The sequence below is a fragment of the Quercus suber genome, unplaced genomic scaffold (genome assembly GCF_002906115.3).
Source record: "Quercus suber isolate HL8 unplaced genomic scaffold, Cork oak 2.0 scaffold_125, whole genome shotgun sequence".
Lineage (NCBI taxonomy): Eukaryota > Viridiplantae > Streptophyta > Magnoliopsida > Fagales > Fagaceae > Quercus > Quercus suber.
Genome location: NW_027069589.1, coordinates 284,583 through 344,983, shown reverse-complemented (window position 1 = coordinate 344,983; position 60,401 = coordinate 284,583). Strand labels below are relative to the sequence as shown.

General features: G+C 36.1%; 2 protein-coding genes across 2 annotated transcripts; both read left to right on the top strand.

The window, feature by feature from the left end:
• The first annotated feature begins 13,179 nt into the window (after positions 1 to 13,179).
• LOC111987753 (probable LRR receptor-like serine/threonine-protein kinase At1g56140) lies at positions 13,180 to 33,580 on the top strand. The gene is made up of 16 exons (XM_065775996.1): positions 13,180 to 13,421; positions 19,423 to 19,494; positions 19,727 to 19,783; positions 19,878 to 19,949; positions 20,330 to 20,401; positions 20,839 to 20,910; positions 21,035 to 21,106; positions 21,287 to 21,358; positions 21,444 to 21,515; positions 21,633 to 21,704; positions 22,187 to 22,258; positions 22,349 to 22,414; positions 23,158 to 23,223; positions 23,341 to 23,385; positions 32,566 to 32,630; positions 33,264 to 33,580. Exons 1-16 carry the CDS (start codon positions 13,180 to 13,182, stop codon positions 33,578 to 33,580), a joined length of 1,506 nt encoding a protein of 501 aa, XP_065632068.1.
• A 10,020-nt stretch (positions 33,581 to 43,600) lies between these two features.
• Positions 43,601 to 52,894, top strand: LOC112004926 (probable LRR receptor-like serine/threonine-protein kinase At1g56140). Its single transcript, XM_065775995.1, has 10 exons — positions 43,601 to 43,676; positions 44,661 to 45,193; positions 45,979 to 46,053; positions 46,277 to 46,478; positions 46,578 to 46,718; positions 47,254 to 47,372; positions 50,571 to 50,781; positions 50,872 to 51,103; positions 51,221 to 51,371; positions 52,252 to 52,894. Exons 1-10 carry the CDS (start codon positions 43,601 to 43,603, stop codon positions 52,627 to 52,629), a joined length of 2,118 nt encoding a protein of 705 aa, XP_065632067.1. The 3' UTR covers positions 52,630 to 52,894.
• Positions 52,895 to 60,401: the final 7,507 nt, after the last annotated feature.

Below are 60,401 nucleotides of genomic sequence, written 5' to 3'. Positions count from 1 at the left end.
GGTTCTAGAATGTGGTGCATTCCTCATATTATGTTTTTGGCATTTTGTCATGTGTAATATTGTGAGTATCTGTTCTGAAATGTTCTGCCACTCATGATATTTGGTGTTCCGAGTTGTGGTTAGTCTAGTTAATGTGTTGTTATTGTGCTTATGTTTATAAAAAAAAATCTGGTCTTTTCTTTCCTGACAATAAGCAATCTGATGTTTGCTTCCTGTGCTATTGCATTTTGGTTCTTTTCTGTATGTCAACATTGTTGCAGATATCTCGTTGTTCATCCAGAGGCAAAGGCATTGTCACTGATGATCCGCCAACCCCGGTTGCTAAACGGACTCGTTTATCGTATAAGTCATCCGAAGAATCTACATTTCAAAGGTTCAGGACTCCTACTGACTCAAAGACCTACACTGATATCTTCAAAGAGTCCACTCCCATTGTGGAAAGAGTGGTCAAGTTTGATACTCTAGAGGCAACATTTATCCCCAAGATATTTGAAGGAAGAGATTGGACTGACTTATTTGGCAAGTTTGAGGATCCAACTGAAGATTTGGTCAAGGAATTCTTTTCAAATGCCAGATACACAGGAGTCGAGTTAAAATGCTGGGTTCGAGGAACAGAATTTTCCATAAATCCAGACTCCATTGCTAAGATTCTTCACATAACCAGACCAAAAGATGTGGATCGAACTCCATACGATGATCGGGAACTTCATGCACAAGACATCCTTCATGTTCTGGGAACTGAACATGAAGTGGGAAGCACAGGATCATCTATAAGCACTGCCTTATTTTCACCAGAATTGACAACCTTGAAGCTGATCATGTTCTCCAATCTCTATCCACTGTCAAACACTACCTTCATCAACCTAGGAAGGGCTAAGTTTCTGTGTGATCTTATTTCTGGTGCCCCAATAGACATCTGTGCTCATATATTCCATATCATCGGGAAAACATCGGCCCGTTCAGCAACACGAACAATTCTTCCCTTCTGCAGTCTAGTCATGAAGATTGTTCTTAGTAAAGGTATTAGTCCTTCATCAAATGAGAGAGTATTGACTCGTTCCCGACCAATATCCCACTACTCTCTCCAAGCAAGCCAGAGTCACTCTTCTAAGAAACCTAAGACTGAGCCATCCACACAGGCATCCCCATCTGCCCCTAATACAGTTACTCCTGCATAATCAACCGGCACTTCGTCTATTCCACCTGGTTTCCAAATGCCAAAGCAAAGTTATTTCACTGAAACCGTGCTACATCGGATTTCGGACTTAGAACGACTTCTCAACTCCTTTCATAATCAAACTCAAATGCGTCTCGGAACCATTGAGTTACAGTTAGATAACATACAACAGAAGCTGGAAGACAGCCTTTAGCTATTCGTGCGAAAAAGGGGGAGATAGCAGCATAGCAAGGGGGAATGAAGCTTAAGACTAAAAAGGAGGGTGCATACTGAAAGGGGGAGTTTGTACATTGTGCATTTTGAAAGGGGGAGTTTAAATATTTTTGTTGAATATGTGTTTTTGCTTAATACACTGGTTTAAGTCTGTTTTAAAACTCTCAATATGTGAATTTTTGGTAGTAGTTGTTTATTTCAGCATATATATAGTTTGATGTTTTTCAGCTTCAGCTTTTTTAAGTTGTTGGTTTGTACCCATTGTTGCTTTTGTAAGCTTTGAGGGTTGTTTCTAGCACTTTTGACTGATTGTAGGCTTGTATGGTTTGTGCCATGTATTTGCAAAAACTTTGCTTATGCAGCCTTTGTGCTTTGTGTTTTGGTACTTGTTAATGCTTTGCATTACCCTAAGTACAACACTCTTGTGCCCTTGTAGGATTGTTCCTAGATGCATATATGTTTGTATGCATTGGTTGAGTGTTGGACTTGCAAATGATTCTCTTCAATTGAGTTTATCATTTTTGCATGTCCGGATGTTCATTCCTTGTGTGAATGAACATAGTAATCACTTTTGCTTAAGTGACTACTGGTGTTGATCTTGCCATGAATTATTGCTTTTATGCCTATGTTCATTTTTGCTTGATCATGCTTATTTTGCTCCATATGCATATTAAGTTTTCTGCGTACAATGATATTGCTATGTTATTGTGTTTCAAGAGTTACTTATTCATATGTTCAAGAGCTTTTCAGAATCTAGAGTTAGGTGTGAGTGAGTTTTCCAACTGTTCCCAACTCACGTTTAAGTCTAGAGTCTGTTGTAGGGTTTTGTCACGGAATAGCCAAAGGGGGAGATTGTAAGGTTGAATTTACTCAACCATCTAATTGGCTTTATTCCGTGACCAATTTGCTTGTAATTTAGCACTTAGTAACCCTGTATTTAGGTGGGAAAATTGTAAGGGTAGTGTGTGAGAAGATGTGAAGAAAAGCTCAAGAGTGTGCAAGAAAAACAGAGTCTCGTGACTAGGACTCGCGGGTGGTTCGCGACTGGCAAGCCGCGAAAGGCAGTCACGTGAGAAGCACACTGGGAAGCTGAAGGGTCGCGCCAGCTGTCACGCTACAGGACAAAAGTTCCAGTCTGGCCAGGCCGTTACGTCGCGACTTGATCTCGCGACTTGGCCAAGCCGCGAGATCAAGTCGCCAACTTGCCCTGTTTGGCAAAAACTGACGTTTTGCATTCCCTTCTCACCCTACTATATATACACCCTTATACCCATCATATTGAGAGAGCTTCCAGAGAGAATTTTGTGAGAGAAAACCCTAGAGAAATACAAGATTGATTCATCCCCAATCTTCATCTAAAGAGACTCTACAAATTCCTCTACTCTCTTCCTCTCCATTGTCATACCCTTGAGAGGTCATTTACCAAACCCTTGTCTCACCACACCCACGTCTGTGAGAAGGTCCATTTGGTGCTTTGGGAAGCAGTTTGGAAAGGAACCAATATACATTGGTTGATGCTATGGTCAAGTAGCGGAATCCGGGAAGCTAAAGAAGAAATAGGTTCGGCGTAACCTCGTTGGAGCAAGAAGCTTGGAGGGCTTAGGTACTTGCGTAGATTAGGCTTGGAGGGTTTTCTGCTGTTCATGTATCCCAACTACATTCTTTAGTGGATTATTTGACCGCTTGGAGGGCGGCGGAGAGGTTTTACGCCGAGGACTTCGGTTTCCTCTTCGATAACACATCGTGTGTTGTCCGTGTGTTTGCATCTTCTTTCCCTTTACCTTTGCCTTATATTTACTGCTGTTGATGTGTTTATATTTGGCTTAGATTGTTCTATCAATTCTGTTATAAGCTTGTTATCATATTCCGTACATTAATTGTTTGATATAAAGCTTGAATTGGTATTATTGTAATTTGGGGTCTAAACGTTCAAAGGTGTTTTATACCCTTTTTGAACTTACAAAGGACATCCTGACTTTAGAAGGTCGTCCATGCATATAAGGGTCGTCCATCAGGAAAGCGCTTGGATGGCCCTCCAACACTTAGGAAATTTGCAGAAATGGATTTATCTACAAAAGCTTGTAATTCGGACCATGTGCTACAATTTTGAAACATGAGCAAAATCCTTGTTCATTACTATAACTTCCTACTGAGTACTTAACTTCCAATGGTAGTTGTAGAAAATAAGATTAAATATTCTAACTTTTATAGCAGTTGTAGAAGTTAAGTCTGAACTTTCTAACGTCCACAAATATTGGGGAAGCTACTAAACAAGTAACTACTCCAAAGCTCATTATATAAGGACTCATCCTCATTAAATGAAAGTAAGTTCTCACTATTCCTAAAAAGTTGGAATTCTTGAGTTCTAGAGAGAAAAACTAATTTAAGCATTGGAGGGTTTTTGGCCGGTTCACCCCAGTCTTCTTTGATCTTGTGTTTTTTTTTTTCTTTTTAGGCTTTCCAAGCAACCATTAGCCCACTGAATCCCGGAGCATTCAGCCTACTGATTTTCTTTGCATTATCAGTAGTCATTTCTCAATAACTGTTCATGTTTGATCAAGTTTTGCTTCATAGCTTATCTCTTTTGGTATCTTGATTGCATTTTACTTGTTCCTATATGTACCTTGTGTTCTACTTGTCGTGAGCTTAATGAAAGTTGTTGTTATGTGCAAGGGTTTTAGGATACAAGTGTATACGGTGCAAGTACTTCACAAATTCTAGAATTAGGTGTGAGAGAGTTTTACCTATGTTCCCAAACTCACGTTTAAGTCTAGAGTCCATTTAAGAGTTTTGTCACAGAATGGCCAAAGAGGGAGATTGTAAAGTTGTAATTTACAACTATTTTATGTTGGCTTTAATTCCATGCCAAATTTGATTGAAATTTCTTCAATCATATTTTCCTTGTATGTATGTGGGTTTTTAATTGTAAGGGATAAGTGTGAGAGAGTGTGAAGACTTAAGCTTAAAAAGATGAATAAGTGGACTTCACGAGTGTCTCGCAAGAAGCTTACCCATAAAAGAGCCACGTGTAGAGCACATGATTGGAAGGTGAAGAGTCATGCCAGCCTAGAGGTTTTCCCAAGTGTCTCGCGAGAAAGGCCTATCCGAGAAATTCTCGTGAAACATTTTGTTTGGCAAAATGTCATGTTTTGTTTTACCAAGTCTTTACCCATACTATATATACCCTAGTTACCCACAAAAGGTAAGAAGTGGTTTTCAGAGAGAAATCCTAGAAAATACACCTAAAAGTTAGAGATTGTTATACCTATAATCATCTACACATTTTCTTGTGGTTTTCTTCAACTCCTACCTCTCCATTTCTATATCCTTGAGAGGTTGACAGCCCAAACACTTACCACACCTAATCTGATTGTAAAGTGAGATTTTGGTGCTATTAGGAAGCATTGGAAGGAGCCATTCATTGGCGGATGCAATCAGGCTGAATTGTGGGATCTGGAAAGTTAGAGAAGATAAGGTTCTTAAGAGCCAGTTGGTAGCAGGAGCTTGGAGGACTCAAGTACATTAGGTAGACTAGGCTTGGAGGGTCTTTCATTATTCATGTACTCCAACTTTATTCTCTAGTGGATCAATTTCGACTTGGAGGGTCGCGGAGAGGTTTTTGGTCGAGTTCTTCGGTTTCTTCTTTGATAACATGTCTCGGTGTTATCTTGTGTTTGCATCTCTCTTCCCTACCCTTTAACATTTTCTTTTATTGTTGATAATGGATTAATATGGCTTAGGGTAGTGTTATTAGTTGTTTGCGCTCATTTACTCTTATTCCGCACTTAGTCTAAGTTAGAGTAAAAGCAATCTAGCCGTAATTTTTATTTGGGGGTCTAAATAAGCTCTTGTGTATGTACACAAATCCGAGCTTTCAAGATGGAATATATCTTGAAGATCCTTTGTATTTTTCTCTTTTCCCTCATTATTGTGGAATAATCACTGTCATTTTCACTTTTTCTTTATACTACCAAACATAGTGCCCTACGAAATTAATTCACAACTAGCATAGACGCCAAATCCAAAGACTTTAGTGTACATAATCACCATCACAGCTTTGAAAAGCCTATAAGCCACCATGAATTAATCACCCAAATCTATGATTAGTCCATTAGGGAACCAATTATACTAGAAATTCTAAATTATTTTTAAAACAACAATAAAAATTAGAATTAAATTGAAAAGAGTAATATTACACAAAAATTATTTTACAACATTTTAAAAAATTGTTAGTTGATGTGGCTAATTCTTACTGATTCTCATCTGCATCTATCATTAATTAACATAATTATTTTTAGTTAATCACTTACCATAGTTTGTATATTTAGGATTTTTGAATTGAAAAATCCAAAAAGTGGGACCTACTGGGCAGATTAGCACTCCCCTAGTTGAACCAAAGTGTTGATTTGGAGGCTCTAAGTGCCAATTATTGGCACTGAAGCTCCAAACTAGAGAATTTTCTATGTTTCAGATAGGTTTTTTTTTTTTTTTTTTTTTTTTTTTTTTTTATAGTTAGNTTTTTTTTTTTTTTGGGGGGGGGGGGGGGGGGGGGGGGGGGTTGGGGGGTGTGGGAGATAAATATGAGATTATACTACCCAACCATAGCCCAAAATTATGAGATTACTGCCCAACCCATAGCCCAAAATTCACTTTTTTTTTTTTTTTTTTCTCAATATTATCATCACCCTTTCACAGTGTACACACATCACTTTTAAGTCTGTATAGGAATCATTCATAGGCACCAACCAAGTAGTTTAGGATTTATTACATCCATCAACATTATCATTAGAGTGAAGATTAGTGATACTTTCCTCTCTTCAAATAAAGTATAGGGCCTGACAACATTTTGGAGTTTTAACTAGTGTGAAATTATGTTAATTTGACAGTTTTTTTTTTTTTTTTTTTCACGGTTTAGGATTTTCATGGTTTTTATTTTTATTTTTTAAGTTAATGCAACAATACACAAAACATATTGTATATAGTTTGGATTAACTCAGGTTTCATTTTCTCTAAATAAATTTTAATTAAATTAGGTTTATCCTTTTCTATAAATTATCTAGTTGATTTATTGAATAAAACTCATTAAATATAGGCTAAATTATAAATTACACTCAAATTTTGCATTGTTATCACTCAGTGATTTTTTCTCTTTTTTGTTTTATTTTTTTTTTTTGAGAAGGAAACTGAATGATTTTATTAATGTAAATCAACTACATCCAACCGTAAAATCAAAACAATATGCGGTGGGACATTTTTCATCCATACTTGCAAATCTGGTATACGTAAAGCATATTTCGCCAAATTATGAGCTACCCTATTGCTATTTCTCTTAATGTGAGAATACGACAATCTTACGTAACTACTTGCTAACATCTTAACATCTTCTATCAGCAATCCGTTGGAGCTAAGCTGTGCTCCTCTGACTTCAGTGCTTGGATCAATCCAAGATAATCCCTTTCAAGAATGGCACTCCGGAAACCAACTCAGCTGCAAAAGACAAAGCCTTCCTGGCAGCCAGCGCTTCAATCTCATCAGCCTTGTAAGCTTGAGGAATTTTTTTTGAACAAGACGCCAAAATAGCTCCCTTATCATCCCTGATTACTACACCAACACCTGACATATTAGCTTCACTACAAACAGCTCCGTCAAATTTATTTTTACTAAACCAGCTTGCGGACACTTCCATCTCAGTCCTCCGCTACCAATGTGAATTATCTGCACCTCAGGAACCTGTAGAATCACTCGGTATTGTGCTAGCAACTCCTTTGCCTGAACTGCCACTTGGTGAAGTGGTATAGCTTGTAAATTCAGTCGAGCTTTGTTTCTTTGGTTCCATACCATCCAAGCCGTGTAAACAAATAGCTCTAACGGCTTTCCTTCTGCAATCAGCCATGACAGCAAATCTTTCCATCGGGGGGGGGGCGCTTGTGGGCTATATTGCATCTCCGTCCCTAGTTTAAGAAAATTGTAGCCAGACTTGCTTGTGTAATGGCCGGATGTGGAGTAAGGCCAATACAAGGAATCCTCTTTAGCTATTCGGCTGAAAGGAATTCTCTTTATCATAGCAGCATCTTCTTCCACAAATAAACCATCAATCAACTCTTCATTCCAATTTCTTGTGCTTGGATCAATAAGCGAATCAACCGTATGATTTTCAAAGCTCTCTGTTGGACAACTTGACTGCCTTGGAGGGTGTTTCCTTGGCAGCCATCATTGTTGTCAAATATTAATTTTTTCCCCACTTCCAACCCTCCATATTGCCCCCCTTTGAATGATGTCTCTCCCTCTAAGGATGCTTTTCCAAGCATAAGAACCTAGCATTGAATCAGCAGCCTCCATAAGTGAAGAATTTGGGAAGAAACGAGCTTTAAATACCTTATAAAAGAGTGAGGTCTTATTATGCAAAAGCCGCCATGCTTGCTTGGCTAAAAGAGAGTCATTGAACATGGTAAGATCACGAAAGCCCATCCTGCCAATGGTTTTAGATTTTGTCATGTCCTCCCATTTAACCCAATGTATTTTCCTCTGGTCACCCCTCTGTCCCCACCAAAACTTCTTTATAAGGAACTCAATCTCATTGCACAAACTTATAGGCAATTTAAAACATCCCATAGTGTAAGTAGAGATGGCTTGAATCACCGCTTTTAAGAGCACTTCCCTTCTGGCTTGGGAGAGTAATTTTGCTTCCCACCCTTGAAGTTTCCTCCATATTTTCTCCTTAATATAATTAAAGCTCGCTTTTTTTCCTTTACCCACTAAAGAGGGCAGCCCAAGGTACTTCTCATATTGTCTAATTTTTGGAACTCCCAAGGTCACCTTTATTCCATGCTTGACTTCTTCTAGAACAGATTTGCTAAAGAACAAAGAGGTTTTACTTCTGTTTAATTTTTGTCCTGAGGCCTCCCCATAGTTGTTTAGTATGTCCATCACCTTGTCACACTCCTCCATTGTAGCCCTGCAAAAAATAAGACTATCATCTGCAAAGAGCAGATGTGTTAGTTTTGGGTCTTTCCTACAAAGGGAGTAGCCATGGATATCGCCTTGTAATGTAGCCTTTCTAATCAAACCATTTAGCCCTTCCGTACAAAGAAGAAATAGGAAAGGGGAAAGTGGGTCACCTTGCCTAATCCCTCTTGTAGAAAAAATCATCCTATAAGGATCACCATTCACCAAAACAGAATATGAAATTGTTTTCACATATATAACCCATCACAAGATTGATCCAACTCTCCCTAAAACCCATCTTTCTCATAATCCCCTCTGAATAATACCACTCCACCCGATCATATGCTTTACTCATGTCCAGTTTTAGTGCCATATAGCTATAGGAACCCCCATTATAATTCTTCATACTGTGTAAGGTCTTAAAGGCCACTAAAATGTTATTTGAAATTAATCTTTCTTTTGTGAAGGCTGATTGGTGTTCTGTGATAATGGATGGAAGCAATTTTTTTAGGCGATTTGCAAGGACTTTAGGGTATATTTTGTAAAGAACATTACAAAGGCTATTGGGGCTAAATTGATGTGCATATTCAAGAGAATTTATTTTCGGGACAAGAGTAATAAAAGTATGATTTAAAGGAGTTCGTATGGTACCTGAGTTCAACCAAGACAAAATAGAGGAAGTGACATCATGATTTACCGTGCTCCAAAAATGTTGATAAAAGAGTGGCAGCATACCATCAGGTCTAGGTGCTTTGAGAGGGGCCATTTGTTGGAGGGCCATATGGACTTCACATGCCTCAAACTCTTACATAGGGCTGCATTCATCTCTTCATCTACCACTGTAGGCACACACTCTAACATGCTATTGGGTACACTACCCTCTGTTGAAGTAAATAGAGACTTGTAGTAATTTACCATGACTTCTCCTACTACTTCTTGGTCGGTTCTCCATACCCCATCCTCATCTCTAATTCCTTCCATAAAATTTTTCCGGAATCTCTTTGTGGCACAACAATGGAAATACTTTGAATTTTTATCCCCTTGGTTTGCCCAAAGCACTCTAGAACGTTGAGCCCACATCGTTGCTTCCCTATCTTGTAAAACCTCAATGTCCTTTTTAATTTGTCTAACCTGAAAATTGTTCCCACTAATCATTGTAGTCCTTTCTTCCTTTGCTAAAACCTACTTTAGCCGATTCAACTCCATCCTTACGTTACCAAAAACATTTTTCTCCCATTGTCTCAATTCCTTACCGCATCTTTCTATTTTTCTCAAGATACTTCCTTCAACACTGATCCCACTTCCACCATCCCAAGTCGAGCATACCATTTCTTCATAGCTTGAATTTGAGAGCCACATTTGTTCAAACGAAAGATTTTTTTTCCGAACTGGTGGAATCAAACCTGAGAGTGATATGAGAATAGGTACGTGATCAGATGACGTACAAGTTAGGTGGTGCACTCTTGAACCTGCAAACTTCATAAAGCAACTGTTTGTGACCAAACACCTATCAAGCCTCTCCCAAATTGAGATTCTACTCTCAAAATGCTTGCTCCAAGTATACTTCGAACCTTCGAAACCCAAATCCATAAACCTACATTCATCGATGACTTCTCTAAATTGCTGCATCTGATGGTGTGGTCTACTTGCACCCCGAAGTTTCTCATCTTCTCTGATAATTTCATTAAAATCTTCGTTGCAAAGCCAAGGCTTCTTCGGTTGAGAGTTTAAATTTCTTAGCTTATTCCAAGCTTCATATCTTCGTGCTGTATCGGGTTCCCAATAAAAACCTATTAATCTCCATTCATTCTCAGTATTTTTATCAATCACTACATCAATATAGTATCTATCAGATCCTTCCACCGTCAAATTTACCGAAGCTTTCCAATAAAGAACTAATCCCCCACTCCTCCCCACTCTTGGTACAGCCCATCTATGATCAAGACCAATACTACTTTGGACAAAATCTAGCCTTGCATCATCTGTAAGTGTCTCGGCTAAAAACACCACAGTGGGATCTCTTGCCCGCCACTACTGAAGGTGTGTTTTCGTCCCTAAGATCAGCTTAAAATCGTTTTGCTGACAAGTCAGGTAACTCTGCTTCTGTTTTTGCTGCCCCTTTTTTTTTTTCCTGAAAGTGGAGAAGTATCTGCCGTGCTGTTGTGTATTTTCCTTTCTCTACGTGTCCAGGTAGGTGTTGTACGTTTTGTTCCTGAACAGAGATCCCTAGCTTCTTGGCTGTCACGTGCCTTTTTAAGTTGTGAAGAACCACTTAAGTTGTCATGTGAGCTAGGGTTTTTAGGAGCTTTAGAAGATCTCTTAGTCGACCCCAGTAGTGTAGCCGCACCAAACTCCTTAGCCAAACAAACCTCCTCATTATTTGCTTCCAAAATTGATTCAGCCTCCTTACTAATAGCATCCACCTTATTGCGTATTGATGAGGAATTAATATCACTTTCAATGCTATCATCACTCCCTACCGTTACACCTTGTGACTGCACCGGCATCTTTCCACCACCCGAACCTGACTTCCGGCCAGAATCACGTTCAGCAGAAGTACCTGAATTCATTTTCTTTCTCGCTTCATAGTATCCAGGGACTAAGATTGCGTTTTTCATGCTTTCATCTTTGGCCAACTTTTTGAGTTAGCTCAAGCTCAAAATCGAACCCAAGCTGCTACAGATCCTGCTGAAGGTGTGCCTCTCCCTCTCACTCACACACAGTTTATTACATATTAATGTTCTTGGCTGATCAGAGCTTTTTTTGTCTTCTGCATATGTTGCGTACATATGAACAGCAATACGAAACTTCTTTTTTTGTATTTTGGGTTATAATCCAATAAATAAACAATGAAAGCCAAAAACTGTGTTTGTTTATAATTGTTGGAAGTACAAAACTTGAAGTAATATATAAAAGGCGAGCTTTTAGAATTTGATCGTGCTATAGCTTGCAAATCTAGCTATGGATTAAATTAATAAGAGCCCCAAACCAACGAATCATGCTGATAAGTGCAAGGTAGGTACTGTGCTTTTGGTATTATCATCATTTCAATGGCTAGCTTAGCTTTACAATTGTGCTGGCAACTTGTGGTGTCAGCCATTACATTATTGGGGTGGTGGTAAATACTAAGTAGTATTAGTGAGGCTTGGGTACATCATAAATTAATAATTACATATTTAACTAAATAATCAGACAGCTATGAGCAATGCTCTCTCTCTCTCTCTCTCTCTCTGTATATACATATACACACACATATATATAAATTTCAAAGGCTACCACCCTAGTAATTTAAAAAGAAAAAAAAAGTTATGAAAGAATTTTTTTTTTTTTTTGGTTGGGTCACTATATAGATTGATTGAATAAAAAAAATTCAATCAATCTATCTAGTGACCAAGAAAAAAAAAGGGGAAAAAAGAAAAAGAAATCTACGTTACATGGATTTTACTCACTTTTTCATTAAAAAAGTAAAAATTCATTCACTGATTGATATTTTTTTTACACGCTTTAAAAGTGGGTTAATTCTTAAAATAAATAAAAAATATTGGTAGATCTATAAGTTTTTTTTTTTTTTTGAGGAAAATATTGGTAGATTTAATAGTTTTGGACAATTCGGATATTTTTTAATTAAGTGGGATTTATTTGACGGTTCAATCTGTGATGGGTATCAATGATTAGAAAGTTCTTAAAGTTCTTTTCTACAAACACAACTATATATATATATATATATATATATAAAAAAAAAAACCTGTTTGGGATGGGCTCAAAATAAACATAAGCTATTTATTTTTTTAATAGGATAAATTGCAAATTACACCCTATAGTTTGAAGTTGATTAGATTTTATACTCTAAAGTTTCGAAAACTTGATTTTACATCTTGAAGTTTGGTTCTGTTAGCAATTAACCCCCCACTGTTAGTTTCTACTGTTAAGTGACACATTATCATGCTGATGTATTTTATTTTTGCCAAATTCCTAAAACTATGCCGTTTTAGTGATAACTAAACGCATAGCTGGCACAATCAAAACTACGTCATTCCAGGCTTAAACTTAAAACACAAACCTATAGCTTAAATAACAGGCCAAACTCTAAAATTAAAAATATAAACCACAAAGATGGTAGACCTCATACCTCCCTAACTCAAACCCCACAAGCCCAGGCCTCCCTAACCCAAACCCCACGAACCCAAGTGGCAGTGGCAAAGGCTAACCAACAAAGGTGGATGTCATTTTTGTTTATGGCCTAGTGATTCATGAATGCAGATCTAGCAAACCACATCAACCAAAAACCCCCAAAAAACTAAGATTACAAAAGCCAAATTCAAAAACAGAGAGACAACGGAACAACTCACTATCGGCGTAGCTGCTGCCTAGAGCCTTCACCACCGCTGCTTGGGTTTGTGGGTTCTGGGTTAGGGAGGTATGAGGTTTGCCATCTTCATGGTTTATGTTTTTAATTTTAGAGTTTGGCCTGTTGTTTAAGCTAAGGTTTGTGTTTTAAGTTTAGACCTGAAATGACATAGTTTTAATTGTGCTAGCTACTAACTTGGTCATCACTAAAACGATGTAGTTTTGGGGCTGATTTGGTAAAAATAAAACACTTAACAGCATAAACTAACAGTGGGGTGAATTGCTATTGGAACCAAACTGTAAAATCAAGTTTCTAAAACTTTAGGGGGTAAAATCCAATCAACCAAAAACTTTAAGGTGTAATTTGCAATTTACCCTTTTTAATATAATAATTTTATAAATTTCGCTCTTTTTTTCTAAATAAAATTATACTTTTGAACGGTGGCAATTTTGGAGGGTGTATATCAGATTGATCACAACGATGTTTAATTGTGAATATGATTGCAGTGATAGCATTGAATACAATATTTCAAAAATGGGGGATCTCAACACGATCAAATCAATGGAATATAAGTGGGGAACCATGCAGTGGAGCAGCCATCGACTCTACCAGCTTCGATGACAAAAACTACAACCCCTTCATCAAATGTGACTGTTCCGCCAATAGTAACTCTACTTGCCACATTAACCAATTGTACGTTTTCTTTTATATATATATATATATATATCCTCATGTTTTGTTTCCCATGCCATTTTAGCTTAGAATTACAATTTCATCACATTCAATAAAAAAAATAGTTTAACGTAAATTGCATTTTTTTTAATATTATAATTTTTTTGAACTAAAACGAAAAGCAAGGGGATCACCTCTATTATATCTTACCGGTTGTTGAAAAGGTTTAAGTTTATTTTCGATATTGGTTAAAAAATTAGTATCAAAACTGTTGGATATATTATATTAACTGGTTGATGAAGAGGATATTATTATATATTAACTGGTTGCCTAGTAGCAAAACTTATTTTTATATGTTATCATATACTAAAATTTTATGTACCTTTATAGAGTGGCAGAGGAAAGTAGCAATAACCTTTCTTAAAAAAAAATAATTTGACAGGTGAGGTCAGTTGCCAATGTGCATTACAAAAATCCCTGTTCATATCCTTGTTTTATAATGTTTGTCCTTAAAATTTTGTTATTGGACCTGGTGTTTATTTATTTATTTATGGAGGGTGTTTGGAGCTCCTCAAGCTCTGGATTATTCTCCCGAGTGTGTGTATTACCTCCATCTGACATATATCAACTAATTATCGAGAATTTTGTTAGTTTGTTGGGTATAGAGGTGGATATTGTTGGGAAATTTAGACCCCAGTTGATAGAATTAACAAGTTTTAAATTCAAGTTGTTAATTAGATTTATTATGAATAAAACTTATTAAAACGAACAAATATTAATATCATGTCAAAATCATGCAACGGAAAAATAAATAAGACAAGATATGATGACCCAGGAAAACCAATGAAACAAACTAGTTTCATAGTAAAAAACCTGAGGGGAAACCTTCCCGAAAAGCAATCCACTATAGTAAAGAAAAGTTTTAGATCTAGTACGAAACTTTTGTCCCTAGACTCTACAATCCCCGTAGATGAACTCACAGTAGAAACCTTCTACTGCTTTAGAACCTTTGAACTCTTCAATATATGGACGCTACTCTTTGATGATGCACGAATCCCAGTATGTGACTAATCAATTGCGCGGATCCGAATACACGACTTCAATCACCAACTAGAAGAAGATGTTGGCTGCAAAGTTCTTCACTTCATCAACAATGAAGATCAAGAAGCACTTGGTTATAAAACCCTAAGGCGCAAAAGACGCAGTAGTTTCTTTCAGAGAGAATAAGGCATCGTTCACATTTTGCATATGTTCTCCTTGTATTCTCTTATGTGACGGCCTCTAAAATAAGCCTTATATAGGTCTAGGGTTGTGAGAAAAAAAACCCTACACAAATACCTAAGCCTGGCCCAAAAATCAGATCTGAAAATTCTGATTTCCTAAACCTTGATAGATAGTAGGTGTCGAGCTTTAAACTTCGATAGATACAGCTATCGAGGAGGTGTCGAGGGGATAGAAGCTTTCTCGATCGATCCACCAGTTGTCGAAAAGGTGTCGAGATTGCGATAACAATCAACTGAAGAGCTCAATAGATAGCCTAGCTGTCGAGAGGTGTCGAGAAGCTGTCAAGTTATCTGTCCACAGGCGTCAAGCTATTTGTCCAGATTTATTGAACAGCTTTTCTTCACTTGTTTCTTGGTCCAATCTTCATGGCTTTAATACTAGACTTGAACAACATATTTCTTGAAGTATTAAACACATCCTAGATCTACCAAATTACAAGTAAAGTGTTGTCAAAGGATTAGCCAACTACATAATTGACATATGTTCCTAACATGATCCACATATGTCCTAACAGATATTTCTAAAGTGAACCTAGCTTAGATTGGTGCTAGGGGGAGTTCATGGCTGAAAATAGTTCTTTTTGTTGGTAGGTAGCATAGGTCTCAACTGGTCTTCCATCTTAGTATTTTTTATAGAGGAAATGAGGAGGTATTATTCAGATGAGAGCTTATTAATACACCTACTTATATTGCATTGAGAAATAGATAAGGGATGGTAGTCATTTATTGAGATATATACTACCCCAGGTCATTTTTCTATGCCAATTCTTACCATTGATATTAGGATAAATATATGCACAAAACCCAATATAATTTCCCCTTAAAACACAACACACTGAGGTTTTGAGTATAACACTCAAACCCCTTGTGGTGTTGTTTTCCTTGTAAATTGTTACTTATGTAACATTTTGCCTTCTTGAGGATTTTGAGTTTAACACAAAACCCCTATGGTATTTCTTTATGTGAAAATATAGTTAATATTGATAGGTGTTATCAGATGAGCAATACATCTTTTATTTTAATGGATGTCTATGGTTTTCACATAAAATGATACATATGGAGTTGAGTGCCTTTACATTAAAACTCGGGGGAAAGAGTAGTGTTTGTGTGTTTCCCTCTAAATATATATATGTGTGTGTGTGTGTGACAACATTTAAACAAATAAGAGTTTTTTTGCTACCCGAGTCAAGCCTTTTCTAATTAGAAGATCTAATCTGTCATGGGTGTGCCCTCATGGTGCTTCCCATGTTCTGTTCCTTTATTTTAAAGGTTTTTGAGCATGTACTGTCATACAAACAACATACCATCAAATTTGAGCATAAAAGATTAAGTATTTTGCTGCTTAAAATTTTGATGAAATGTATCTTCATGCACCAATTTAAGTTGGTGGCATCTGTTGGTCAAACCAATACCTATGATGGATGTGTGCACTTTAAAATTGTAAAGTTGTGACTTACAACTATGTTTTATGTTAGTTTTATTTCATGACAAAAAGTGTTGTAATTGTTTTAATTTTATTCATTGTATTTTGTGGGATTTTATTGTGTTAAGTTTAGTATTAAGTTGGTGAAGAATTCAACATGTATTGGAAGAACAAATGGATTTCGAATTTCGCGAGAAGCTAACCCCCGAAAGAGCACGTGAGAAGCACATGACTGGAAGTTGAAGAGTCGTGCTAAGCTGTCAGTTTTGCGAGTGCCTCGCGGGTAAGGCCTTCCCGCGAAGTACTGGCGAAACATTCTACCTGAAGGATTTTTAAGTGTGACTTTCTTACCCTTCACCCACACTATATATACCCTCATTACCCACAAAAGTATAAGGAGGCCATTCAGAGAGAAAAACCCTTGATAGGTTTTCTACAACACACACACATACCCATCTTTTAGAGAGAGAACTACTCATCCTTAGTGAGAAATCATTCTATCCTTTTTTCCTTCTCTCTCCTATTGTCATACCTTGAGAGGAGATTTGTACCAAAACACAACCCACAACTTTTCAGAGTGTAGAGAGTGTTTTCGAGCTTGGAAAGCTTTGAGAATTTGCCAAAAGAAGCCGGTGAGGCTTGGCGGATGCAATCAAGCGTATTGTGGATCCGGAGAGCTAGAGAAGACAAGGCTTCGTTAAGTCAGTTGGTAGCAGGAGCTTGAAGGGCTCAAGTACATTGGGTAGACTAGGCTTGGAGGGTTTTTTGTTATTCGTGTACTCTAACTTTATTCTCTAGTGGATCAATTTACCGCTTGGAGGGCGGTGGAGAGGTTTTTTGTCGAGTTCCTCGGTTTCCTCTTCGACAACACATCTTGGTGTTATCTTGTGGTTGCATCTCTCTTCCCTTACTCTTGTACTTTACTTTTATTATTTGTTATTCATGTTTATGCGCTAGAGTAGTTATTGGTTTATTGCGCTTCATTTACTCTTGTTCCGCACTTAGATAAGTTAGAGTAAAAGCAATCTAGCCATAAATTTTATTTTGGGGGTCTAAACAGCTCTTGTGTTTGCACACAAATCCGAGCTTTCAAAAATTATTGAGTTTTGCATGAAATTGGCCATAGAATCCTAAGGACTAAGGGGAGGTCATGGAGACATCATAAGGAGGCCTTGTCATAACATCCTTTTAAAAGAAAATGAAAAGATAAAATGTGTCAACTTTTATATCTCAAGAAAAGACATCACTGGAACATTTAAAGTTCCCATTTTATATCTCATGTATGAATCATCTCTATGATAACCAAAAATGAAAAGATAAAATGTGTCAACTTTATAAATTCACATGGTAATATAAAATGGGAACTTTACTTGAACTCAATATTCCAGTGTTGAAATGGGGGAAGGAATTGAACAAATTTTTTTTTTTTTGAAGAGATAAATTCTTTGTGTGTGTGTGTGCATTTGCACATGTGTGTTTCATAACTTAAATGTTCCTCATGTGGTTTCTTGGATTTATATATTGATCGTTAACTTTCTCTTCTCCGATGCTCATTTTCTCCTTGCACCACATTTCACTAGTACAAGTGTGGTTTTGTACAATGAACCATGAATTTTATGCCATTGGAGTATACAAGCACAATTTGAGATGCATTTAGCACAACCAAAAGAATAAAATCTAAATCCTTGCAAAAGATAATCAGATGGGGCCTCAATATGTATTATTTTTGCAAAGTGCAAGTTAAGGGGATTTGAGTTTAACCCTCAGATCTAAACCCATAAAAAGGGAGCAGAATGCCAATAGCGTATATGACCATTAATTGGAAACTCACTGTTATATGTAAACATTGCGCTTGTAAAGAGCTTTTATGATATTAACTAGTGGATAATCCGTGCAATGTGCGGTGCATTTTGATAAATTTAGTAAAAAATTATTTATGATCCATTGATTTCATGAATACTATTATTGTTTGTCATAATTAAACTATGAAGTTTTCTAGTAAAACAAAATTGAAACTAAATAACTTGGGGGAAAATTCTTGTAATTCATGCAACCAGCAAATGTCACCATATTATGTTCACATTGTCTTTCTTGTATGATTTTTGCTTTATATATAGATTTTATAGTGTCAATTTCTACATTTCTTATGCCATTAAAGGCTCCATCTCCACTATATCAACACCTATAATTTTTATGTCAGTGAAAGTAGCTTTTCTTTAGTTTCAGAATTGATATGAGATAAAATTAAGGCCCATTAATATTTTAATTAAACAAAAGTTTGATTTTCTTAGACCTTAATTATAATAGGGTGAAATTGAAAGAATAGTATCTTAATCAATTAGCTATAAAAAATTGCTAGAATACAACAACAAAAACAATAATGCTATAATGATGCAATAATATCACAATTTAACCTTCAAATTTTAATTGAACTAAAAGCAACCAAAACACTAAATATACTACAAATCCTTACCAAGTATATGCATCATACAGAAAACCCAAAATCTAAATTAGCACATAATATGGAAAAACCATCCTAACCACATTACAAAGCTACATTAGTAAAAACAAATACATAAAATGTAAACAAAATATTAAAGACGAACATAAAATTTTGGAAGTTAACATACCTCTCAGAAAGGAAACCAAAGATATTGTGTGAAAAATTATGGAAGTTCATTTTTTTAAGTCCAAAGGAAATGGGGATTTTATATTTGACAAATGTGGAGACAAATAATCATATTACTCAATATTCATTGAATCTGACTCTTGCAATTCTACATTGGAGCTAGTCTTATGCATAAAATTGAAAAGTTTTCTTAATTCCAATATTTCCCATGACTTTTTAGATCCATTTGTATCTATCCAAAGCATTTCAAATAATAAATGTATACAAATTCTTTGAATTTTATTAATACATCAAAATAAATGCATATGTCATTACTTAATAGTTTGATATAAATGCTAAATAGATGAGGTGGAAGCTCAAATGAAAAAAATGTTATACAATGCGCCACTTGGTAGAATCTCATGTTCTCGCACATATGGTCTCTGCTTTTATATATGTATTGATATTGATATTGATTACTAATATTCTTGAGCAGTCATTCAATCTGCCACCTTTACTAAGCTTACAGTTTTAGCAATCAATGAATTAAATTCATATACAAGCTGAAGCATAATTATTTCATATGATAATCCCCCCTTTTTTCAATTTAAAAAAAAAAAAAAAAATCCTTGAAAGTTTTGCAAAATTTGGTAAGTTATAGAAACTACACTTCAAAATATCTTGGGCATCTTCAGTATATGAATCTTTTTTTTTTTTTTTCGTGGTTGATGTTTTTTTCTTTCCCTTTTACAGGAAGGTTTATGCCTTGAATATAGTTGGCGTAATTCCAGATGAACTATGGGCTTTGACTTTCCTCTTCAATCTGTATGATATTTTCTTGACATGTTTGTTTACTTGCGTTTTGTATGAATATGGATTACCGTCTTTTTCATGTAAGCTAGGATTGAACTTAGACCTTGAAAGTGTACTGCATCATGTAAACCAACTAAATTTTGTAGTAGATGTGGTGTACTAGTTTTCCAGGATGGTTTATTTTCATTATATTTTGTTAAATGTGCTATGTTTCCAATATTTCTTATAGGAATTTGAGCTAAAATTACTTGATTGGTAACTTGTCTACATCCATCGGCAAACTATATCGCATGCAATACCTGTAAGCCTGTCTCAGTTTTGGTTTGAAACTCAAAGGATATTGTACATCTAATGTCAGCTAACCTTTCTCTTTCCTTTGATGTTTAATAAATTAGGAGTTTTGGCATCAATGCATTATCAGGGACACTTCCAAAGGAACTTGGAAATCTTACAGATTTACTATCATTGTAAGTTACCCTCATTAAAATTTGTAAGTCATCTATGTGGCATCTTGGTGGTGTTGTTTCAACCATTCTTTTATTGTAATTTATTTGAAGAAGGGTTTTGTGATAAGGTCTGTCTGAAATGGAATTTCCTCCTCCCTCAATAATAGGATGCATGTGTGATTTCCCATTAAAAATAATGAAGAATCACAAAAATAGGAATCTAGTATTCACCCTAATGCAATTGTACACCTATTTTGATGCTTTTTGCATTTTACATCTTTTTTTTTTTTTTTTGGGCTAGAATTCTATATCTCACATACTTGATCTTGATGATCTGCACCCTAAGAGAATCTAGTCCTTGTTTATAAATTCATATGTTGTTTTACTTGTCAATTTTGTAGGTCTTTTTCGACAAACAACTTCATTGGTTCTCTCCCATCTGAGCTTGGCAATTTAGTGAAATTAGAACAACTGTAAGTTCTAGTACCATAAAGCTTTCATTTTTAGTGAACATTCTGCAAATCAATTTGATTTTATTTTATAGCATGTCTGTTGCTCAAGATTATAAGAACTTTGTGACAACAAATCTCATATGCCACATTGCAAGGTTTGCAAATGCAAGATTATCTATTTTATTCCAAGACAGAAAACAATGTAATGATATTTTTTAAATATATATTTTACATGATAAATTCAAGTACTATTAGCTGCTAGAAATTATATGGTGAAAATGATATATTTTGTAGATACTTACCATAAAAATTTGAAAATTGTTCTATTAGCTACCACAAATGGCTTGAGACCTTTCCTTTGGTTGTTAAATTCATTAACTGTTACTATTTAATTTTTATTTGAGCAGAGGATAGGATATTAATATAATTTTATTCATGTAAATTCTTTGCCTCAATAGCTACTTTGATAGTTCTAGAGTTAGTGGTGCGATTCCTTCGACATTTGCTAATTTAAAAAGCCTTGTTACAGTGTAAGAACTAGCTTACTACTTCTTTTCTCACCTGCAAACTTTCTAAAATTTACATAATGATGAATATTATATATAAAAAAAATTGTGATTAGATTGTGTGAGAAGATATTTCTTATGGTCTCAGGTGGGCTTCAGACACTGAATTAATAGGCAGGATACCTGACTTCATTAGGAATTGGTCAAAGCTTATTACCTTGTAAGACTATTGTTAGCCCTATCCTATTTGCTTCTCTCTAAATCATACTTTATAAGGCTCAATTTTCATTGCAAAGTCAAAGTTATTATTGATAAAATTTTAGTGTATACTTGTACATTCTTCAGAAGAGATGCATTTGTGTACAATTTATAATTAACTACTCCAAAATGATTTTGGTAGGAGGCTTGAAGGAAACTCTTTAGAAGGTCCAATACCTTTAACATTTTCCAATTTGACTTCTCTGACAGAGTTGTGAGTGTCAACATCTCTTGGTTACTTTTATTTGTATTTTGCAAATCTTGTAAAGTTAACAATCTCATGTGTGATATTACTGTAGGAGAATAAGTGATTTGCCTAATGGGAGCTCTTCATTGGCTTTTATAAAGAATATGAAATCTCTAAGTACATTGTAAGAAAAAGCCCAAGCGTCTATGTTTCAGATTCCTAATTATGAATATCCATATTTTCTTTCCTCTTTGTTGCTCTTCCAGAATATAATATAACGGTTTATTTGCATATGTTGTAGAGTGCTGAGGAATAATAACATTTCTGATTCAATTCCATCAAATATAGGAGAATACTTAAACTTGTCACAGCTGTAAGTAATTCCCATTGGTGGGTGACTATTTAGAATTTTAGATACACGTAGTATTGGAATTTAGGTTGAACTTGATTGTTGTTCAAAGCAATGGAACTAGGAACATCTATGCTATTTATTAGGTTAGGCAACCCTAACTTGAAGAAAGAAATTTATGTGGGTTCTTGTATTAAAATTTATTTTATAAATACTGATCAAATTAAGTGATATTGTTACCAGGTTTCTCTTGGCTTGCAAAATGAACTCACCCTGTTTGTAATTGGATAAGGGGCCACTTCATTGTATTTCAAATTCATCCTATTTCTTTTCCACTCTTCTTATCTTTTCTCTATCATTTTTTTTTTCCTTCTTTCTTGTTGGGATAGTGTGTAAGGATTATAATTGTTAATTACTTCTTGTAGATAACTAGTTTTATGAATCACAATCATGTGATAATAGTTTTGTTATCAATACTTAATAATAATATTGTTTAACTTTTTTAGGGATTTGAGCTTCAACAATATAACAGGACAGATTCCAAACGCGCTTTTCAATTTGAGTTTGCTTTCTTTCTTGTAATATACCTCATTTTCTTAATTTCATATTATACATCCCAATATTATTCTATATTATATTGAAGCATGTACTATTGCCTTCACTATCAGGTTTCTTGGAAATAATAAGTTAAACGGCACTTTGCCTGCACAAAAAAGTGAGTCTCTTCTCAACATGTAAGTACATAAAGAAATTATTTGCATTTAATAACATTATGATACATTTAAAATGGAGGTGTCTAACAATTAGCTTTTTAATTGAAATCCCTTATTTGTATAAGGATTTTTTGAATCACCGATGCATATGTACAAGGAGTTATATTCAGTCTGATGTCAAGAGGGTAGTATGACTCTGATGTCATATTAATACTAAGCTATTTACGGTGGTATTTTAGTAGAAAAACGTTGAGTACCACATCCCAAAATCTTGTATGAGCTAAGCGAACATTTATATGTAGTGAGCTATAACAATCTTATGGTGCAGATGCTTTTACATTGGGAGGTTATAACACACTCAGGTTAATCAAAGATTTGATATCCAAGTAATAATTTAGCGATTACTCTAAAATGATGGAAGTGTTTCCTTTCTTTTTTTTTGGGGGGGGAGGGGTGTGGGGAGGGTATTTTCTGTATCTCTATAAGCAAGTAATTATAGAAAATAATAAATGCTGTATCACTAATAGATTAATTGTACTGGCCTAATCTTATAGTCTCATAAAAGAGTATACATGGATTTCCATGTGTTGCTAATAGCATAAACAAGCATGGCATTATTAGCAAACATAGAAAAATAGAGGTTCTAAATTTCGAATAATGTGGCTTCAAAATTTTGTTTCAGAGCATCAATGTCAATTGACTAATGTGTAATTTAGTATTGAACATGTCATGTATCTAACATCCTCCTTATGTTATGATTGCAGTGATTTGTCTTACAATAATTTACAGGGAAGCTTTCCTTATTGGGTTAGAGATCAATATTTACAACTGTATGTATACTATTGTATTTGAAAATATCTTATATTATATTTATGTTTCTAATATTCTATAACTTGCTACTCTTGAATAAAAACTGACATTCAGATCTTATGCTGTTTAATATGCAGTAATTTAGTTGCCAACAATTTCACAATAAAAGGTTCATACAGCAGGTAAATTTCTCGATGCTATATTTTCTTATTTTAACACTTGAGTTTTACTATAATGAAACCAATTCCTAATCAAGTTTAAAATGTTATTATCTTGTCGATTATGGTGATGAAGATGATAGAAGCTAATAGCATGTATATTACTTAGACATGTTCATTAAAAGGAGTGAATCAATAGGGTCTGATGCAAGACAAAAGCTTTGATACCAAACTAATTTGAGACTTGTTGAGTTTGGGATAGGTAGGGCCGTAGGGCTAGTTTTTGTTGCGGAGAAGGATGGGAAATATTTGGAAGTGAAAAAGAAAATTGCTAGAAGTTGAAGAGAAAAAGGAAGAAGTAGAAAATATTCTCTTAAGCCTCACATGTGGAGAACCTGAGCATGGGAAATGGGGTTTCCAACTCCAACAATCCAGGAGTCATCAATTACCAAAATATGCACACAAAAAAAATAATTAGAATGGGTCAAGCTTGGTTATATCATCTTATTTACATGGTCAAATGACAACTAATCTATATGTTTTGCTATACGAAACATTGATAAAAATGAAGAGTAATTAGCTTATTTGATACCTAGGGGAGTAATGGGGACTATCAAAACCCATTTGATTAAATTGCCCCTCCCCCCACCCCAAAAGAAAAACACCACTTTTGCATAAATATTATATGTTTCTCTTCATGATTAATTTCATATATATATATATATATATTTATTTATTTACTTCTTCTGATTGCTTGCCCCTCCCCCCACCCCAAAAGAAAAACACCACTTTTGCATAAATATTATATGTTTCTCTTCATGATTAATTTCATATATATATATATATATATATTTATTTATTTACTTCTTCTGATTGCAAGTAATGCTTTACATTTGGAAACCACAAGTCGTAAATCATTTAAAGAAACCTCTTTCATCATGGGGCAATCATGGTTTAGTATTATTAAGAGAATGCTTATGAGCATATTGCCAATAGATCATTTCTAATTACATGAGTGAAAACCTAATCCTAATAAGAATATTTGTATCAATCATGTAAGGTTGAATTTATTCAATCATGTGTTAGCTTTATTCCGTGCCAAATTTTCTTGTATTTTTAGCAATTAGACACCTTGTATTTAGGTGGGAATTATGTAAGGGTAGTGTGTGAGAGAGTGTGAAGAAAACTCAAGATGTGTGCACTCAAAGGAGTCTCGCAATTGGCAAGTTGCCAAAGTGACACACGTGTGAAGCATGCATGAAGCTGAAGGGTCATGATAGCTGGAGCACTATAGGACAAAAGTATAGTCTGGCCTAGAAGTTATCTCGCGACTCGTTCCAGTTGCGAGTCCAAGTCGCCAAAATGCCCTATTTGGATGAAAACTGACTTTTCACATTCCTCACGTACTCTACTATAAATACCCTTACACCCACGAAATGTACAGAGCTTCCAGAGAGAATTTTGAGAGGAAAACCCTAAAGAAAACCAAGATTGACTCATCCACAATCTTTTCCTTTTAATTCTCTAAATTCGTCTACTTTCACCCTCTCCATTGACAAATCCTTGAGAGGTACATTAGCCAAATCCTTATCTCACCATACCTATATTAGTGAGGAGATATTTTGGTGCTTGGGAAGCAGTTCAAAGAGGACCAACTTGTTTGGTTGATGCAATGTGCTTATTGCAGGATCCGTGAAGCTAAAGAAGACAAAGTTCGGCATAACCCTGTTGGAGCAAGAAGCTTGGAGGGCTTAGGTGTATTGGGTAGATTAGGCTTGGAGGGTCTATTGCTATTCATGTATCCTAACTTTATTCTTTAGTGGATCATTTGACCACTTGGAGGGTGGCGAAAAGGTTTTTCGTCGAGCTCTTCGGTTTCCTCTTTGATAACACGTGCCGGTGTTATTCATGTGTTTGCATCTCTCTTCCTTTACTTTTTAACCATTAATTGCTGCTATGTTTGTGATCAATTATGTGTTAAAGTAGTTTGCCATATTGGGTATTGCTTATATTTCATATTCCGTACATACATTGTTTGAATATAAGCTTGTGTTGGTTATTTTATATTTGGAGGTCTAAACATTCATTAGTATTTTACACACTAATTGAACTTTCAACTGGTATCAGAGCAGGTACACTTGTGTGGTTTCATTACCTAAGTGTGATCCTAGACCCCATTTGGGATGGAATGATCTTAATCTCTCAATGCACCTCCCTACTTTGATGGGAGCAAATATGCATTTTGGAAAGTTCGTATGAGGGCATTTCTCTGTTGTATAAATGATAGTGCTTGGGACACTGTCGAGATAGGATGGACTAGGCTAGAGGCTGCCAAATCTGAATGGGATAAGGCAGCCCTTACGGTAGCTAATGCTAATATCAAGGCTTTAAATGCTATTTTTGTGGTGTTTCTCCTGATGAATTTCACAGGATCTCTCATGTTACAATTGCCAAGGAGGCATGGCAAATCTTGGAGACGACCTATGAAGGCACCGAAAAGGTGAAGGATACCAAGTTGCAAATGCTTACCACACATTTTGAGGAGTTGAAGATGAGTGAAGATGAGTCATTCGACTCATTTTATGGGAAGGTAAATGAAGTGGTGATTGGGATATTTAACTTGGGTGAAATGGTAGAAGACTCCAAGATTGTGAGGAAAATTCTACGATCATTGCTGGAGAGCTTTTGTGCAAAAGTTACTGCCATCAAAGAGACCAAGGACCTTGATGAGATTAAAATTCAAGAACTCATTGGCTCACTTCAAACATATGAGCTATCTCTACCATCACATAGGAAGAGCAAATCTCTTACTCTCAAGACAATTAATGAGAGAGTGGAAACTCAAGGCTCCTCGGATGAGGACAAGGTTGAGAATGAAGTGTCATACCTTGCTAAGAACTTCCGCAAGTTCTTAAAGTTCAAGAAGAATGGAAAGTTTTTTGAGAAATGAAAACTCTCAAATTCTAGGAAGGTGAAAAAGGATTTCAAGAAGAAAGATGAGAAGGATTCTCAATCCCCTCAAGGAATCATGTGCTATGAATGTAATGGTCATGGACATCTCAAGAAGGAATGTCCCAACTATTTGAGAGGGAAGGGTAAAGTGTATGCCACTACCCTTAGTGACACGGACACCTCCAATTTAGAATCGAAAAAAAGTTGTGACGGAGAAGGAAACTACTCCGCATTCATGGCCATTGCTCTTGTGGAATCTTTGGAAGATTTGAGTGCTCTAGTGGAAGAGCTGAGTGAGCGCACCGAAGTGGAGTCTATGGGGATTGGAGAGGAATCCAATGATGATGAAGATGAAGAAACAAAGGGATTGCAAGAATCCTATAATGCTCTTCTTGAGAAGACTGGAAAGTATACTAGAGTGGCTAAAGTAGCCATCAGAAAAATGAAGAGATTTGAGCAAACTATAAGAGCATACTCATGAGGTACAAAGAAACGAAATGTGAAGTTGAGGCACTAAATGGAGAACTGACCGAAGCCTATTCCAAGATCAAGTTTCTTGAGCTTTAAGTGATTTAAGCCAATGCCAAAGTGGAATGGGTTGCCTCTAAGAAGCTCGATGAAATGCTTGCTCATCAAAATCCTCTCTTTAACAAAAGCGGCTTAGTATACATTGGAGAAAGTAGTTCAAGTGCCAATGTGTCCAAGGAAATGAAGTTTGTAAAAGCAAAGGAACCAATGATAGCAAACCTGTTGTTAAGAAAGTGAAGGTTGAGAAGAAGTCGAATGTGATTGCTCGACGAGTTTTGGCAAAGCCTTCTAATCCATTAGTGGTCAAACCTAAGGCTAAAGGGAAATCTCTTCCAAAGTCACAGAGAGGTCCACAAACTCAACATTTTTGCCATCATTGTAGAATTCAAGGACACACCATACCTAATTGCCATAAGCTTCAAGCATTGAAGAACACAACTATTAAAAGGCCAAGAGGACCAAGAAATGGCAAAGGGAATTGGACTGCCAAGCAATCAAAAGGGCGAGAAGTTGATCCCAATGTGAGAGATATGGTGAAGATGATTAATTCCATCACTTCTTGTTTGGAAACCTTCACACAAAGCTTTGAAAGTCACAATTCTAGCACCCAATCCTTTAGGGATATCACCCCAAACGCACGTATTGTGTGGGTGAAGAAGGGTACACATGTATAAGCATTAAAACATGTCCATGCATTAATACGTCCTAATTGATATGACATTGTTTGGTTGTGTGCTTATGTTTTTATCATTCTAGCATGTTTTTATTGTTTTGTTTGTTGTTATTAAATGCTTTGAGTGTTTCTTTCTTTTTGATCAATCTTTACTTGTTTTGTGTCAAAAATCCAAAAACACATAAAAAGTAGAAAATTCAAAAAATTTGATCAGCATTATTGTGTTTTGTCACATGCATGTTTTGCCTTGGACCTTCGTACAAATGGCTTTGTGCATTTACGAGCGTAGCTTGTTCTGTATGCACTCATATCATTATGGGAGAAATCTTGACATCTATATGATTGTTATAAATAGATCTTTAAACTTGTCATGAATGATTAGTCAATGGTTTTGTTGATCTTAAGACATGCATAGATTTGTGCCTATATATCTTCCCACTCTTTCATGTTTTTGCTAAATACAGCTTAACCAATGTCAACTATCAAAAAGAGATCATGAGCTGCAAAAGTCATCGCACATATTAGTATTTGACTAGGAAAAAGGGAAAGTGGCTTGTAATGAAAATGTATGATGCCCAAAAGTCAAAGGCTTAGTCATCAAAATGAAATATCAAAAATTTCAGGTATCGATCTCAAAATGAGATGTTCTTGTTCATAAATGATCAAATGTTATGAAATGTAAGAAGCCAAATGAAAAGTTTCAAAGTTATGTAATCAAGTTTTGTGGGAGGTCATATATGCATACTTCTATAATTGAGAATGGTCACTCTTTCTAGTGCTAATTGTGTATGTCTTGGTTGAATTAATCTTTGAAGCTTCACATTAGACTAAGGATTATCTCATATTTGATATCCACACACATCACACTTGTCTATGTTCAATGAAGGCCTTATCCATTTGTGTGATTGTACTTGATTAAATGTGTTGCACATGCTCAATCATATGTTGATCAAACACAAAAAGATTTTTGAGTATTTTTAGTTGTTTTTGAAAAGTATTTCTAAAAAAAAATCAAAAATTCCAAAATATGTGCAATTCTGTTTTGGTGACTCATTCTCGCAAAACTTGTCTATGTTCAATGAAGCTCTCACAACTCTTTGGTGAGTCTGTCCTCTAGCTGTGAAAAAGATTTAGAAAAATTTCAAAATTTCAGGGTTTTTGGCATTTTCACGAATCAGTTTGGCGACTAGTTTGCGAATGGAAGCTCCAGTTGTGAGTTTACATAGAATGATTCACGACTCCCTTCGCGACTTGCTCGTGAGGGGACTTCCCAGTCGCGAAAAACACTTAGACAAATTTTGAAAAATTTGTGTCAAGGGATTTTGGCGACTTGACTTGGCAACTTGCTTGCAACTCATTCTAGTAGCGAAAATCGCATGTTTTGCACAAATAGGGTTAAATCCATGACAATTTTCAAAAACTTTTCAGTTTTCCCTCGCATCACACGCACACGCTTTGTCTTGTCCGCCTCTCCCTCTTCCAAAACCTCCATTCTCACTTACAAGACCTCCATTTTCTTCATCAACCCTTCATCAATATTCAAGAAAAGGTATGGGTTTTCTTTTATTTCTAAAGTATTTCATGTCTCTAGCCCTAATTTTCTTGGATTTTGTGTTAATGTTGTGATTTAAAAATATGGTGTTTGAATATGGTTTTGATGATGTTTTGTTGAGTTTGGTTTATGGGTTATGTTGATTGTGTTAGTATAATGCTTATTCTACATGTTTTACATGATTGTTATTCATTTTTGTGCATTATACCATGTTTATGTTGTGTTGTGCATATCATGTTCATGATAAAATGTCTATTGGATTTTTTTTTTGTGTGTGTCTCTTTGGATTCCATGGAATATAAATTGTAGGGATAATCATGTTTCTTTAATCTTGAAACAACTTATGATTATGTGCTTTTCCACTTTGCCCTAGTTTGCACATTTCTGCAGCATTTGTTGCGCGCGCGCGCGTACACACACACACACACACACACATTTTAAGCGATACAATCGGCAATTTGAGAAGGCTCCAATCATCCAAGAGCGGTTTATGGACCTTGTCGATCTTAAAGACTCCTTCATCCCAAGTTGCTTTGAAGAGAAAGGTCGAGAAAGGCTTCTTGGTGATCTCCCTGGGGTTTGTGAGCCACTAATTCGGGAATTCTACGCCAATGCTATAGTCCGAGAGGATGTCATAGACTGTTGGGTTAGAGGCCATGAATTCACAAATGGAGGACGTTGATGAGCTTTTTGGATTTGGAGATGTGGAACATGACTTCACTCCCTTCAAGGACCAAATGCTCTCTATAGAAATGGTTCAGTCCAACAACAGTGAAGCTAAAGAAGGGAGATGCCTCAACACAACTGCTTTCCCACCGGATTTGCGATGTCTCACATACATCATGATGTTCAATCTATACCCAGTGAAGAAGATGACCACCATCAATAATGTTAGAGCCATCTTCCTTATGGAGATTCGGGAGAATATCTACATTGACATCAGTGCTCATGCATTCAACATCATTGTCAATGAAACAAGGACATCTTCAAGGGCAAAGCTTATCTTCCCTAGTCTAATTATGAGGATCCTTCTTGCAAAAGGTGTGGCTCCCCAAGACATCAGTCTTATGCCTTTTCCTCCACTATCAATGCTCTACCAATTAAAAGGATTAAAGTTCGTCTTCTAGGTGATGAAGAAGAGGTTGATCCTGCACAAGGAGAGCCTATGGACACCAAGGCTGAAGCGGAAGGACAACCATCAACTTCTAGAAGTTGTCGTAAAATGAGTAGAGCCTCATTTTCAACAGTCCCTCCAGATGCTTTTTAGATCATTCTAGAGAGGATTGACGACTTGAGAGAAGTCCAAAATGAGCATTCCAATAGACTAACCACCATTCAAGAACAAATCAACTTGCTTACAGCCAAGTTTGATAGCTTCACAGACCAATCTTAGCTCTTTGGCCATTCCAGTCAAAAAGGGAGAGTAGTATAGAGTAGCTCTTGAAGGGGAGCCTTACCTTGAGGGGGAGAACTTTTATAAGCTTTCATAGTTTTTATGGTTTAAGTGTGTTTTAGTTTCTATTATGGGTTTTCATAGCACTTATTTAAGTACTTTAGTTTGGTTTATAAGTACTCCATGACTCTAGTACTTGTTTTTTTTTTTTCTTTTAAATACTTGACTATGGTGTGTTATGAATGCTTGAATGTTTTAACTATTTAAACTATGTTTATTATGTACCTTTGCTTTGTAGCTTAGTACTTTTAGTTAATGTTATGCATTTTCTTTAGTACTCCACTCTTATGCCCATGTTGGATCTTGTATCCTTGATGCAACTACCTTTGTGTTTTTGTATCGGTTGAGTGTTGGACATGCAAATGACACTTTGCATTAAGCTTATTAGCTTGCATGTCCAAATGTTCATTCCTTGTGTGGATGATCATTGTGGTCACTATTTATAGTGATTGTTCTTGTTTGGTCAACCTATGCTTTATTACTATATTCTTTGATGCTTGATTGCATTGTGCTTGCTCCATATGCATTTCAAGGTTTTTGCTTACAATGATCCTATTGTGTTATTGTTTTCAAGTAATTTGTCCGTATGGTTCAAGAACTTCACAGAATCTAGAGTTAGGTGTGAGTGAGTTTTGGTAACTATACCCAACTCACACTTTAAGTCTAGAGTCTATTTTAGGGTTTTGTCATGAAATTGATTACATTGTGCTTGCTCCATATGCATTTCAAGGTTTTTGCTTGCAATGATCCTATTGTGTTATTGTTTTCAGGTAACTTGTCCGTATGGTTCAAGAACTTCACAGAATCTAGAGTTAGGTGTGAGTGAGTTTTGGCAACTGTACCCAACTCACACTTTAAGTCTAGAGTCTGTTTTAGGGTTTTGTCATGAAATAGCCAAAGGGGGAGATTGTAAGGTTGAATTTATTCAATCATGTATTAGCTTTATTCTGGGCCAAATTTGCTTGTATTTTTAGCAATTAGACACCTTGTATTTAGGTGTGACTCGTTCTAGCTGCGAGTTCAAGTTGCCAGAATGCCTTATTTGGATGAAAACTGACTTTTCACATTTCTCACGTACCCTACTATAAATACTCTTATACTCACGAAATGTAGAGAGCTTCCAGAGAGATTTTTAAGAGAGAAAACCAAGATTGACTCATTCACAATCTTGCCTCTTGATTCTTCAAATTCCTCTACTCTCACTCTCTTTATTGACATATTCTTGAGAGGTACATTAGCCAAATCCTTATCTTACCATACCCATATCAGTGAGGAGGTATTTTGGTACTTAGGAAGCAGTTCAAAGAGGACCAACTTGTTTGGTTGATGCAATGGGCTTATTGCAGGATTCGGGAAGCTAAAGAAGACAAGGTTCAGTGTAACCTTTTTGGAGCAAGAAGTTTAAAGGGCTTAGGTGCATTGGGTAGATTAGGTTTGGAGGATTTATTGTTATTCATGTATTCCAACTTTATTCTTTAGTGGATCATTTGACCGCTTAAAGGGCAGCGGAGAGGTTTTTTGCTAAGTTCTTCGGTTTGCTCTTCAATAATACATGCCGGTTTATCCTTGAGTTTGCATCTCTCTTCTCTTACTCTTCAACCATTAATTGTTGTTGTGTTTGTGATTAATTATGTGTTAAAGTAGTTTGCCATATTGGGTATTGCTTATATTTCATATTCCGCACATTCATATTGGGTATTGCTTATATTTCATATTCGGTTTCCTCTTCAATAACACGTGCTGGTGTTATCCTTGAGTTTGCATCTCTCTTCTCTTACTCTTCAACCATTAATTGTTGTTGTGTTTGTGATTAATTATGTGTTAAAGTAGTTTGCCATATTGGGTATTGCTTATATTTCATATTCGGCACATTCATTGTTTGAATATAAGCTTGTGTTGGTTATTTTGTATTTGGTGGTCTAAACAGTCAATAGTGTTTTACACACTAATTGAACTTTCAAATTAGATATATCTGCTTTAATAACTAATGTTTTATGTCGTTAAGCTACATGTTCCTTGCCTAAGTACATATCTGTTCTGCTTTAGTGTTTTGCCTTCAGGATTGACCTGTCTTCAACGGGGTTTTCCTTGCAATCAAGGCATTGGAAGATGTAAGTACAATTTAAAAAATCACACTTGATTGTAAGATTGGAAAGTATTAGTAGGTATTGAGGCCAAACCGCGAGAAGATTATACTCTAGGATTGGTGCTTCTAAGCAGAATATGAACTAACGAAACTTCAAATGCTTACAAAATATTGATATGGACACAGTAAAATCAAGATGCATTCCAAATTTTTAGTACACATGAATATTAGATCTGTCTTTTTAAGGGCTAAATTGGCAATGCATCACAACTACATTCCAGTGTTAATTCAATATACAGAAATTTTAAATGGCAACATGATGTACTTTAAAGAAAAATTGCAAGGTCAGTGAACTTCTACCAAGAACCCTATTCTGGTGATCATTAAAAGAGTATTTAAAAAGCTGGGGTTTGAATATGTAAATCTTTTGTACTTAGCACTAAGTCGCACGTTCAACTTACAAATTAAACTATTTTTCAACTTACGTTCTAGTTTTTTTTATTTTTTTTTATTTTTTTTTAATAATAGACTATTGGTTAGAATGCTAAATTCAAGCATGTCCACTATTGAAATGCATAACATGCTTATGAAATTACCTTTTCTGAGCTTACACATCAATGACTGTTTTTTTTTTTTTTTTTTAATATATTGTTTACAGATTCTGAGTTTGCAATTGAGTGTGGTGGACCTCCGATTACCTCTTCTAATGGGATAGTATATGAGGGGGATACTGAGACACTTGGTCCAGCCACATATTATGTGGATGACACAGATTGGTGGGACAAAGAAAAGTGGGCAGTTAGTAATGTTGGATATTTTAGTGGGTCCAATAATCCTCAGTATACAAGTTCTTCGTTATCACAATTCACAAATACTTTTGACTCAGAGCTATTCCAAAAAGCTCGACTCTCTGCTTCATCATTACGATATTATGGCCTAGGGCTCAAGAATGGAAACTACACTATAAGCCTCTAGTTTGCAGAAATAGCTTTTGAAAACTCTAACAAATGGCAAAGTCTTGGGAGGCGTGTATTTGATATTTATATCCAGGTTTGCATCATATTATCTATTAGTGTATAGCTTAGACTAGATTAGCTCATTGGGCTTAGCCTAGTATACTGTACTTGTAGTTTACTCATATTACTTGTACTACACACATACCTAGCCTATATCTTTATTATACATTATTGTTTACACATATATACGAACTATTCAGTCTTTCTCTCTCACTTTATATTGTTAACATGGTATCAGAGTCATTCCTCTGACTTTCTGGTCCAGTGGACATCTTCGGCATTCTTCCGTTGCTCTCACCTTTATCCAGTACTCACTGTCAGAAGTGAGTCACCACCGTCACACCCACAACCCCTACAACACTCAAATTTCGTTAGCTTTGTTGATCAAACTGCAAACGTCAAGCCACAAATTGACAGATTTGACAATCTCGAGTAAAACCTAACCAAGAACCGCCATAAACCACCTCACGTGCGCCAGCTGAAGTTCCTGCCACACAAGCACGCACTGCACGTGCCACCATGCTCCACCAGTCACTCACACGCGCCTCACGCATTAGGAACAACGTCGTTATGCACTACCACGCGCCTGTTCTGTATCGTGTTCTGCCATGTCAACCCTAGGGTGATGTCACTTTGCCATGTCATCCCACGTTAGCATCTCATGTCAGCATCTCAAGCTGTTGACCCAGCCGTTGACTGTTGACTTTGACTAAAGTCAAAATATTTTTACAAGGCTTGTCTTGCTCAGTTTTTTTGCGTAGATTCCGATTTTGGGCTCCGTTTCTTCATTTGAGGTTTCTAAATCCCACTTTTTGTTCATTTTCTTCATTATGGCTCAAAAACGACCGAGAAATCATATGTCATATCACCATTATATTGGATGGTCCTACTAGTTATCATGCATAGTCTTAGAATATGACTGTCTTTCTCAAGGATCGTAAACTATGGAGATATGTGACTAGTTCAATTCCTAAGCCAATACCAAAACCTACGTCCAAAGCCACAGCTGCTAAATATACCTCTAAGACTGCTATTACGGTGGATGATTATGAAGAATGCCTAGAGGAATGGGAGAGTATTCAAAGTAAGATCTTGTCTTGGTTTATCAATACCTCTATTCCTTCTATTCATAATCTTTTTCCTTGTCTTGAGACTACTGAGGCTGCTGGGAAATTTTTGGCCAATCTCTATAATTGCACAAATGATTCAAGCCTGGAGTTCCACATTGAATCAAAGCTTTATCAAATGCGCCAAAAGACTAGTCAGTCTATTTATGATTTTTATTCTTAGACTTCTACTATGTGGGAATAACTCTTTATTGTAGATTCTCCACTAGTGTGTTCTAAGGGTATTGAGCTCTTTGTCAAATATCGAGATCGCCGTAAATTTATGCACTTTATGATGGGTTTATGTGAGGATTTTAAGCCTACTAGGGCTTCTCTGCTTAGCCGATCTCCTACTCCTTCTCTTGAAGTTACAGTCAAGGAGCTTATTTATGAGGAGAACCGTCGGCCTACTCATCACATGTCATAATCTAATCATGTATTGGCTACACCATCTCCAAAACCTCCAATTGCTGCATTCACTGCTTTTCCACGAGTAAAATCTGGGCGTCCCACCTCTTAGTCTTCCAAAGGTACTCGCTACGAGTTTTTCCATGCCAAAGACCAGGACATCTTAGTTTGTCGCAAACTGCAAAATTTATGTAAGAGCAGAATAAAGCTTCTTTTCCTCGGGTAGCTGCTGTATGTCCTTCAAATCCATTAGTTACTACAAGTCCTTCTTTGCCTTCCTCACTTATTACAGCTGATATTAAGGTAGTAATTCAACAGGTTTTACCCCGAACTTCCATTGCCTTTTCTGTCACCTCAGGGAAGTAATCTTGTTTTTTGGATACTACATGTTGTAACCATATGATTCCTGATGAATCCCAATTTTCTGATAAGGCACCCTTAGAACACCCCATCACCATTTACACTACTGATGGAGCTCTTATACCTATTAGTCATAAAGGAACAATCTATTTTCCTTGTTTATCCCTTAGTGACACTTTTCATATCCCAAAGTTATCCCTCAATTTTCTTTTTGATGGTCAACTTTGTGAATTAGGCATAGATCTTTTATTTACTAATCATGGTGTGGATGTGCAAGATCCCCAGATGGGCCAAGTGCTTAGGACAGGCCGTAAGGTTGGTCGCATGTTTGAGGTTCATGACTTGAAGATTCCTTCACAAGTTGTTTCTGTAGTTGCTACCACTGCCACCTTCTCACCTGATTTATGGCATACTTGTCTTGGTCATACATCCTTATCATGTCTTTAGTTGTTAGCTTCTCAAGGTCGTTTAGGTTCAGTTCAGTTTCAAAATTTTGATTATACTTCCTGTCATTTTGGCAAACAAACAAAATTGCCCTTTAATAATAGTGACTCTTTGTCCGAAGATCCTCTGCTGGTATCACTCTTATTCTTCTTTATGTTGATGATATGATTATTACTGGAGATGATTTTACAGGTATCCGCTTTCTTCAGAACTTCCTTAGTTAGCATTTTAAGATGAAAGATCTGGGCACTCTCAACTATTTTCTTGGGCTTGAGGTTACTGAATGCTCGAAAAAAGTGTTGAAAACACAAGAGCTGTTTAGACTCCCAAATTAAAGTTACAGCTTAATATATTTTACTCTAACTTAATATTAAGTGCGGAATAGAGTAAATGCGAGCGGATAAACAAACAAGCTACTTTAATCCATAATCATTATAATACAGTAGTAAAATAAAAGGTAAAAGAGTAGGGAAAAAAAATGCAAACACAAGATAACACGTCAATGTGTTATTAAAGAGGAAATCGAAGAATTCGGCGAAAAATCTCTCCCCCGCCCTTCAAGCTGTAATCGATCCACTAGACAATCAGTTGAGATACATGGGTTAGTAAGAGACCCTCCAAACCTAATCTACTCGATGTACCTAAGCCTTCCAAGCTCCTACTCTAATAAGGCTTCTCAGAACCATGTCTTGTCTAGCTTTCCAGATCCCGCAATACTCCCGATTGCATCCGCCAAAACCTAGCTTCTTCCAATACTTCCCAGCAATACGAAAGCCTCACTTAACACTCTGAAAGGGTGTGGTAAGTGTTTGGACTATCAACCTATCAATGGTATGAAAATGGAGAGGTAGGAGATGATGAAAAGCCATAAGCAATTGTGTAGAGAAATGTGGGTATAACAATCTCTAACTCTCAAGGTTTGTGGTTAGGGTTTTCTCTCTGAAGCATTCCTCAACATTTATGGGTAATATGGGTATAAATAGTGTAGACACAGAAAGTGTGTATAAAAAATGACAGTCTGGCAAAACAGAATGTTTCGCGGGTGTCTCACAGGAAAGCCTTACCCACGAACTACTCGTGAAACACAGCTGTCTCCATCTTGTCCTGACTCTTCGCATTCCAGCCATGTGTAGGGCACATGCGTCATTTTTCGGGATGATTAGTCGTGAACTACCCGCGAAAACTGCTTTAGTCTTCATGCCTTGAGTCTTCACACACACACACACTCTCTCTCACACAACCCTTACAATGAAATCTGTTGGAAATTTAGACCCCTTAAACACATAGATAGCGTAGCCTAGATTAATTAGCCAAGTTGTTACTTAGTCAAATTATGCAATTCTAGGTTAAAGCAATCAAATAATCATATCAAGATATAAAGCAGCGGAATAATAAATAACACAAGATATGATCACCCAGGAAACCACTCGGTAAAAACCTGGGGAGGATTTGACCCACCGATCCTCAAGGCATAACAGAATTCACTATGAAAGAATTGAAGTTCTTACAGAAGGACTACAAGCTCCCCGCTCGACTTCCTAATGCTACCCACCAGTAAAACTTCCTGACACGACCACGCGCAGGCTCCGAATCCACGGACTACTTCTTTCTTGAATTCTTCAATCAGCTACAAGCTCCCCGCTTGCTTTTCTTTTTAAGTTCCAATGGTTGCAACTATAATGATCTTCAAGATGTTGAAATCATCTCTACCTTGAAAACCCTAAGTTTTGTGTAAAGGAAGTCTCCTCAAAGATCTCACACGAGATTCACACAAAACAGCAATGTATGAGCAACAAAGCAATATGGACAACCCTCAAAAACGTGGCTAGGGTTTAGTTTATATACCTAGGGTAAAAACACAAAACCCTAAACGTTTAATGAAGTAGGGCTGAGTTGGAAAATCTGCAGAAAATTCAACCTGTGCGATTTTCGATCGATCGAGTCTATTCTTCGATCGATCGAGCCAGGCCGAAAGTCCCAAGTACTTCTGCAGCCACTCGATTCCAACTTTACAATATTAAACCAACTTTGAGCAATTCTAAACAAGACTAAATACACTGTTTTGATCATGGTTTGCCAACATTACAAATTAGAGTTCTAAATACAAAAACTCCTAAGACCTTAGAACCTAACAAACTCCCCCTTTGGCAATCCGTGACAAAACCCTAATTCACAGCTCAAAGTTTTACAAATAAAAAGCCCTTTACAAAGGTAATGCTCATAAAATCAAATTCAGCCTAACTACTATCCATCAGTTGCAAGTGTAGACAGCAGCTTAGTTGAATCAACCTGTATATTCCTGAAATACTCAACAAACGCATAAACGCATGTGTGACAGAAAAGAGTAAAAACAACAGGTATAACATTCTTGTAAGATCCACACAACACAAAATAAAGACATATAAAAATGAACAAGTCATAAATATAAATCAATACGCAGTGAATCATAAAGCAACAAGAATCAATAAAAAATAAATGTATATCAAACAATGTTACTCCCCCTAACATGAATATCCCAAAAAAAATGATATACATAGTGAAGCACCTAGATACAATCTAAAACAATATCTCCCCCTAACAACAAAAATCTCCACAAGACAAAACTCCAAGTCAAAACTCCACTCCCCCTTTTTGTGACGGAATGCCAAAGAGCAATCATGAGTCGCCATCAAAAGGAGGTGGTGAGGAAGAATGAAGACGTGCTAAATCCACTCGAAGAGCACGAATCTCATCCAGCAAGTCCACCAAAATCTGACCATGAGCCTGCTGAACAGTCATGACAGTCTCCAAAGTACGACGAACATCAAAGTCGGCCGAAGGAGGTGAAGGAACATCAGCAGTAGCAGTATCAGCACCAACTGGATCAGAAATATCCTCACCAGCAGGACCTGCAGAAGAAGAAGGAGGAGGAGGTACGCTACTAGAGGGCTCAGACCTAGGGTGTTTAGAACCAGCTCGAAGATGAGCAGCCCTCTGTCTAAGAAAAGACGCACCGATAGGAGCAATCACATGAACAGGCTCAGAGGAAGGAAAGCCACGAAGCTCAAGATGGAGCAAAATCCTATGAATGAAAATAGGATGAACAAGGGCATGTGAAGAAGATGAACTCCTATAAACCTCGTTCAAAGAACGAAGAAATAGATGGGGAAAACTGATAGGAGCATCAGTAACAAGAGCGTACAAAAATACACACCTCTCAAGAGGAATGGTGTGCACATGAGAAATAGGCCAGATGGAATGACAGGCTATCCTAAAGAAAAGATAATGTAACCCGGAGAGCTCAGCAGAAGTGATCCTAGGATCAGAACCCCACTGGACAGAAGTACCAGTGATGTAAGACAAAACATCGCTCAGCTCGGGAGACTCATCATAAGGATAGACAGGATCCCTAACCAACGGTACCCCTAGAGCAGCAGCCACTACCTGAGGAGTAATGGTGTACCCAACACCTCGTATCCAACTCTTTACCAAAGTGTTGGAATCATAGATGTGGATAGAGATGTTCGAATAGAACTCTCTAATCAAGGCAGACGGTGGAGGAGGATCAGAGATGTCTAACAAAGGTAACCAGCCCCGACGCTCAAAGTTAGCCCTAATGGCCGGATCAAGCTCATCTAACACAACAGAACGCTCAGCCCAAATCTTCCTCTTAAGGTTAAGCTTCTCAAAAAGATCTTGGTTTTTCTCACTCGGAAACCTCTCACGGTCAAAGGAGGGAGGGGATGGAGAGGATGAGGGAAGGGACCTATGGGCTCTAGTTTTCCTAGGCATGATGCTAAGGAAAGAACAGAGACACAAAGAGAAAACCAAAAAAAAAAAAAAAACAAAACCAAAGGCAGACTGCAAGTTAGCACAAAAAAAATAGAATTAAAATCTATATGATGCATGAGCAGATACAATGCCATGATGCATGCACTAATGCAGTGAACAACTAAGTTCAATTGAGATTAAATTGACAAAATTGGCTTGAGCAAGGAATTTTCTTAACAAAAACCCCAAAAATTTAACACAAATTGAAAATTTTTAAAACCAAATGATGAATTGAGCATCACAAAACACAACACATAGATTATAATGCTTAATTTCATCAATCCAACAAGCCAATTGCATCAAATTCTACTCAATTTCACAAAATCCCCAAATCGGATCAATTAGGAAACCCTAGATTTTTCAATTTCACATCAAACTCAAAATTGATCAAATTGAACTATTTAAATCATGTCTATAACATGTCCCCACAAAAACCCAATGATCAATTGCATCAATTATGGCTTGAATCAAAAGAAAAAACCAAAAAAGCAAAGTGCGAAAATCGCCCCTTAAAAGCATGAATGTATGCATGAAATGATGAAAAATAAATCAAAAGGAAGGGCAAAAGGGTCTTACCGGCTTGAGGAGAGAGAGATTGTGCAAAGACTTCGGAAGAAAACGACAAAAAATCACAATACCAAGCTTGCCAACGCGGAGAGAGGAAAAAGGTTTGAAAAGTTTTGAAATAGGATCTTTGAAAAAGTCAGAAAAGTGCCTTTTAAAAACCTTTTTCACGATATTCGATCGATCGAAAATTACATTCGATCGATCGAATGTGACAGTCGTTTTAGAACAAACTAAGGCACTTTTTCGATCGATCGAAAAATGGGTTGGATCGATCGAAATGGTCAGAAGCTCACTAAATTTTAAAAAAAATCCAGTTTTGAAAGACACAAACCAAAATTTTGTAAAACAACTCCTCAAAGCATTAAATAGTAAAAACAAAATGCATGAGTATGAGATGGAATGCTTTTTCAAAAACCCAAAATTTTTAAACCCAAATTATGTCAAAAACACGTTTCAATCATTCCCCCATTGAATTTTCTCAAGCAACAAAAATGTTGTGCACAAATCTCAAGATATTTTCAAACTTGGTTGGTCAGACCAAAAACACACACACTAGCATGTACAGTGTTTAACAAAGAGTAACTTGTGTAGTGTGTGATACTAGCAAAAACTTGGGATACATGTGAGGTGATATGTGAATGGCAATCAAACACAAAGTCTACACAATTCATCACATAGAATTTAAAAGAGACTATCACCTAAAGAGTTACATCCTATAACTCCCACATCTCCTAGAACAAAAGCTTGCAATCATGTAAGTTTCTTGTATTTTTGCCTCTTATTTGTATGAGATGGCATTCAGCCTAATAGTACACACCGGTTTGAATTAAGTGAATTGGCATCAAGCCTAATAGTACACACCAGTTTTAATTTATTTTGAGGCTACACCTTATGTTCTTTTTGTGCATGTGCTACACTTTCTCGAGCACAGAATCTTATGATATGCACTAAGGTGTTCATGATTGGCTAGTGAACAGTGGTGAGATGGTTATTTATGCCTTTCTCAAAAGAATCAAGTCCGACAGTTAAATAACATATGACTTCATGATTAAGACAAGGAGAATAAAAACCAAACACATCTTTCCCACACAACATGCACTACAAAGTTTTAACTAGTCAAGTGCAATGAAAAAGTTCATCAAAGTTAAACAAGGTACACAGACCATGATATGTGTCACAAGATAGACCAACCTTGTTTTTCAAAAATCAAGACAAATAGTGTCTAACATAATGTTTGCTTTCTCCCTTTTTTTTTTTTTTTTTTTATTTTTATTAAAAGAGAAAACAGATACATCCTAGAATGAAATGCATGAATGTAATGCAATGCAAGTCCTAGAACAAAAACAACAAAAAGACAAAAAACCAAAGAACAATGGTCACCAAAGGAAAAGGCAATTAAGCACAAGGACCATGTCAGAAAGACTCAGTTAGTTCGAGTCTTTTGCATCCAAGACCTTTTGGATGCACCACGAGCATTGGAGTTCATATTCACATTCGAGTGATTCCCAACTCCAGGATTGGAATAAAGGTTTAACACCTTTACCAATTCACCAATTAGTGCCATAGGGTCTTGTGCTTGAGGCACAGGCACTTTTGGTTTAGTTGCTCTCTTATCAGCTTGACGCTTGTAACAATTAGGACGAATATGTCCAGACTTACCACAATAATGACAAACCCAAGCAGGTTTACCATGCATCTTGTCCTTAGATTTGGTAGGCTCCCTAGGTTTAGATTCTCTTAAGTCTACCCTAATCTTCTTAGGTGGTGAAACTTCTACAGGATTAACTACCTCACTCACAGGTGGTTTGACAGTTTCACTCACAACCTCACTAGCAGAAGGTTCAGAAGAAGAAGCAGGAACAAAATTTGTGGAATGTGGAGTAGAGCCAAAGATGCTTTCAACATATCCCAAACCAGATTTATCCGCAGGATACTTTTGAACATTTAACATGTGATCAAGTTTAGAACTAGCAGATCTAGCAATAGATAAATCATGTTCTAAGGTTCTAACTTTATCAAGCAAAAGCATGTTCTCAGATTTAACATTATTTAGAAGCTCATTAGCATCAAACAGTTTAACAAGCAAATTTTTCTTTTCAAGCTCCAGAGAGTCAATTTTCTTTAGGCCAAGATCAACTTTCATAGCATCCTTTGCAGCAATTTTGCAAAGTTTGTTATAGGCCTCTTGAAGATCTGCATCTTCAGAGAGTTCCCCATCAGAAGGGTTCTCTTCAGCAGATACGCTTTCACTGACCATAGCAGTAGTTGTGAAAGCAATGAAGTTTCCATCCTCGTCACACCCGGACTCATCATCAGAAACCTCATTATCACTAAGGGTTACAGCCATAGCTTTACCCTTAGTCTTCAAGAATGTAGGACATTCAGATTTCATATGACCATACCCTTGACAACCAAAACATTGAGGACCCAAAAAATTATTAGAAGATTGACCACCTCTATCATTTGATTTTTCAAAATTATTTACCTTAGTGGGATCATTCTTCCTAAAATTTCTAGGTTCAGCAGTGTTGGTACCTCTTGCCTTTCTATTTGTATTCCTAAGAAAATTCTTAAAGTTTTTTGCAAGATAGGCAATCTCTGTAGCAGAGAGCTCATCATCAAATCCACCACCATCAACATCATCAACTGACTTAAGAGCCATTGATTTGGATTTGTTTACTTTAGGTAGGTCAGACTCATAGGATTGGAGAGATCCTACAAGTTCATCTACAGGGATGGAGTCCACATCCTTGCTTTCAGTAATGGCAGTCACTTTGGGTCTAAAATCTTCAGTTAAAGATCTAAGAATCTTCCTAACAATTTTAGGTTGATCATAGATTTCACCCAAATTAAAAGCAGAATTGACAATATCATTCAGTTTGGCATAAAATTCATCAAAGGATTCATCATCAGACATCCTAATACTCTCAAACCTAGAAGTCAATTGTTGCAATTTATTAATCTTAACTGCCTTTGTGCCTTCATGCACAGTTTGGAGGATTTTCCAAGCAATATGAGCAACCTCAACATTAGAGATCCTCTTAAATTCCTCCATAGAAACAGCATTGAAGATGGCATTCATAGCTTTGCTATTGAAGCCTGCTGCTTCTTTTTCAGAAGTTTGCCACTCACTCACAGGAGTAGTGGGCTTCTCCCATCCGTATTCAACAGAATTCCAAACCCTTTCATCAATGGATTTCAGGAATGCTTTCATCCTTACTTTCCAATAAGCATAGTTGTTCCCATCAAAATGAGGAGGAACAAACAAAGAGTGTCCATGATCCATGACAACTGGGGTCAAGGATCAGCTCAGAGATAGAAATCTCAAGCAAAAAGAGCTACCATGCTCTGATACCACTTGTTGGAAATTTAGACCCCTTAAACACACAGATTGCGTAGCCTAGATTAATTAGCCAAGTTGTTACTTAGTCAAATTATGCAATTCTAGGTTAAAGCAATCAAATAATCATATCAAGATATAAAGCAGCGGAATAATAAATAACACAAGATATGATCACCCAGGAAACCACTCGGTAAAAACCTGGGGAGGATTTGACCCACCGATCCTCAAGGCATAACAGAATTCACTATGAAAGAATTGAAGTTCTTACAGAAGGACTACAAGCTCCCCGCTCGACTTCCTAATGCTACCCACCAGTAAAACTTCCTGACACGACCACGCGCAGGCTCCGAATCCACGGACTACTTCTTTCTTGAATTCTTCAATCAGCTACAAGCTCCCCGCTTGCTTTTCTTTTTAAGTTCCAATGGTTGCAACTATAATGATCTTCAAGATGTTGAAATCATCTCTACCTTGAAAACCCTAAGTTTTGTGTAAAGGAAGTCTCCTCAAAGATCTCACACGAGATTCACACAAAACAGCAATGTATGAGCAACAAAGCAATATGGACAACCCTCAAAAACGTGGCTAGGGTTTAGTTTATATACCTAGGATAAAAACACAAAACCCTAAACGTTTAATGAAGTAGGGCTGAGTTGGAAAATCTGCAGAATATTCAACCTGTGCGATTTTCGATCGATCGAGTCTATTCTTTGATCGATCGAGCCAGGCCGAAAGTCCCAAGTACTTCTGCAGCCACTCGATTCCAACTTTACAATATTAAACCAACTTTGAGCAATTCTAAACAAGACTAAATACACTGTTTTGATCATGATTTGCCAACATTACAAATTAGAGTTCTAAATTCAAAAACTCCTAAGACCTTAGAACCTAACAAAATCCTACAAATAATACAGGGTGTAAAAGATTGAACATAATTACAATCAAATTTGGCACGGAATAAGAGCCAACAGAATACATAGTTGAAAATTACAACTTTACAGTTACCTCATCCTCTGATGGATACTATCTTTCCCAAGCTAAATATACTTTTAATCTTCTCTCTAAAGTCGGTATCACTGACAACAAGACTGTTTCCACTCCCTTGAAATACAATGCAAAGCTCACACCCTTGGATGGTGAACCTATATCTAATGCTACTCGTTATCGCCAATTGGTTGGTAGTATGATCTATCTCACTGTTACTCGTCTGGATATTTCACATGCCATGGGTATGGTTAGTAAGTTCATGGATGCCCCTCATTCTGTCCACTATGCTGCTGTTCTTCGGATTCTCTTATATGATAAGGGCACACTTTATCATAGTCCCCACTACTCCTCTCAGTCTTCTCTCGAGCTTCATGCTTATTCAGATGCAAACTGGGCAGGTGATCCGACTGATCAATGCTATATCACAGGTTTCCATTTCCTGTTGGGTACTTCTCTTGTCTCGTGGTGTAGCAAGAAGCATGATGTGGTTTCTCGTTCCAGTACTGAGGCTGAGTATCGTGCCCTTACCGACACCACTTGCAAGCTTGTTTGGCTTTGCTGGCTCTTGGCTCACATGGATGCTCCATAGCCCACTGCCATTCCTCTTTATTGTGACAATCATAGTGCTATCTACATTACTCATAATGATGTCTTCTATGAACGCACCAAGCACATTGAGATCGACTGTTACATCACTCGCTAGCATCTCAAGAAAGGCAATCTCAAGTTGTTCTCCATCTCCTCTGCTAACCAACCTACCAATATCTTCACCAAGACTCACTCGCCTGGTCGTCTTTGAGATCTTATATCCAAACTCCAGTTGGCTTCCTCCTTGTCACCTCGAGTTTGAGGGGAGATGTTAGTGTATAACTTAGACTAGATTAGCCCAAGCCTAGTATACTGTACTTGTAGTTTACTCATATTACTTGTAATGCATACATATCTAGCCTATATAAAGCTCTCTATTGTACATTATTGTTTACACATCAATATACAGACTGTTCAGTATTTCTCTCTCACTTTATATTGTTAGCATTATCGAATTGTTTTAGAACTTCAGCATTATCTTTTAAAATGAAGTTTGCATTGCCTAAAAAGTTTATTCACCCTAGTATATAAGTGTAAGTTTCTTTGCTAAACATTAATTGTGTTTCCCCCCGTGATCGTGACTAGGAATTATGATGCCAGTCAAAGTGTATATTTCTTTACAGAAAAAGAGTATAAGAACAAATATAATATTGACGATCTTATTCATCAATATAGATTTTTGTTGAATATGATGCATATTTACAATTGAAATTATCTAATCAATTCTAAATTTGCCACTAGCAGTTCTCAATTTTGGCCCCTCCACATGTTTTCTTTAACTATCTATTTTGCTCTTATATTTCTCAGAATTTTTGTCAAGTACGGTACAACCATTACCTCCGTGATTTCTTCACTTTTTTTGCAATTTATTTCCAAAACTCAAAATAGTTCTGATATCTAAAATATGCCTATAATCACGATAAGGATTTTGAATGAAATCTTTGATGTATTCCCTCTCCAATTTTCCTATAAAATTACCTCTTTCCTCTTATCCTCATTCCTTTTTTTTTTTGGGGCTAATTTTTAAATTTGTTTACTCCAGGGGAATCTTGTTTTAAAGGATTTTGACATACGAAAGGAAGCTGGTGGTGCCTCTTTTGTAGCTGTTCAGAAGGAATATAATAATGTTCAGGTATCACAAAACTACCTTGAAATCCATCTCTTTTGGGCTGGAAAGGGGACTTGCTGTGTACCTGCTCAAGGTACTTATGGGCCTTCTATTTCAGCCATCAGTGCTACCCCAGGTAAAAAAGTGCAGAAACTATAGATGCAATTTAGAAAGATTAGGCATTGGTTTCCTCACAATTTAGTAACATATTATTCACTATCTTACTTTGGTATAGAATTTACACCCACTGTTAGTAACAGTCCTCCAAGTCTGATTGTGGGTCTCGTTGTTGGTGTTGGGGTTGTGAGCTTTCTGGCTGTTTTCATTGTTTTCTATATTGTTCGAAGAAGAAAACCGCCAACCAATGATGATGAAGGTAAGCCAAAAATCATGTTGCACGTGCATGCTGATAGTTGTCAAACTTTATTCAGTTTTCTCTACATGTTAGAAAAATGGAACTCTTTCCTTATGTGATGCTATGGTACTCGCTATTAGTGAGGTGGCCTCCGCATACTCCATAATAGGTTGAGTATAAAATGCAGTGTATCATTTCTTGTACACATCAGCATTTTTACTAAAACCTCTTTCTATACATGTCCTGGAATAATACGCATGCACACACAAACAGACATATATGACCAAAAAGGAGTAGGGAGAAACATAATTTATGTGGCCAATGAAGCCCCAGGCTATAGATAAATTCCCATTTATTAAGCTTCCTACCCAATCTCCTGCTTCAGTCCAACAACTTTCTGGACTAAAACACATTGATCATTGATGCTTAAGAAAAGGATAGTTCCTCATTTAGTTTGCAAAAACGTTGCTGAGTTTTCTGCTTTAAACCACTCAAGCAGATTGATTACTAGTTATTGGATTCAGTGTTACAACCTGTGTTTATGTTGACATTGTAGAGCTCCTTGGAATAGATGCTAAAACATTCACTTTCAGCTATGCTGAACTAAAGACAGCTACAGAAGATTTTAATCTTGATAATAAGCTTGGAGAGGGAGGATTTGGACCAGTTTATAAGGTACTTCCTTATTCTAATCAAGAACTTTAGTGGCGGAAACCAAGCCATTGCCTTAAAGTTGACTGTCTGATATAAGTTTAGAGCTTCTATACATCTATTGATATTTCCAAGAAATAGCTATAGACAAATCACAGAGTTAAACATCACCCTTTTTCTTTTACTTTTTCTTTCCTTTTATATTATCCTTTTATTTTCTTTTTCCATTTGTTGTGAAATTACTTGGTTGTCTTTGCCATGATATCTTGTTCCTATGATTGGCGAGAAGCTGCAGTTGCAATCGCTGTAGAATTAAATTGATCCAAAAATAAATGAAGATTCATAATCCCATATCTATATGCCCCTTTCTATATCTTTTACTAGTTCTAATTCACATTCATCTTCTTTTATTGTTATCTTTCAACTATACTTAGAAGTTGAAAGTTTTTTTTCCCTGATAATCAAGTGAATTTTATTAAGCAACAAGCTAAAACCAGCCACAACATTTAAGGACTACAACAGAGCAAACAGCTCCCAACTACAACTAGACAACAATATCTAAACTGCGCAACCAGGATTAACTACCCAAATACACAGATCAGGGACAAAATCCCAGCAACTAACAAACCAAATTACAAAATAATGCAAAACTAAAAAACCACATTTCCACTTAGAAAATTAGCAAGGAGAAGAATCTGCAGCAGTTGGAAAATTGTACTGCCACATAGATCAAACTTTAGGCTTAAACACAACATCTGAGATACCCCATCTGGTGCAGATTTTTTTGTCTGGGATATACACCCTTGCTTTCAATTTTATACTCCACCTGATTCTTTATGACCCCTAAAACTTGTTCCTCTGTTATCACAGTTCCCTGGTGCTTAACAGAATTTCTTTGAGCCCAAAACATGGTATATACCAGCGCTGAAGCCTAACCTGCAACAATCTTCCCTTAAGTTTTTTCATTTCCAAGTTTGTATTGCCCAGGTAATGAGATTACCCAGTTCATCATCAAGGCCTTCTTGACAGCAACATCTTTTAATTATCCTCCAAATTCTTTGAGAAATAGGGCATTTGAAGAAGATATGGTCTCTATTTTCATTGCATGCTCTACATAGTACACAAAATGTCACAACTTATTCCCCAACTAACTATTCTTTCATTAGTAGATAATCTATCCCTCAAAGCTAACCAAGTAATGAAAGCTGCCTTGGGATGGCTTTGACAAATCATGAAATCAAACAATTTTCTACCAATTGACAGTAGGCCTCCTTAGCCTAATTTGGTCCCAAGAACTTGAGATAGAGAAAATACCTGATTCAGAGGGAATCCATACAGCCTTATCACATTCACCAATAGCAATCCATGGCAATTTACTTAGGATAGTAACAAGATCATCAGACTTTGCATTGCTCCAATTCTAAGCTGTGTTTAGAATCACACTAGAGAGTTTAGCATCTATTGAGCTGAAAGGGCCATCTGGGTGCTAATTATCATCCCACATGTAAATGTTAGAACCATTCCCCGCCAGAACTTGATTAATGGCCTAGCCAAATCTCGAAGTTGAAAGTTATTCAAAGTTCTTAATCAAATGAACCAATCTATTTTCTAATTGTTTTCTAATTCAGGCCATTTTCCCAAATTCAAACTTCTTCCATACCATAAAATCTGTTACACATCTTTTCTCCTTTATTTGGCCTGGTTTACATATTCAAAATTATGGTTCTGTTCCATTTTTTAGGGCTACCCTTTACAATTGGTAAACTTATAAAAGAAAATATCATACGATGAAATAAGGCCCATGTTATGGCACTTAATTGCAATTTCAAGAAGTGAATCTGTTATTAAAAAGCACTTATTTGCAGAAAACTACTTATAGAGGGTGATGAATTGATGAAAAAAAGGGACAAATTATATTTTGAACCTTATAGTTTGTGGTTGATTCATTTAAACCCTAAACTTCAAAAATTTCATTTAAAACCTTCTAGTTTTTCAGAACTTTCAATTAACCAACCCCTTCTAGCCCTATTTCCTTAATGCCATTTACTTACCCGAGTCCAAAAGGGTGCACTTTGGTAAGTCCAAAATAATGCCGTATTTCCTTCTTTATTTATTTATTCTTAGGTGTCAAATTTGAGTCATTAAGCTTTGTAAAACACAGCTGTATAGGCACATGTATTTGGTAAACGATTTTGGAAAAAATAGATGGAGGAGGTGAATTGAAACTTTTTAAAGTTTAGGGTTCAATTGCAATCAACCCAAACTATATAGTTAAAAATGTAATTTGCCCCAAAAGAAAAAAAAAATAATTATGGGACACATTCTATGCAGTCTCACTCTAAACAAACTACGATAAAATCCTGCATTGATGATTATGGAAAATTAATATCCTCATGGATGGTTTAAAGTTTGAGTAGTTGTTTAAGATTGTTAAAAATGGACTGGTCAAGAAAAAATCATCTCTGGCTGATGTTTGTTAGATTTGATAATCGTGGGAACCAATAGATGGGTAATTACATTTTGTGGAGGGTATAGTAGTTTGAGTAATCACAGTTGGTACGAATAAATAACTTCCAAAATCTTTTAGTATTTGGAGATTCTGACCAAATAATTGAAGTCCAAACAAGATTATATTTACTTGGAGCATAAAAATAATTTTTTTTATTCCTTCTTTTCTAGACATTAGTAAGGTTCGTTACCTGATCTATGAAATGGGATCCATAAGATTACCTTTTTGGTAGTTTATAGCTTGCCAGATGTATTGCTTGTATCATTGGAAGGAAAAGCATCCAGAAAGCAAGTTTTTTATTTTAGAAATCGAAGTTTTGGACCATATGAAGGCAATCTAGTGCTTTGTAGAAAATTTATATTGGGCAACCTGTCATTCCTGCCTGATACTTTTCCATGAATGGTATGAGGCATAAAATTGAAAATGATTAAAATGGACATGTAATTTCATGGTGATGGTGACCATTAAGCAACTACAATTTTTTGAAATTTATCCTTATAAATTTTATGTATAATTGGGTATTGTGTGGTTTTGTTTTACATTGTTTGACTTTACTTAAGACATCAATCAGATAAGAAGTCTAAATTACATCTCTATTAAGCCATCCATCCTAATTATCCAAACTCTTCTTTCTATTTACTTTAATAGATTAAAATTAGTCATAGATGGGTGACATTTTTTAAACAGATTCTTTAATATTTTGTATTGAATAGGGAACACTTAATGATGGGAGAGTAATTGCTGTGAAGCAACTGTCTGTAACATCACACCAAGGAAAGAACCAATTCCTAACTGAGATTGCTACTATATCTGCTGTGCAACACCGTAACCTTGTGAAGTTGTATGGATGCTGCATAGAGGGAGATAAACGACTCCTTGTGTACGAGTATTTAGAAAATAAAAGTCTTGATCAAGCATTATTTGGTATGTGAACGCATCTTGGCTATTGCTAATTGTGTGTGTAAGTATTTATTCATACTATGTACATTTAATTTATAAGCTTGCATGAGACAGGAAAAAGAATCTTGAATCTCGATTGGTCAACACGCTTCAATATATGCTTGGGCGTGGCAAGAGGTTTAGCTTATCTTCATGAGGAGTCACGGCTTCGGATTGTGCATAGAGATGTGAAGGCTAGTAATATCCTGCTTGATTCTGATCTCATCCCCAAAATATCAGACTTTGGCTTGGCCAAGCTTTATGATGATAAAAAGACCCACATAAGCACACGTGTTGCAGGGACTATGTAAGACTTTAGAGGCTTAGCTTGTCACCTTGTCTTTCTGAATCACATAATCCCTTTTTTATATATTGATTTAGTTAGATTAGCAATAATTTGTGAATGTGATTTTTACTGATGCAGTGGGTATCTGGCACCGGAGTACGCCATGCGTGGGCACCTTACAGAGAAGGCTGATGTGTTTGCCTTTGGTGTTGTGGCTTTAGAGCTTGTCAGTGGCAGGCCAAATTCTGACTCAAGCTTGGAAGAAGAAAAGATATATCTTCTTGAATGGGTATGAACAATATTTTTGTGCACCATGACAGTCATCTTTCTTTAATTGGATGGATTTTTTTCCTTCAAAAAGTTTCAGTAGCATTTATTTTGTCTGGATATGTGCTTTGGGTTCATGACAGTCACGATCGATCCACAACTATATATATTTTTTTGGTTCTGCCAAAAGTTGAAGTACCAGCAAAACTTGGATCATAACTTACCAATAAATAAAGAGGAAAGTTAGGACGTCTAAAGGAAACAAAATAATATTATTTGCTTATTTAGAGTATTTGCAAAATGAGTCCACTTTGCAGCATAATGGGAAATCAAATGAGTCTCCATACCTAAATCTATGCAAGTAAGAGTCTACTTTTTGTATGACCAAATACCATGTAACGGTCTCTTTCCAAGTTATTTTATGAAATTCATGATAACACATTGGTCTTGATTATTCATAATTTGTGATGTTCTTGATTTTGAAGTTTACACTCTCTTATATAGAAATATATTTCAATCTTGACCTGTCAGTGTCACTCATCCATATGTCACAGAACATTCAAAATGAGTATTTAAAATGGAGTGACCGTTAGATTCACACGATGAACCTGTGGGTAACTTCAGGGAAAACAAGTAGATTTTATTTACATCCCCAGTAAACTAAAGCATGGTTGTCTTATTCATTCAGACAGTTTGAATACTCACTGACAATACCTTTATACTATATTATGAACACTTGGACAGCTAGACTCATTGAAACAATTGGATTCTCACTTCCACCACTTCTGTGCTATATTCTGAACCACTAGAAAGTTATCTCATTGAAACAAATGGATCACTCACTGCCACCACTTGTACACAATATTGTAAAGTTACTCTGATAAAATATAGATCTTTCTCAGGCTTGGCAATTGCATGAAAACAACCGTGATGTTGATCTTGTGGACACTAAATTATCACAATTCAATGACAAAGAAGTAAAACGACTGATAGGAGTATCTCTTTTGTGCACTCAAGCATCCCCAACGTTACGGCCATCAATGTCGCGTGTGGTGGCAATGCTCTCTGGAGATATTGAAGTAAGCATTGTAACTTCAAGGCCAGGATATTTGACAGATTGGAAATATGATGATAAAACCAACGTAATCAGTGAGGGTGCAACTGATACTAGCTATTTCAACTCATCAACAGCCAGTACAAGCATTGTGGGTGATGTAGGGAATTCACCAGCAAATGCTTCTAAACCTATGATTGGTGATACTATCAAACAGGGTCGATGAGAATTTGCCATTATTTTCCTTCAAATTTTTTCTTGTGTGTAAACTAAAAAGCGTTTTGTATGTTCTTCAAATCTTAATCATATGTATTTATATAATCATGGATGTAATTGTCTAGCATGGATTTTGCAATCTTCCTTTTGTGATTTTGACACCTTAATTCCTTAACATTTTTTGGTAGAGGTGTAGTTTATGTCATGTAGTGACAGAAACACAATCAAATGTAAGGCACTATTTAAGAAGCTGTACAAATGCTTCATATGGAGATTTACCTTATTTATTTATTTAAAATTTCACTACTTTAGGTTTTTAATTGAAAAAGAATTAACTCTTTCACTTATCTACTTACAGTTCACCACGGTGAAATACTGTGAGTATGACCAAGGCATTGAACCCTGATATCTAAGATGCGTTGGCCTGTGAGACATGGCTGACTAAGTTTGATAATCACAGAGTCCATTCAATTGAGACATATAATGAAAAACGAGATTTAATCTCCAAAGAATCTCGTCTATATTCAAGTTTCCCCAAAGAAAAATACTACTTGATTGGCAAGCAATAGAATGGTTGTGTTGTGTATCAACTCTTGGTGTCATTCGTGGAAAGGCAAAGGTTCCTTCAAAGATTGCTTGACAAGATTGTTGGGTCTTTTTTTCAGATTGCCACCTGCTTGTGCTTGATTGGTTCTCTCTGTGGACTTTGAATTAGTTTGGGGAGTTTGTTGTGTATCAACTCTTGGTGTCATTTGTGGAAAGGCAAAGGTTCCTTCAAAGATGGCTTGACAAGATTGTTGGGTCTTTTTTTCAGATTGCCACCTGCTTGTACTTGATTGGTTCTCTCTGTGGACTTTGAATTTGTTTGGGGAGTTGAATCCACCACCCTTGTCTGCACAATCGGCAAAGAAGGCTAGCGGAGTGCCTCAATACACTTAAAAAGCCTACAACAGAGGGAAAACGCTGCAACAAGTTCTGAAATCAAAGTAAATGGAATTGTTAGCATTAGGATGGGGATGATCGTGATCCATGTAATGGAGGAGAAGTAATCATTTTATGTTTAGACTGTTTAGCACCTTTAAGAATGCACAAAAAATATAATAAGCTATCTGCTGAACTAATCATGATGTGTATGAAGGTGTAACGATTTTTGTGTGAATGTAAGGATGAGTTTTACTGCAATTTTGACATTCTATATTTCTCTAATTCAGTTTAGGACTCATGCCCTTCATTTCGGGTTATTCCCTATTTTAAATATATTTTTTGTTGCTCTCAAAAGACCTGCTCAATGTATGGAAGTCTTGCTAAACTCACTGGATTGTTAATCATTTGCTTACCATTAGCTCATTGAAGGCCAAAATCTATAAGAGGGGCAAGCTGACTTTAAGGATTTAGGACAGTCATCATTTAGTGCTTGATTGAATTTGAATCCTTTTATTGGGTGTGAGAATAAGTGTGGGGTAAACCGGAGTCAGAAATTTTTTCTAGGGGGCAAACTAAACATTAAAAAAAAAAAAAAAATTGATGACTAAAAAAAGTGGAAGTCATAATTTCATATTTTTAGGTATCTCACGTATAGAAAATGAAACAGGTTGGTCAAAAGTTATGACACCACTTTTGCATGTATTTAAAATATTTTTTAAAAACATTTATACCCCACCTTCTTTCATATTACTAAAATAATTTATAACTAAACCAAACAATTAAAGTGAATTTGCTCAATAAATAAGTACACATAATAATATATCAAAAACAACTGTAATAAATTTTTATTTAAATTTAACAATAATAATAACTTAATTTGATTACTTAAAACACTATCAAAATATATATATATATATATATATCTCTAAAAGCTGAAGCGTAGTATTTATTATTGTTACGCTCCAGTTGAACCACATCATCAATCATGTCACATTTTTTTTCCCTTCATTTTTTAAACAATATTAATATATAAATAAATAGTGCAACTTTACACATTCTAAAACTCATTAAATCCAAGACACTATGAACAACCTTACACATTCTTTAACTTATTAAATCCAACTCACCATTAATTTTGCCTTCTTTTAATTCTCAACTCTTCATTTTTCCCTTCAAAACCGTTTCGCTTTTTTGAATTTCAAACCCTTCAATTACCACTCCTATGATTAAGTATGTTATTTTTAACATTATAAATTTCTAGTTGCTCTCCCTACCTACACCTCTGCAAAAGTTGCCGAAGTGGTATCAGATTTGGAAAGTCCTTTTGAGGTGTGTTCTTTCCCTTCTTATTTTTTCTTCTCCCCCAACTTTGGTTTTTCCATTGGATTTCTAAAGTTTTTGGATGATATGCTTTTTGGTGGGTTGCCGACAATGTGATCACTTTGGGACTATGAGTGGCTTGGATCAGTTTGTCAGTTATTAGAAGGGTTTTTAAGAATTAGAAATCTCTACAACAACTTCTTACTTTATATTCATGTTGTACAATTTTTATTTTATATTTTTGTTTTTTACCCGTTCAATTTGTCTATATTTGACATTTTAGTTTTCTTACACTTGAAATTTTTTTAACTCTATGTTAAAAAAAAAAAAAAAAAAATCAAAGTTTAATGTATTTACCTCTGTTAGTTTTGAAACAATAATAGAGTATACACTGTAATTACACTCCAATTATTGCTTTAATATTTTTTAACTCAATGGTTCTTTTTTATTGTGGGACCTTTCTCAATTTCTGTTTGGCTTTGACAAATGTTATGTGAGAGCTCGAATATATGTGAAAATACAAGAACTATTTAGACCCCTAAATTAAAAATTACGGCTCGGTTAATTTTATTCTAACTTAAACTAAGTGTGGAATAGAGTAAATGCGAGCGAACAAATAATAAAACTACTCTAAGCCATATTCATCAAATCACAGTAGTAAAATGAAAGCTAAAAGAGTAGGGAAGAAGAATGCAAACACAAGATAACACGTCGATGTGTTATCGAAGAAGAAACCGAAGAACTTGGCGAAAAACCTTTCTGCCGCCCTTCAAGTGGTAAATCGATCCACTAAAGAATAAATTGAAGTACACAAATAACAACAGACCCTTCAAGCCTAGTCTACCCTATGTACTTGAGCCCTCCAAGCTCCTGCTACTAATTGACTTCACCAAGCCTTGTCTTTTTTAGCTCTCAGAATCATGCAATTCAGCCCGACTGCATCCACCAAACAAATGGCTTCTTCCAATGATTCCCAGCAATACCAAAACCTCACTTTATACTCAAATTGAGTGTGGTAAGTGTTTAAACTATCAACCTTTCAAGGATTTGGAAATGGAGAGGTAGGAGTTGAAGAAAACTACAATGGATTGTGTAGAGGATTGCGGGTATGACAATCTCTAACTCTCAAAGGTTGTGGCTAGGGTTTTCTCTTTGAAAAGCACTCTTCTCAATATGTGGGTAATGATGATATATATATAGTGTGAGTGAGGATGTAGTGGAGCAGATATGACAAAATAGTAAAACAGAATGTTTTGCGGGTATCTCATGGGAAGGCCTTACCCGCGAGACACTTATGAAAACCAACTGTCACCATTTGTTATGACTCTTCGCATTCCAGTTATGTGCTAAGCACATGCTTCACTTCGTGGGAAGGCTACTCGCGAGCTACCCGCAAAAGTCTTCAATTTACCTTGAGTCTTCACACTCTCTCTCACACACACAACCCTTACAAGGAAATCCCACATAAAATACAATGTACATAAGATTGAATAAAATTACAATCAAATTTGGCACGGAATTAAAGCTAACACAAAATAGTTGTAAATCACAACTTTACAATCTCCCCTTTTAGCTATTTCGTGACAAAACCCCTAAAACGGACTCTAGACTTAAACGTGAGTTGGGAACAGTGGTAAAACTCACTCACGCCTAATCTAGAAGCTGTGAAGCACTTGTATGTATACACCTGTATCCTGAAACACTCGCACACAAACAAAACTTTCATTAAGTTCATGACAAGTTGAATACATGGTATGTATATAGGCAAGTAAAAAGCAATTAAGGTAATAAACACTATATAAACAATGAAGCATAACTTGATCAAACAAGAACAGTCATTAAAGAATGACTACAATGAATATTTAGCTAGTAAATGATCATCTAGACACGCAATGCAATAAGAGCAACGCAAAAATCAATTGCATGTCCAACACACAACCAATGTGAAATATAAAAAGTATTTGCATCAAGGATACAAGATCTAACAAGGGCACAAGTGTGTAATACTAAAGATAATGCAGCAAACTCTAAAAGTACTTAAAAAAATGATGCAAAGCAAAGATACATAAACAAAGTACTAAATATAAATTGAAAGTTTTACTAGAGTACTTTAAAATTTTTAAAAGAAAGCAATGTAAATATCCAAGAGTTATAAAAACTATAAAGGTAAAAGAAAGTAAAAGAAAGTAGAGTACTAAAACCAAAAGTAAACTACTAAACCATCGAAATAAACCAATATCTATGCTTTGCGATGCTATGCTCAATAACTCCCCTTCAAAATTTTCTCCCCTTTTTTGACCGAAATGGCCAAAGAGACTAGAACTGCTCAGATTTTGAATCGGATCCTTCTTATTGCTGCTGCTACTCCATCATCATGTCTTTAATCTGAGACAATAGCACAGTAATCTGGCCTTCTACATAAGTAAACTGATCCGTGATGTGCTGCACATGGGATTCTAGCATGCCATACATCTGTTCAACCCTTGCAATTAGACGGTCAAGGTGATCGGGTCCTCATGCTAGTGCTTGGGAGGATGGCTGTGCACAGCCCTCCGGGGCTGAGGTGAACCTGTCAATCTCTTCCTCCTTGACAGCACCTTCTTCCTCAACATAATCCCTTGGGATTTGAGAAATGCTGGTTCTTGATCTGGTAATGTCGGTTTTGCTTCAGGTCACCGTATGAGCACCAATGGGATAGTCCCTTTGCACCATGGTAAGACTGCTTGGAATCTTCAGTTTTGTCTTTGCTATGAGAGCCATGATGAGACTAGGGAATCGCATTATTGTTCTTGAGTTCCTTTTGGTGATGCTCTTGGTCAAGAGGTGGTATATATGACCGCATATGTCAATCTCCTTATGTGTGAAGAGATCATACAAGAAAATAGTTCTTGGTGCTGACAATAAGGTCAAGTTTGTCACTAGGTAAAGGTTGTGGATCATTAAATAAGCCAATGTCCTCATTTCCGCATTGAAAGGAATAGTTTTCATTGACTTCTTCTTGAGAGAGCCACTAAAGAGCTATGCCATTGGCTCAAGAGAGTCCAATCTATTATCATATTGCATGGAAATTGGTTGAGATGGTGGATGAACTTCTAAGAATTCTTGAATTGAATCCCTTGTGATAATGGATTCTTATTGTATCATAATGAATTCTTTTTGTCGCACCACAATGGCATCAGCAAAGAATTCCCTTATGAGTTCAGCATAGATATTTCCATTTGGATTTAGCAACTTCGTCCAAGTTCTCTCCTTGAATATCTCAAGAATGGCAGTGTTTTCAAGGGTCTCCATTCTTACAACCCTTTCCATGATGATTGTTGCCTTTTGTAAAAATTGTTGTAGGCCATGTCTGCCTTAATGGTTTAGAAATTCTTTGAGTCTGTGCGTGGATGCTTTAAGGATTTCTTGGTGGCAAAGTGCTTAGTAAAAGACATCTGTAAAAATAGACACAAAGCACAAAAAGACAAGTGCAAAAATACAAAGCCAAGAACACAAACTTGATTAGTACCAAGTTAGTCCATAAAATAAACAGAAAGTCCTAAAAAGAACATAAATAAAGTCACAAAATCATGCTATAAGTGCTAAACATGTAACAACATGTATCTATCATGAGTGATATGCAAAATATGACAAGTGAACAAGTGTGTGCATCAAGTGTGCATGTGGTGTGCATATGTAATGCATGTGCAAGGCAAAATTAAGCACATTTGGGTCAAAGTGTGTAAAACACACATCCAATGATCAAAACATGATAAACATGTAAAATCATGGTAATTCCCAAAGTTTGGTACTCATTGGAGTCCAAAACAACATCAAAATGTCATTTAGGCATTTTATCAAACACTTGATATTCACCAAAACAATTAACATGTAAACAATGCATGAACATAAGTGAATTTTGCCTAAATACATGTTAAAATGCCACAATTGGCCAACACATACACAAACAAACCAAATGGGACAAAGCCCAATCAAAAAATTGAAAGAATTTTCACAAAATTTAAAGTTTCCCAACCCTTTTTCAAAATAACCCAAATCAAGTAAAACATAGAATTTTCTGCATAATCCAAGGAAATAAAGAGAAAAGATTGTATACACATACCTTAGAGATGATTTTGAGAAGATTGTACATGAGATTTGGTTGGGTTTTTGAGTGAAAATAAGTTTGGGATTGAGAGAGTCTTGTGGGAGGCAAAATGAGGGAAATAGGGTATGTTTGAAAAAACTGTCTACATCAGCCCTTTAACATGGAAAACATACATTTTTCGCGGGTGTTCGGGGCCATTTTTCGGTTGCCCAGCCACTGTGATTTGTTGGAGAGATGACCTTACTAGGCCAGGGTTCTCTTTGGGAAGTTGCACCCGGAACTCAACATTAGGCCACATGGTCCAACAGCTATTGGTGTATTATTAAGCCTAACAATCATTAATGCCAAAATCTAAGAATCACGATAATTGTTGAGTAAATATGTAATATGTGTTTGATATGGTAGCTTTGATTAGCTGTAATAATAGTTGAAATAAAGTAGTATTTATTTAGAGATAAAGTAATCATGTACTCAATGATGTAAATTTAAAGATATAGAAGCAAAGTTGCTTATCTTTGTATGGTTTATAGCCCAGCTGTATAGCATCAGTGAGCTGATAGAATTCCAGCAGAATGCCAACGGTAGAGACTAGTTAAGCTTGTCCCTCCTATCATGCATTTAAATGAATTTAAGCCTTGGTTAATAGTTGTAATAGTAGTTGGAATAAAGTACTATGTATTTAAATGTGGAGCATCATATACTCAATAATGTAAATTTAAAGATAAGGAAGCAAATTCACTTATTTATGATGGTTTGTAGCCCCAGTGGTGCAGCTTCTGTGAGTTAATAATATTCCTGTAGAGTGACCTTAGTGGTAGAGAGACATGATAACTTCAAGATTGAGGGGAAAAAATGGGTGCAACTAGAGGGAGAGAGAGTATGCCTAGTTGTGTGTAAGGGCTGGTTAAGCTTGCTCCTCTTATCATGCACTTAAATGAGTTTTCCCCTTTGACAATACTCTTTTAGTTGTTGTGAAGTTATGAATAGTGTTTCCTTCCATGAGATGGGCTTTTGTATGAAGTATTTGTGCCTTCTCAAGAAAGGACTTTATGTAAGAAGTAGTTGTGCTTTCTAAGGGAAGGGCTTTTAATATGAGATCTTGGTGCCTTTTAGGAGAAGAGTTTTATGTAAGAAGTAGTGGTGCCTTCTAAGAGAAGGGCTTTGAGATGAGATTTTGGTGCTTTCTAGAAGAAGAGCTTTAGTAATAGAAGTTCATGTCTTCTATGAGAAGGGCTTTTAGTATGAGTATTTGGCATCTCTTGAGAAGTATTGAGATGGTGAAATATATAGATGTGTTGTGAGATGTAGTATTTGTAAGATGTGTGGTATATGGAAGTATGAGAGATATGGTGGTTAAAGATAGTAAAAATATGAGATTATAACTGTTGAAGAAGTTGTAGAGATGGCTTTCCAAGATTAAAGATTTTGTAAGAGAAGAGCATGGAGATGTA

Coding starts and splice junctions, on each gene's coding strand:
- LOC111987753 (XM_065775996.1), top strand. CDS start 13,180: ATGATTGCAGTGATAGCATTGAATACAATATTTCAAAAATGGGGGATC. Junction 22,259..22,348: donor TTGAGTTTGCTTTCTTTCTT/GTAATATACCTC, acceptor CTTCACTATCAG/GTTTCTTGGAAATAATAAGT. Junction 23,224..23,340: donor AGAGATCAATATTTACAACT/GTATGTATACTA, acceptor TTTAATATGCAG/TAATTTAGTTGCCAACAATT.
- LOC112004926 (XM_065775995.1), top strand. CDS start 43,601: ATGACAACTGGGGTCAAGGATCAGCTCAGAGATAGAAATCTCAAGCAA. Junction 45,194..45,978: donor CCGACACCACTTGCAAGCTT/GTTTGGCTTTGC, acceptor TGCCACTAGCAG/TTCTCAATTTTGGCCCCTCC. Junction 47,373..50,570: donor GATTTGGACCAGTTTATAAG/GTACTTCCTTAT, acceptor TGTATTGAATAG/GGAACACTTAATGATGGGAG.